Source organism: Clarias gariepinus, chromosome 22 (genome assembly GCF_024256425.1).
Source record: "Clarias gariepinus isolate MV-2021 ecotype Netherlands chromosome 22, CGAR_prim_01v2, whole genome shotgun sequence".
Classification (NCBI taxonomy): domain Eukaryota; kingdom Metazoa; phylum Chordata; class Actinopteri; order Siluriformes; family Clariidae; genus Clarias; species Clarias gariepinus.
In genome coordinates, this window is record NC_071121.1 from 23836479 (window position 1) to 23895325 (window position 58847).

A 58847-nucleotide genomic window follows, 5' to 3' on the forward strand; every position below is an offset into this window, starting at 1 on the left:
ATCATTACTAGAAAAAACTCTAACTAGCTGACTATAAAACCTTATAACCTCCATGCTACTGTAAAAAGTTTCTTTTTTTTTTTTTAAGAACATTTAGCTCTACTCCTAGCAGATACAATGACTGCTCTGACACTGGAGACTCCTTCCAATTCAAATAGAGAATTCAGCAGGTGGTATAAATCATTATAGTGTTATATTTACTATCATTAACTAAATAAAATAAGAAGATAATTTCTAACAACATGGAATTTGGCATGTTGATCTCTTTCAAGTTAATGGTTGAGAGTGCATTGGCGTAGCACAGTCTAGTTCTTGCTGCATTTCCCATAAAAGCCAAATACAGTGTTGTCTATCCATTTGCGAAACTTTGACACGGCAACATAAACTCCAGGATACTGAGGATCTGCACAACTGTTGCCCCAAGACACAATCCCATAGACACGTCCTTCGCACACCAGCGGCCCGCCAGAGTCACCCTGCAAAGAGGAAGGTATTATAAACCATAAATAGTTATACTTATTTACTTGACGATGAGCTGCAATGACTACAAATTGTATTTTCCATAATTAGAAACAATGATGCATACACTACAAGCATCGGTTCCTCCTTCAGCATAGCCAGCACAGATCATGTTTTCTGTGATGTTGCCGTTGTAGGAGTCTGAGCTGTTGCACTGGGCGCTGGAGACAATGGGCACTATGGCGGTGTGAAGAGTTGTAGGGATTCCCCCTGTGGGGTTAGTGAATCCCCAACCAGATACACGACACACATGACCTTCTGCTATGGTGTCCTCCTGTCGAGGTAGTGGTGCAGGGGACACAAAGTTATTCACAATCACTGGTGTCTGCATCTGGATAAGAGATAGAAGCAGTTTGCGTCAAAACTTGCAAAAGGTTAGAGTTTAAAAGGCACCATTGCTTATGATACCTTTTATAATGCAGCCTTCAAATGCGCCAAATTGAATTAAAAACATCCATCGCTTTTTAAATATCACAGTACGTTGTATCTTTTTATTCCAGCACACCGTTCACAAGAGCAGCCAGTCTAAAATGCCAAATACCATTAGGGGGAACAACATTGTTTTCAGTCTTCTTTAATGGAACAGTCGTCTTATCCGGGGTCACCTTTTTATTTTCTGTTATTAACTTATGTACTGTAAGTGACATTAAATCTAAGAACACCAAAATGTGAAGTGAGGGAGCTTTTAGCAACATAAACAACTAAAACTTTGTCTTCGAATCCTGTGGACAAACTCTTCGTACAGCACATAAAGGCACTCTCAGCTGAGTTATATTGATGTTTCTAGTAATTGAATCGAGACTGCCTTGAATTCAGGACACAGTACAGAAGAACTACAGTGTATCACACCCCATATACCACAGTGGACATCAAGTCTGTGTGGACCAGGAAGTCAGTTGGTGGACCTCACACAATTTACTGCTTTGGTGTTTTCCATTTGTTTACAGAAGTGAAGGGATTCTTTACAGTGATAAAGACAATTTTACGGGTGATGATGGATCTATGGCTTTTGTTAATTGAAAGAGGATTGTACTTACAATCACATTCAATTCAATTTGTCACATACACAGCCATACACAGTATGATATGCAGTAAAATGTTTATACGAGTATTCAAATAATGAAATAAAATATGAAATAAGAGAAAATTATTTTAAAAATTATATAGAAAACTTTGGATAAAACCATCAGTCAAATGAGTGAATGCAAATGGAAATGTTTAAATTTCTTACTGAGGTTTTTGGAAATCAGTCACTACCCTGTCCTAGACAGAGCCAATCTTGTTCTGGCACTCAATTAGTAAAAATTAGTCCAAGGGACATGCAAGTGAGGTGTAGAAGAATACAATGAGCACCAGATTTACATCTCCTTCGCCTATAGATGCCCTAAAGTAGTAGGAATTTAACCCCAACTTATTAGCTCTGATAAGGCTAAGGATTATGCTTCTTATTTTTTATTAACAACTGAGACATGACAAGATGTTTAAGTCCCCTCATGTATAAAATTGACCAGTCATTACAACATTACAACACAAAACATCATGCCCAAAATTGTGTAGGCTCCACCTGTGCCACCTGGGCAGCTCTGGCTTTTCTGATGGTTTGCTTTGTGTTCTTGTACCAGGATGTTTGCAGCAGATCGTTTGGATGCTGTGGGTTGCATGGGGCCTCCATGGATTAGATATGTTTATCCAGTTGAATCAATCTGACCAAGCACACATGTTGCTTAATTAGATTAGTCTGGGCAACCTGGACAACAGTTCAGCAGCCTTGAGCTCTTTGCTTGCTGGGTCCTGTATAAGGTGTGCTGTGGTGCACTGGGTGTTTTGATGCTTTTCTATTATGACGAGCATTGACTTTTTTGGTCATTGGTGTTTCATTGGCTTTTCCTCAGATCAGACTAGATGGGTTGTTACTGCGGGCATGGGTGAACCATGGGTCTGTCATGATCCTGTCACTAATTTACTGGTATATACTACACAGTAAAAAAAAAAAAAAAGGGTCTGGCAGCAACGGCTGCCAAACAAAAACAATACAATTAAGGTAAAATACTCTAGTTCATATTATGTGCAAAAACATTCAATTTTACAGAAATTCTTGTTTAATCTTTTACAGAGAAACATTGTTATTTTAGATTTTTTCTACAGTAAATGTATATGATTAAACACCTTCAATAAACTAACAGCACTAGACGTGTAGCAGCAAAAATTTTTTAGTTTACATTTTTTTTTCAAACTTATTAAAATCAAACACCTTTAAAAAACCAACATGAAGTTGTACATAATTTACGAAAACAAAAAAAAACAGTATAAATAGTATCGTATTTTTACTGTTAAAAAATAAAAAATATAGCCTATATATTTTAGTATTGAAATAATACTTAAAATAACAGTCAATTTATTAATTTACAGATAATGTCAGTAATTTTACAGAGATTTGTATGTAGTTTTTTTTTTTAAGGAAAACTACTATAAAATTTAAAAGTTATTTTCTGTAAAATTAGGACTTTCTTTACAGTGTATAAGTGATTTAATGTTAACGTGTTAATGTCTTGTGGTGTTAATGTTATGGCTGATTATTGTAGTTGAGTGTGTCTTGGTGATCAGGTAAATCATTGGCAAACATGAACAACCTTGTTGGCAATCTCCAACTTTGTCCATCAGTACTTGACTTTGCAAATGTGTGGCTTAGATGGACAGTGGTCTGAGATCTACAGCATGGCGGAGACTTTGGACCGACACACCTTGATGGTGTTCCCTATTTGTTTAAAGCAGGTACCGGAGGGAATGTTCTAATTAAAAGGAAAATGCACCAGAGGCTGCACCTTGGACAGTTGGACCTTTGATTCATGAGGAACAAAGGATGTTCTGCTAAGGACATGAACAACAGACCACTTTTTGAGTCTTATTCAGCTTTTTTGACGGGGTTTTACAAGTATACTAATCAAGTCGACATGTGTTTATGGATTTGGAGAAGGCATATTGATACTGCACGAACCTTGGGCATCTTGGTCAATTTTCCTACAAACGCAAATTAAGCTTTAATATCCAGTACAAGGACACACGCTGAGACAAAAATGCTGTTGTGTTTTTTAAAACAGTTTTATCTAATCTTAATTGTCTTCCACGAACAACCTATTTTATAAGGAACTTATTTACAACTTTTTTATAAGGAACATCTTATAAAACAAATATGTAATTACATCTAAGTAGTATGCTTTTTAATGCTCTGTTAATGTAATGTCTATAAAATAATTTAAAATAAAAAATAATTGAATCAAAAGAAATCTATACAGGTTAAATAAAAATTACATATTGCATGGTCAGTAAGGTTACACTGCACTTTTCTATAGTTTATCAGAGTTATTGGTGGGCAAGCTGTTCAAACTCCCCAAAGCATTGTAAAACCCAGTATACTGTTTTCATTTTTTTTTTTTTTTCATCTAACAATGTAATAAAAATAAACCACTTGCAGACTTTCGATTTAAGGCTGCCCTGTCATGCCAGATAAACAGTTTACCAGAAAGATAAAGATCAGTGACAGACAATGAAACCCACACCGTATCTCATTCCAAGATTTAAGTCAATGACCTGAGCAGGTTCAGGTTTCACTTACTGTAACACAATAATATTCAACCCCACATCAGGTCACTTACCTGAACACTTCACTTTCTGAACTCAACAACAACATTGTCTGACTTGATGCTGAAATGCTGCCTAATGCTTTTGTAACTTCACGCTTGTATCACTGCAATGCTGTTTTCTTTTGGAAATCTATAAACTTCCACATATTTAAAATTAACCTTCCTCAGTGGTTCTAAGGACTCAGCACGCGCTAGATAAATATTCCAATAGTTACACTTGCTACCAGTTTCAGAGCAAATAAAAGATGTGCGCATCAAATATTTAAATAAAAAAACACACAGCTTTACCCCATCAATAATATTTTGAGGGGTGTTTAACCCAAACCAGGACTACTAATTGGTCAGAATAACAGAACTCCATTATGAGATGTAAAAAATACCTTTATTTCTCCATATAATCCCCTGCTAACTTATCTTGAGGGTGTTTCACTCACTGCATGTTGACTGAATGTTCACTGGGCTCTGAGCCGCCTCATACAGTTTTCTTTAAAATGTTTGCACCATTCGATATTTTTTACTGTAGCTAAGAGTCTCATCACCGTACTGCATTTAAAGGCTTTGTAAATGTCAACCAGTTTCATTCATAAGTTTTAGTTGAGCCTACGTTATGGACATCCTGGATGGGGTGCCAACCCATCACACTCTACAAGCAATTTGTAAACATCAATCAGAGTACAACCCGTAAGTTTGGACTGTAAGAGCAAACCAAGCTACCTGAAGAAAACTCATAAAGCACATTTATGGAGAACATGGAACACCCAGGCCAGGTGCTTGGTTTGAACCTTTAATTATATTATTGAAATATTATTTTCCTCTTATCCCACTTAAATATTCTAATGCTAATCTGTAATGATTGGTATCCATTTACAGTTACATTTAATGTTCTGAAAAGTCTGCAATGTTTGAACTTTATATTCACACGCTTTTCTCCTTGAAGTCCAGGAGACACTGCTTGCTCTTGGCTCGTTCCTGTGGTGGAAAGTCTAATGGATCGACCTGATGTTTTATCTTTAACATTTACTGTATAATTCACCAGCATTTGGAACTCAGTTTCATAAATGTTAATGTCTCCTCACAGACATATCAACTATTACACACACGGATAAGTATCTTTGTATGGAGCATCCACCATAGAGGTCCTCTTACAACAGAAACAATACTGTCTTAAAACAAGTGATTCTATAATTCAGTCAGAGCAGATATGAGATGTTATCAAAAAGTTTTGAGATTTTCACACCATAGACCACAGACGCTTTAAAACCCGGCAGTAGAAATCGTTATTGACGGCCAGGCCACTGGAGGGAATGCTTGATGCACAATTCCATGAATGTCAAAAAAGACGATGAGCATGCACTTGGTCAGGCTGCGGACCTGCCTCGCCTTTTTCAGTCATGGAGATGATGAGCTCTTCCACTGTGAAGACTGTTTTTTCATCTCAAGGTCGTACCTACACACCCAAGTTTCATCACCAGTAATGACGGGTCATCCAGCAGCCTGGGGAAGAACTTAGCAGCAACATGTTCAAAGCTTGATGAGGCCTCCGAGTGAGAACGAGACCCTTTCGGTGTGTGAGCAAGCAGTTCGAAAGAATGCGGTCGGCTGGCGTCACGCAGTTCGGAGAAAACGTGATAGTCTTCGCCCTCCCGACTGATTGGTAGTAGTAGCCTTATTGTGGGAGCCCCCTAGTGACGGGGAGGAATTGGCCACGACTAAATTAGGGAGAAAATCGAGGGAAAAATCCCGAAAAAAAAAAAAAAGCTTGATGAGATCTCAGATTTGGTACCATACATACTGTAGATAAAACAGCACCAGTTGCACAGCTCCTGATGGACACCAGACGATGTCTTTTGGCACACTGACTTATGAAGGTTGGTGCCCCCTGTGACTGTGCATGCAGCCTTGTGCTGCCATCTGCTGGTGTGTTACAAAACTAGTCACAAAAATTTTTGATACCACCTTGTATGATGTACAGAAAATGTATTCAAAAACCTTCTGAAACCATGACGGTGAACAAATAAGCAACTGTGTCCAAAATGCCATTGTGTAGTCTCTTACCTTAATGAGCATGATGTCTGCGTCGTTTGTGGTTTTGTTGTACTCTGGGTGAGGTACTAGAACCTGTGGCGAGCGGTACTGTTCTGTGCCTTCGTACACACTTACAGAATAATCCCCAGTCACGATCCTCATGTTCGCAGCACTAGATGCAACACATGAAACCGATCAAATTCCTCCAGAAAAGGATACAATGGGAACATGGCATTATAGAGAAAAATAAGAGAATTTGATAAGCATTTCCTAGACATCTGAAGAAAACTATTCAGCGTTAATATATCGATCATATTTTCTTTAGCATTATATAAATATATAAAACTGAATATTGCATGGTAAATCAGGGCCGCAAAGCTTTGAAATGAAAGTATAGTGCCTTGCTCTCGGCTGCACTCTATTTTTTCTCTTTGAGATTGAATGCATTTATTACATTTTATTATAGAGATTATTGCACAATATATATCCAGGGGTCAGAGTCAACAAACATGAGCACTATGTTCCAATGTCATTAGTGCAGCATGCTGTTTCATTACAGTTTATTACTATTTGCTTGATTAACTTTGTTTTTTAAGCAGTTATTTTGTTTGCTTTTTTTTATTGCTACTCTTATTTAACATTTATGTAATGTTTTTGTGCTGGAACATTTCTAGAATAACAGTTCGTTTCCTAACATAATTCTTTTTATGCTGGACTTTATGTTATAATTCATCTCACAAACTTTGAGAGTTTAATATCACTGAGATGGATTGATTACATCAATACAAGCGCTTTGGGGAATATTCATCTGCAGTTGGAACAATTCCAGGGGCACATTATCCTGTATACACACACCTGAATGAGACCTGCTTAGAAAGCTTACCCTACATTGCAGTGTGCTGCCGTGAGCACCCAGTACTTGTTTATCAACGTGCCGCCGCAGAAGTGCTGTCCTACGATGGTCTGGATAGACACCATGTATCTGATGGAGTAGGGCGCGGAGGCGTAGCCGCCTATTATCCGTCCCTGCATCATGTCCTGACCTGAGAAATAAACAGAGGGGTTAAAAACAACGTAATGCGTTATAATCATTAACAATCCAGTTTCAATTAGCAAAGAAATTTGGTTAAATATTAAAGTATTTTTTAGTATACAAGGGGCGTTTAAGTCAAACCGGGACTTTGGATCGCGCAGAATAAAAGGACGCACTCTTACTCACACATCTTCTATAATGATTAGCCTGTAAACAGGGTTTATCTCAGGAGACTTATGGCACAAGGTGAGTACCACAAGGTGGTACACCCTGGAACGGGGGTGCCAATCCATGGCATGCACCCGTGGTGTGAATCAAACCCAGAACCTGGAAGTGCTAACAACTAAACCCATCGTGCTGCCTAACAGAACACAGTTATAAGAGTAAAACCTCTATTTATTTCTCTAAATAATCTCCTACTACACTAATGCTTTTATCCCAGTGTTTTCCTATTGTTTTCTCAATATGCCAGAGCCATGATCCTTCACGTATGAAACACTGGCCTCTTAGGAACTCTTTTAATGTCACTTTCCAATAAATGATTAATACAGCCTGGTTTGCAAAGGCATTCTGTTTTTGCAGGAGAGTGCGTGGTCTCTTACTGGCCACCGCAACACGTGCACATTACAGGAACTCACTCCTGACCTCGCTCTAAGCCATTTCCGCATGTTTGGGCCATTAAAGGAGTTCTGTATATCTTTTAACCTTTCTTCCTTAAAACGCCAGTGAAACACTGGGATAAGTGCATTAGTGTAGCAGGGGATTATATGGATAAAGAAGGGTAGTTTGCTCTTATAAGTGTTTTCTGTTATAAAGTCCCAGTTTGACTTGAACGCTACTCAGTCAAGCCCAGTCTTCTTCTTCTTTGTCTTTCGGCTAATCCCTTTCAGGGGTCGCCATAGCGACTCATCTGCCTCCATCTAACCCTGTACTCTGCATCTTTTTCTCTCACACCAACTAACTTCATGTCCTCTCTCACTGCATCCATAAATCTCCTCTTTGAACTTCCTGCTTGGCAGTTCCAACCTCAGCATCCTTATACCGTTATATATTCACCATCTCTCCTCTGAACATGTCCAAACCACCTCAATCTGGCCTCTCTGACTTTATCTCCAAAACATCTAACATGGGTTGTCCCTCTGATGAACTCATTCTTGATCCTATCCATCCTTGTCACTCCCAAGGAAAACCTCAACATCTTCAGCTCTGCTAACTCTAGCTGTGCCTTCTATATCTCTCTCTCTATATATACAGTGGAAGCGGGCTCGTATTTTAAAACACTCATACATCAAAGCAAATTTCTGCATAAGAAATAATGGAAACTCTAATTATTCGTTCTACAGCCCCAAAAAAGAAATACATAAAATAATTCATACAAAATATAAAGCAAAAATAAAACAAATGAACCTGCACTTTACCTTTAAAAAAAGTAAAAACAAATCCCGACAGATAAGTGTTTCCGTTTATGCACGCAGACACTGTGTGTGTGTGTGTGTGTGTGTGTGTGTGTGTGTGTGTGTGTGTGCGTGTGTGCGTGTGTGTGTGTTTGGTGTGTGTGTGTGTGTGTGTTTGTGAGTGTGTGTTGTGTATGAGTGTGAAGTATATCAGACCCCCCCTCTCCCTCTTCTTGTCTTACATAGTAAAACTTCTCCTGTCTTATTTGAGTTTCTCCCACACACACACACACACACACATTCGCTAATGACACTCGCATGAGCGCATATTACTGGAATCACGGAAATAAACAGTACACACGTGCACGCATGTTAATTATGCCAGTGAGAGATGAGCACTAAGACCCAGCAGGGGAGACGATTACCCACAACTCCACAGCTCAAGAGAGAGAGAAACCGTTGGCTCAGTTGTGATCACGTGACGCTCGCGTCAAAACAAAAAGCGCATGCATGATACATGAGACTCGGTACTCGTAAACTAAGACTTGCTCGTTTTCCAAGCCAAAATTTATTACAAATATTTGCTAGTCTTGTGAAACATTCGCAAACTGCATTACTTGCAATCCGAGGTTTCACTCTAAATATATACAGTATATGTGTGTGTGTGTGTGTGTGTGTGTGTCTATGTATGAGTGGTGTTCAAGTCAAACTGGGTCTTTATAACAGAAAACTTTTTGCACAGGGCTAAGTAAAAATAAAAAGTGCATAAAATCTTGCTTTTTATTGACATTTTCATGACCTGTACATGAATGCAGTCGATGCATTAAAAATAAGACAAACTGGAACCTGTGTAAATTGTTCAACTCTTTGATACGATGGTGAGTTACATACAGTATATCATCACGTCGGTTCTATCCCTAGAGTTAACTTATCTATAGATATCTACATCTCAGCCTAAGCGAGCATAAAAGGAAGGAGCAGCGAAACATGAGACGCAGTTTCAGGTTCTCAGCACTAATTTGGTCACATGGTAACTCGATCCTTCACTTCACTATACCTGCCAAACAGTATTCCGAGTCTATGATCTGATTCTCTTCCCGGTGATCATTTGATAGTTGTAGACTACATCATATCAAGTGCTACCGTACTTCAGAATCTGTTGCTGCCTTGGCCTGGAATGTATTGATCTCGTACCAGTGATTGGATGGCTGTTTGAAAGGTACACACACACTGGATTGAAACTCAGGGCATCCACATCCTGCAATCTCACGAGAGTGAAATCGCAGAGGATCTCATCCCCCTTTTCTTTTTTCAAAGGTTATTTCTGAAAGAAAGTGAACTGCCCTTTCAAAAGGATGATTGTGTCAGTGCTGGAATCCATTGTGAACCAAACAATAATACAACCTGAGGATTGAAGTGAGTCGTCTGACAATGATCGCACCTTCATATTTATTTATTTATTTATTTATTTATGTATTCATTCATTTATTAATTAATTTATTATTTATATGTTAGAATTGCATTCTCGATATGGTTTGATTAGAAGTTCTGATCGTGGTTCTGTAAGTCAGATCCGGTTCTTACTGTAGTAACATGCTCGTCTTAATCATGTTATCATCTCAATAGAAACGGTTTTCATTTGGTAAAACTTTTTGTTAGGGTTTTTTTTTTAAGGACACCAGACCTCCACTTTGTTGATAACATGATAACACAATAATTTTGTCATTATCAACAGCAGTTGGACCCAGTGTTTCATTAGTGCTTAGATACCATCAAGATCTGCTTTATGTCTAAAACGCTGGCCTCCCAGGAACTCCATTAATGGCCCAAACATGTGGAAATGGCTTGGAGTGTACAGGGGATGTAGCAATAATTCCCAGCTGAGTTCCTGTAATGTGCAAGTGGTGTTGGTGAATGATTGTGTGTACAGTTCCCACCGACAAATGCGTCTATCAAGTTATCCGTCGATTTTAAAAGATCTGGCGTTCCACTCGCTAAATGTTTATGGTACGGGTTTGGAGCAAGATCAGGACTGTACAAGTGGTGTTGAGGTCACGTATTGTTCTCCAAAAACAGAACACCTATGGTGACACAACCAGTATTCGATAATAGTTTCCAAAGAAAACTCCCCCCACCCCGCTGAATGTTCACCAGATGACTGCAGGGGCCTCTACAGACTTCGTACAGACTTCGTACAGACTTCATAAAAATTTTTGCACCATTCAAATGTTTTATTGCAGCTCATCACGAGTCTCATCACCACGCTGTGACTGACGTCTTCTGTAAATGTCAATCAGTTTTATGCCTTCATTCAGAAATGTCATCACATGTCCCAGTTCGACTTGATCGCCCATCATACATTGTTTTAACATATTACTGGTAAATATCTGTGGTGTAAAGACAATAAAACACCTCGAGATGTGCTTTTATCAGGAAATTATTTTCAAACTTCCCCCCACCTCATCAGGTTTTATTACCTACTTAAACACCAGCCAGTTAATCACTGATGGTCAGTAGATAGATGTGTCCTTTTTTTTGTTTGTTTTTGTTTTTGCTCCTAGGGCTCCTATACTAAATTTTTTCTTGAAAATGTGCTTATCTGTATCCTTATCCCCACCATCAGCTGAAACTCAACTTCAGTTTCAGCTCATAAATAATGGCGCCACATATAGACTGCCAAGCAGGTCCACCTCTGGAACCAGGTTTAAAGCTAAAAAGCTGGAACAGAATAGAAATATCCCCTAATGTGCTCAAAATTTGGCAACGGTTCTTCACTCTTTATTTGTAGATCTGTTTTGGCTTCATGACATATAAAGGATTTAGTTATGGGCTCTTTAAAAAGATAAAGAAATCGCTCACCATCTGGCTGTGTAAAGGAATGACATTTCCACATTATAATGAAAGCATTATCTCTGGATCCACTTTTCTGTAAAATTCATGTCTGTTTAATGATTACCAGCTGATTTAATTTAAATAAATTATACAGAATTATATAGTCAAAAAAAAGGTTGCTTTGGGCAAATGCATTTCAGTTTTTAAAAAAAATGCTTAGATTTCTTTTGTGCGATTAAATTTACATAATTTCATTTACATAAAAATACAGTAACAGTCAGAAATTAGACACAATATGTACAAAATCGATTGGCCTGCATCATTATTATTATTGTTATTATTATTTTGTAGCTTTATTTATAATTTGGCATTAAAAAAATCAATGATTAAAAAAGGCAGATATGTAAATTTTCATCATGAAAACACATTTAGTGACATAAAAGTTATATGATTTTGAAACATACATTATATTAGACCCTAAACCTGTGCAGAAGTGAAAAGGTGAATAAATGTTTAAACAAAAAAAAAAATATTTTTTTTATTTGTAGTTGTGTTCGGCCCTGAAACTAAACCATCTTTCATTTTAAAAGTAAACGAGTCCTATTACTTTATAAAACACGGTTTAAAAAATCCCTGGTTACACAACACTTATTAAAGGTATCTTCAAGAATTTGTACAGCTTCTCTACTTACAGGTGATGGTGAGAAGTTTGAGCAGGATGCAAAGCAAAACGATGAGCAGCAGATTCATGTTGCAAGTAAAGACAGGAAGAGAGAGATAGAGAGAGGGAGATAGAGAGAGGGAGAGAGAGAGAGAGGGGGGATCCACAGGTGCCAGGCTGAACTGAGAGGAACCTTTCCACCTCATACTCTGATTGCTCTGCGAACGAAGGATTCTTTCAGCGCTCTCAGGTTTCTCAGTTCCGATTTCTGTTTCCATGGACACCGGGAAGACCGAGGGCACGAAAACAATATATAATTGAAACGTTGCTTTCTTAACCTCACCTGTGACCTTTGGATTTGTGCTTTCCGCTCCATTCTGCCTGAGATGAAGCCTAATTTGCATTGCATCGCATTGAAAAGTAAACACAGCCATTTTTCACAAGGAAACCAATTACTGAGATCCAATCGGGATACATTTTCACACTATGAGACGGTGTAAATGGTTAAGGACAGTAGTGAGCATTGTACATGATTAGACCTCTTGAATCTGAAAATGATCCCCCGACACCTCTTATTTCAACAGAAGCAAAGCATAAACTCTGTCAGTGTTCAGCTGATACACTCTTTTTCATCCCTCTTGTGTCCCCTGGACACCTCCTCCACACAAGGTGTCACTAATATCCACCTTTGGAGGTTTTATTCATTTTTTTTTTTTTTTGTCATTACAACTACAATATCTCTTTCTCTCCCTCCATCTTAATCGCATGCTTCATTCCCCTGGGTGCTGACCACAGCGCTTTTACAGCAGACCCGCCGCACTGCTCCTGAGCTCCTACAGACCATACACAGATTAAAGATTCGTGTTCAATATAGCATATCTTCACTGACCCACTTTCCACAATTTAGCTCGGGGCGACGTTAAATATCTGCTGCAATCCTGAAGTATGACGCAAGGTTCTTTGAAAACGTGCAACTGCTACCCGGTACATCAAACCTCCCTGCCTTGTGCTGCATGTGGACCACTGCGTCATGGATGTCAACATGAGTCATAACTATAACAATAATAATAATAATAATAATAATAATAATACAGTGATTCAATATTAAAGTATTTATTTATATGCTGTACATGTGTGTACATGTTCAGATCAAACCGGGACTTTTGATTGTAGAGAATAACAGCACACAGTTATGACTTTTTTAAAGACTCCCTTTATCTCTCTATACAATCCCCTGCTACACTAATGCACTTATCCCAGGGTTTCACTATCGCTTGGATACCATCAAGGTAAAAGATTTCTCAGATCACCCAAACTTGTGGAAATGGCTTAGTCATTGTGAGCGAGGTCATGGTAATGTGCAAGTGGTGCAGAAAAAAAAAAAAAATGCTTCCTGTCTGATACGCTGGCCTCCCAGGAACTCCTTTTATGCCCCAAACATGTGGAAAAGGATCAAGCTTGGATCAAGGTCACGACTGTGCGGAGGATGTAGCAATAACTCCCACTCGAATTCCCGTAACTTGCAAGTGGTGTTGGTTATTGATTGTATGAACAGTTCCTAGAGACAGAGGCACGGGAACAACTGCATAAGGCTCTGAGCTATTTAAAGGCTCGTTTGCATTATTTAAATGAGTCTCATCACCGTACTGTGTCTGAGGTCTTCTGTAAGAGTCAAGTTATGTCTTAACTCACAAGACATTTCTGGTTGGGCTTGAACACCCCTCTGATGTTGCAACTGTAACAGTAACTGTAATTCTGGAAAATTAAGATAACTTTTAAATCTTATGATGTCATCTAAGCAAGTGAACGAGATTATATTGAGTCTAGTCAAATGTTCAAATCTACAATTTATTTTCAGAGAAGATTATTTGCCTATAGAACTAAAAGATTTGGTTGTTTAAAAGCAAAGTGTTATACTTTTTTGAGATATTTAGACTTTGCGATCATCACTCACTTACAGTATATACGTCTCAGAAACCTGAGTAACTCACACGGGGTTTTAACAAGGACACAGATATTCATCCTTTTCTTTCATATAGTGTCTGTTACAGTATATTAAGTGTGCTATTTATTACTTACAGTTTTGCTCTATGGTGTATTATTTAAATCCCACTAGCCTTTGAAAGAGACTTTTTTCTATTGAAGTTCCTGAGCAGTAGGCGGATTTCAGTCTCCTTCCACACTTTCACGAGGAGTCGGATTCGTAGACATTTAAGAGGGCACGGTATATAACTGTAAGCTCTATAAGATATTTCAGACTATAATACTCTCTGTGTGAATCCCTAATAAGGTCTAAAGATCAAAATTCAGCACTGTATCACCGGCATGCATCCCTGTTCAGGTAATAAACAGTCTGTGTCTGTGTGAGAACAACCGCTTTTTTTTCTCCGTACAACCATATCAGATTCAATCCATGAATGGTTAAAGAAGCAAAAACATTTAAATCATAACGTTTGCATCCGCATTTCAATATATATATTTTTTTATATATTGTTATTTCATTACTATTCAGAGCTGACGGGTAGACAATTCCTGCTGTGAGTTTCCACCAACTGATCTAAGCAGGGTGTCCTGTGGGTTGTCAAGGTGTGGCAGTTAAGGGAATTAAATAATTAATTAAAGGGCTGCCCGTGTCTTTGTGTTTCAGTTCAATGCAGTCAAGTGTCAACCTCGTGCTCTTTTCCCGTTAAGCTCCATACTCAGTAAGCTGTGATGCACTGGGGGTTTTGATACCTTTCTATCGTAGCCAGAGTTAAGTTGGCTTTAGATGCCCGTGATCCTATCACTGGGTTACTGGTATATTATTAATAATCAATGTTACTCAGTTCACCTAGCAGTGATGTTACAGTTGTAGGTGATCAGTGTACCTTTTAGTAGCGCCTCTAAAAAACACCGCCAGGTGATTGAGTAACATTGATTATCAATTATATACTAGTAAACTAGTGACAGGACCATCAGGTGTCATCCGATCCCACATGGGCTGGCCTTCGGTCCCACTAAGCGTTGAGTGCAAATGATCCTGTCACAAGTTTACTAGTATACAGTATAAGTGACACGCTGAATTATGGGAAAGTAGATCAGCTTTAATGTAATCAGTGACTTCATTATTTCAGGTTGTAGATCAAGTACCAGTTGATTCTACTACTTCGTATTGGAGAGATACAGAAATACCATTTTATTGTTATTTAGGTTAAGTATCTTGTGTCTTTTTACTCTAAATTCGATTTATTTTTTTTATGGTGAATCACAAGATGAAAAAAATAAAAAAAGTGGAGCAGATAAAAGATAACGTTTTATCCTAAAACGACTCCAGCGTGTTCAAATTCACTTATACCACTTCATCTGTGAAAATATGAACTAATCCCAGTAAATATATCCAGTTTAGCTTTTCTAATTATTATCTATTGGTGTAGGTGTTTGTTTACATTGAGCAAGGAGCCTATTTAAAAGTCTAGCCTTAAATCCAGCACATAACTGATATCTATGTACTGCAAAAGTTTTATTACATTCTGTCCAGCCATTTTTGTGTGATGCTGTGACACAATCTGGCTGGACAGACATACAGACATACAGACATACGGACAGAATTTTTCTGAGACTGGTTTCTGGTCCTCTAATGTATAAAACATAAAGATATCATTGAAAGAGCGAGTTTAGACCAATGTACGGACAAAACCTTTCTGTTATTTATATACCGTAGAGAATCAATGTTACTCAATTCACCTGTTGGGTTGTAGCTGATCAATGTACATTTTCCCAGACTTTCATGTGACAAAATGAGAATATTGTTATTTAATCAGTTTTTTGTAATAAAACCAGCAGACTAGAAACAATGGCATGATAGAGTAGTTGTGGAGAGAGCAAACACAACTAATTACAAGGTTCACGCAGTCGCTCAAGCTACAAATAATACTCACAAGCCGAAAGGGCTAATTTGCTGAAATGATAGTAATACATCATAAAACCAGTGATTTCTGGGTCACCCTCAATTATGCATCATTTCAGAAGGTATATTGGATGTATGGCAAAGAAAAGCATTTAAATATTAGCAAATGATGAGAACTCATGTTCTAAGGGTTCTCAGGTGCTCTTGAAAGGTTGTGAGACCCTCCACTCTTCTGCCAGTATGAGATCACCAAAAAAAGGTCTGATTTTAGACTTAAAAATCATCAGTGCATTGTGTACTGATAGACTTTAATTTATTTAGAGTCTAAACACAGATTTTGATGTAGGTATGCAAACATTTACTGGTTTCTTATGGTAGATCTGGTGCTTATGGGAGCACTTTAAAATGCTCTTCCTTTGCCACACATCTATGCGTACTGTACAGTTCATCTCAGAACACCAAATAAGATGAGTTTTTTTTGTTTGTTTTTTTAATAACAACTGGTTTATTTTTAAGAGTTGGAAACGAACCAGAAAACCTGGCTGAAACCCAGGCAGACATGCAACACGCCACACAGAGAGTAACCCAATCTCAGGATCGAGCTGGTGTCCCTGGAACTCCCATAAACACGCCTGCCCTCTGCCTCACCAAAAATCGTTTGACAGTTAAAAAAAAAAAAAAAAAAACTGTACTCTTTCAGGAAGAGAACTTCAGTCCCTTCCACACCCTCTCTAACCATTTATCTCTTTCCGTGTTCTGGTAACACCCACGGTCATCAGCGTGAGAGTGAAGAAAGCTCCAAATTGGTCACTGGACACCAAGGGACTCCTCTGCTTTGTCATGTACTAGGTCAATCCCTGTAGTTCGTTCTGAGACGACACAATCTTTGAACAAAAGCTATGCACAAAAGACATGGTTCTATTATAAAAGCGTTATGGGAAGCTCGGGCAGTCTTATCTGCACGTATCCCAAGACGACTGTGTGTGGTGAGTCTTTAAAAATTATTGTGATAAATTTCTGTATAAAAAGTCACGTTAAATTTCTGCACGTGGAGTATGATGGATCGCATACTCTTTATTTCGCATCACTTGCTGTAATGGAACTACACTCGACCGACAAAAGCCTTGGTTTTCAAATGCACAGAGTGATAAATCAGACTGACACTGAGCTATGAAAGATACAAATGGGAACCCATGCTATATCTGCATAGCTGTCTTCATAAATCATGCAATGACACGCTTTCTGCTTGCATGACATCTGGATTCTTATTATTACTCTTATTATTGACTGGTTTGTTCAACAGCTGGTGATAACGATATGGCTCAGGTCTGGCGAAAAGTGATCTTCGTCCTAACCATGATGACCCGAGGTAGGTCTTTGAAATTTAAACAGCTCTTTCCTTTTCTGTTTAATTAAATGTAAATTTTTATATCTGGTGTACAATTGGAAGTCTTTTGATATGCTAAGTGCAGTAATAAAATCACATGCTTTCATGATTAATATATTTCTATAGTTTAAAAATACTATAATATTTTAATCTTCAACTAGTGAGATATGAACTTATTAGACGTTCCACATGAACTTTTTTAAATCCCAGTACATATTAGATGGTGATCACCTCTAGGACTCATTTCAACTTGCTTTGTGAATTTAACCCTCTTTTTGTCTATTAGACTCACTGACCCAAAGGATCATTGGGGGCCAAGAAGTTGTGCCTCATTCCATTAAGTTCCAAGCATCTCTTCAGTATGAGAGAAATCATTATTGTGGAGGAATCCTAATCCACCAACAATGGGTGGTCTCTGCTGCCCACTGCTGGAGACCGTGAGTACTGCAGTCATGTTCACTTTACTGTTAGACACAGGGTTTTCTTTTTATTATTATTATTATTATTTACTTATTGCCCTTTCGGCTGTTAGTCTTTCGGCTGCTCCAATCGGGGAGTCACAACAGCGGACCATCTGATCCACAAACTCGGCACAGGTTTTACCCCCGGCGCCCTTCCTGATGCAACCCTTCCCATTTCGTCTGGGCTTGGGCATTGGGTGGGAATTGAACCTGGGCCTTCCGCATGGCAGGCGACAAATCCACCACTGAGCCACTAATGCCCACTCAGAAAATCAAATGGTCTTTTAAAAAAAGTAGTTATTTACTCTTCAGTGTTAGAAGACCAGAAGTATTTGCACTAGTGGAGCACCTATCCCACTAGCTCCAGCACACTGTCTCACCTAATAAGATCTTATAGCCTGTCTTGACCAATTGTGCCAGCTTTTGATCAGACTTCCCACACACACACTAAACTACATATTCTTGACCGATCCTACCCATTCCTGCAGAACGTTTCACTACAGTAATTCTGCCTAATAATGCATTCTCTCTAGACCAAGCCTAACCATTAATGCAGCCACTTTTGAAGCCCTCCTACAAACTTCTGTACACACTCTTGAACTCCTCCTGTCTGACTGTTGACCACTATATATATATTTTTTTTGCACCTGCCCACATTAATATTAATAAACAAAGCCCATTTGACTGCTCACTTCTAAAATTAAAACCTAAAGATAACAAAAAATATAATAGTGGAAAAGGCTTAAAGAATACATTACTATTTAAAGGTCAAGATCATGAGTTCATTGGCGTTTTCTCTGTTGGATAGGAGCAACATCATTCAGGTGGTCCTGAGCGCACATAATCTGGATGCTGAAGACAAAACTGAGCAAGTTTTCAACGTGTCCAAGATCATATCCCAACCTATGTACAACCCGAGAACGTATGATAGTGACATCATGCTCCTGAAGGTCAGCAGATTCTTATGTTTATTGACCAAATTTAAAAAGGCTGTCTGCAAATCCAGAGTGAAAATTAAAGGGGTTTATTGGAGGAAAGCCAATCTACAAGGGTGAGTCAAAAACTATACGCACTCTAGCTGCAGAATTTATTGAAATATATCATTTTTCAACATAATCTCCTTAATTTTTAGTAAAAGTTCTAATCTATCGACAAGCTTTTGTGGTCACTCATTAAATAAATGTTTTAGGCTGAGCTGTGAGTCATGAATGCACCGCTGTCTTCACTTCTTCACTTAGTCTTCTTTCAGGGGATCAAACAGGTGAAAATCTGATGGAGCGAGATCAGGACTATAGGCAGGATGCTTTAACAACTCAAAACAAAGTTTTTATAGAGTTTTGACATTGTGGGCAGAAGTGTGCAGACGTGCATTAATGTGCAAGATCACGACGCGCCTGGATAGCAGTTCTCTGCTTTTAATCTGAAGTTCAGCTTTTCAATAAGAGTCTCACTGTAACCAGCACTGTTGACTGTTAAACCTTTTTCCTAAAAATGATCCAATACTGGCCCGTGAGTATCGTATTAAGCATTAATTTTCCAGCTGATGGTTGACTTTTGAACTATTTCTTGATCGGCGGTTGAGGATGTTTCCGTTCCAGACTACCTTCCTTAGAGGATCAGTCCAAAATTTACTTTGCAGATATCCAAACTCTTCTGTTAATGCTCTTCAGTGAATAGTTTTAGCACCAGGTACACTCTCAGACCACAAAAAAACTAATGACTGCACACTGCTTTTCCTTTGTGCAAATCACAAGTGGGGCATTCATTTTTGTTTTCACCGCAGTTACAAATGAACTGATGTAACAGTAGACAGTGTGGCCAACAGAAGTTTTAATATAACCAGAGTGTGGATAATTTTTGACTTACCCTCATGATATCTAATGATGTAATGATTCTTTAAAAAATACCACCTTCTTAATAGGTACACTGATCAGCCATAACATTACAACCACCCGTCAAATATTGAGTAGGTTTCCCCTTCTGCAACCATAACAGTGTGCGCTGTCACCTTTATATAGGACCCAACATTAACCTTTTCGGCATTTTAAGGTACAGTAGCTTTTCTTTTGGATCGGACTACACGGGCCAGTCATGTGCTTGTCACTGGTTCCCTGCTTTTCTGCTTTTGGATCACTTTTACTATGCTGTGACCAATGCTGATCAGGAACGTCCAACAAGAAGACAGTTTTGGAGTTGCTCTGACCCAGTCCTCTAACCATCACAATTTGGCTGAGTTAAAGTTGATCAAATCTATACATTTGCCCATTTTTTCTGCTTCCAACACATCAACGTCATGGACAAAATGTTCACTTGCTGCCTAAAATATCCCACCCACTTCCAGGCACGACTGTAACGAGATATTATAACTGTAGTTGTAACGGATAAGTTCTGTTCATAAGTGCAATTTGTTCGTAAGTCCAACAAACGGTGTTCAGGTACTAGGATACTAACACAGCTGGCTATAAACAGTATAAACTATGATATATATATATATATATATATATATATATACTGATATAAAAGATGCCTTATATATAAATATATATATATATATATATATATATATATATATATATATATATATATATATATATATCTAAACCTTTAAAAAAAAGTACAGTTCTTGTTTTATTCCAACAAGACAGGAAGTTAGTCTGGTTGTATTGTGTCTTCGTGTTTATCAGTCAAGGTGCTTGGATTTTTATATAAAGTGTATATGTATGCTGTATTTCACAGCTGAGCCAACCGGCTGTTCTAAACGCGAATGTCCAGCCAGCTCTTCTACCAGATACCAGCATACCACCACTAATTTTTGGAAAAACCTGCACAGTGAGCGGCTGGGGCGTCACACGCATCTACAGTTTCTACCTGTCCCCTGTGCTCCGTTCTGTGGATGTGGATTACATCCCTAACTGCCAGAACTACTACTCCTACAGAGTCAATGAGAACATGATATGTGCCGGATCTCGCTACGGAGGCAAAGACTCTTGCCAAGTAAGGCAAACCCTACTTTAGCTGGCCTAACACTTTATCATGGACATTGAATTGTGGAATAACCACTAAACACATGACACAATATTAACATTTGTTCCTATAGTTAAACTGAAGTAAGTCTCAATTATTGTAGGAACACATAACCATAGCTGATTAGGATTATTTGAGGCTATCACAATTCATAGTAGGTTCTATAACCATAGGTTTCCGTATACACAAATACAATTTTACAAATTCAGACTTGCATCCTCCAAAAAATCTATTATTTACAATCAAGCATTATATTCATAGATCTAGGACTGCCACAGGGCACAAGAACAAACTAAAATAAGAAGAAGAGTTAAAACAGATGAAAAGGTGGCAAAAAGGGGGAAAAATATCATTCAGAGGATACCCAAAACATAATAAACCACTATTCAATTGAATATTGACCTCACAGAACACCAGGACAAAACAGTAGCTCTAGTTTTATCAAACAACCAAAAACTATTAAATTAGATGAAATATAATGAGCTCACAGCGCACCAGTGAAGTTAATAACTAATTTTAATAATACATTTTTTCCCAATTAATTCCCAACTGAATGAATGAACTGAAACCAATGACCTGCTCATACAGGTGATCCTTGGTTTTAATAAATCCTAAGCATAAAAGAGATCCATAGTGAAAGAATAATTAATCAATCCTAATTTGTTCCATCAGTCAGACATATTGTAGGAGCTATAATTGAGTAAAACAATAATTGAAGTGACTGTAGTTTTTTTCTTTTCAGAAATATAATAGCAGGAGAGTATTTTACTGTACATACTATTGCAAACTTCAATATAATAGTAATATATTGTGTGTGGAAGCTTTATATATATATACACACACACACACATATGCCTGCATACATGAAGTTTACTCGCAGCTCCACCCGCATGCAGATTCTAGCTCCTGACACGGCCACGCTATGCATCACATGCGACAAAAACAAACAAAGCTGATTTTGGTGTCATGTACTGTAGTTGCAGGCAGTCCTGTGCAAAAGTTGTGAGTCACATCTCATTTCCTCATATTAAATTTGATTAAATTAAATGATGCATATTGCATTAAAGAAATGGGAACAGATGTTTTGCTGCAAAGTGTCTTTTGCAAAATGGCATTTAAAAATTGATCATTTATGTAACAACTCTTGCAGCAACCTCTATCCCCTCTCGTCTGTTTCAAGACTCAGCATTGAGCATCACCAGTATACTAATCACCAGCCTGATCATCTGTCATCATCTGCACTTGTTTCTCACCCGGTCATTCCTCAAGTTAGATGTTTCATGTGCTTGAATGATTCATAGGTCATTGTGTGGACTGGACTGAAAATGAGAGAAAAAAAAATTGCCAAATATGATAACCAAAAAAGTCCTTCAGTTAGCCGATACCATAGGACTACAGTACATTAAAAATACAAGAATCTGGTTCTTTGGAAGCAAAATATGTTTCTATTTTTTACAGGGTGACTCAGGAGGTCCCCTCGTGTGCAATGGCTATCTGGAGGGCATCGTGTCCTGGGGAATAGGCTGCGCCAATCCCTACTACCCAGGCGTCTACACCAAAGTGAGGAACTTCAACCAGTGGATCTTCTCGACCATCACAAGTGACAATCAGTCCTAAAGAATAATCAGGAAAGGTTTTAGTTTCAGACCAAAGCCAAGTCTTGGATTACAAGGGACTAATGTAGAGAGAAAACACAATTGTGGAATCATGGTAATTTAGCTTGGACTGGAAAATAAAACAGCCTTGGCATATATCCACATGCATAATTCATTAACTAATTAAAGGCTAGTGAGTTCTGCTGACACAGCAGGGTCTAGATTAATGATCATATAATGTCGAGGCACATTTTCATTTCATTCTTTCCTGTCATGTGTAATCTGTCTGCTTTATTGTGTGAACATGATCATATGTCACCCCGTGGCTTTTTTCATTCACATTTATGGGGCATAAAGCTGATTATTGTTTCTATCTCAAAACAGAATGGTTTAATAAAGGTGTTATTTAGGGGTGGTATTTAGGGAAAAAATTATAGTAAAAAAAAAAAAAAAAACATGAAAACGATTGTGGTAAAAAAAAAAAAACAGCCATTGCACACACAATACACACACATGTACAGTACACAGTCATTCATTAGTTTATGCGTGAAGCTTTGAGAGAAGGAGACGGAGGATGTGGAACCTGGAACACATTCACCAGATGTCTATATAATAAATTATATCATTATTATTCTCCATACAGCTAGAAGTAGATCAGATCAGGAGCAATAGAACGCTCTTAACGCTCGCTCATCACAGATTGACTCGGTCGAGTTCGTTATTATATAACCATGACTTCAGGGCATTCCTAAGAGTCTGTCAATAAAGAGAGCACTTTTTTACCAACACAAAAGAGTAATAAGTGTTCTGATTTCTAATCATTAACATTGTGTTTCTTGATCCAAAACACGTACTAAGTGTTAATATACACACATTGGACAAGTCAAGGTCATCCAAGTGCTGATTGAGTTACATGTTCAGTTCACTTCACGTTCAGTAAAAAGCTGAGCAAGCATCGTCTCTTAAGGTAATGAGATTCTGGATTATTGTTTCTAAAGGATATTGGTACACATGAGTAAAATGGAAAGTTACAATATGTTCAGTTATACCAAATTATACAAGGTACTACTTTTATTAGAACTTCTTATATTATTACTATTAATATCCTTATTACTGCCGCTGCTACTGCTACTATTGTTACTACTCCTACATTCTTGCAGGTGTTCAAATCAAACCAGGACTTTTGATTGTGCGTTATAGCAGAAGGTATACATATACACAGCACCCTCCACATTTATTGGTACCCCTGGTTAAGATGTGTTCTTAGGCTTGTAAAAAGTGTATTTTTTTTATTGTGGAAAAATCTAACCTATAAAAATACAAAAAAAATCCATGACTACAAAATAATGGCTTTTTTTTATTTTATAAAATCGTCTGTTTTTAAATTATAAAATATTATAAAATATAAAATAAATATTATAAAATAAATGTAATTTTTTAAAGCATTTTTTTAAGTTCTACTGTAGTTTCTAAAGTAGGTCAGAGTATCTGGTATTGGTAGAGGCATAGGAGGAACTTTGCATTAATTATTCGTAACTTAATAGGCCTATTTCTCTTATCCGCTCTTCAACATGTGAAAGACAATAGAACACCCCATTCAAGAAAGGCAGATGGGTGTCGACCCTCATAAATCAGGCAATGGATACAAGTCACTCTAATAGAGGATAATTAAGAAGTTTTAAACTGAAACAGGGACAAAATAGGCTGGACGAGAACCCAAGTTTATCTTGCGCACAGTGAGGAGGATGGTAAGAAAAGTAAAAAGGTTGAGAATTGCATCAAAGTGTGGCATCTTGGTCACAGAGTCTTCATAACAACCATCAGATGCTATCTACATGCCAACAAGCTGTTTGGGAGGCATGCAATAAAAAAGCCTTTTCTTACCTACAGTCACAAACATAAACATCTGGAGTTTCTGTATTACTGGGACTGGGACTTCAACTGGGACCATATGCTGTGGTGAGATGAGACTAGGATAGAGATCTTTGGCAACAAACACTCTAAGTGGGTCTGGTGTAAAACAAAAGCTAAGTATGAGGAAAAGCACCCCATGGCCACTGTGAAGAAAGGTTGGAGGTTCTGTGATGCTGTGGGCCTGTTTTTCTTCCAAAGGCCCTGGGACCCTTGTTAGGGTGCATGGCATTATGAACTCTCTGAAATACCAGGACAGTTTAAATCAAAACCAGAATTTATAAAAGAAGACCCAGGACCCTGGATGATCTAGAAAGATTGTGCAAAGAGAAATGGCCAAAGTCCCCTATCTGTATTCTCCAATCTTGTGAAATGTTAAAGAAGGAGATTAAGTGCTGTCTTGTTGGCAATGGGGATTGTACAAAGTATTGACATCAGGGGTGCCAATAATTGTGGCACACATGATTTCATGTTTAGTTTTTTTAATGTTGGAATTTTTTTCCACTGAATAATTTTACTTCAATTAAATGTTGGATTTTTTTAATATTCATTGGTTCTATACTGATGGTTCTATATTGTTTAAATAAAAACTTATTAGAAGCCTAAGAACACATCTTAACCAGGGTTGCCAATAATTGTGGAGGGCATTGTAATCCCCTGGTATACTAATGCACTTATCCAGGTGTTTCAGGTTGTTGCTACCTGCTACATGTATGATCGCATTGTCCTCTACACCTACTTTGCATAGCCAGACAGAAAGAAAAAAATTACATGGAGTGAGATCTGGACTCGTCCCAGCCAACTTGGAGGCACGTAGGTTCAGGAGGTTCTCAGTAATATCCCAAACGACTTCCTCCAGAAGACTGTGCATTCCATCCCCGGGTGTTTGAGGAAACTGGTTGACGCCACCAGTACCTACGGTGACATTTAAAGATTTGCTTTTATTTTCCTTTGTAATTAAGTACATGTACAATTTGTTCCAGTTTTTTAATGCCTAGTTACTTTTCACCCACCCTGCATTATTACTAATACTGTAGACTGTAACTATAACATTTAACTCCACCTTAGCGGAATTTCCCCAGTATGGAGGATGTGATGAGGTAACAGCATAATTTACAACATAATTGTGACAACGTAATTTACCTCACAAGAAGTACAGCCCCATCTGACCGTTTCGTGAACCTGAAAACATTTCTGTCATTACTGAATGAATGATTATAATTGAAGTCAGCTAACAAGCTTGGCTTGAGTCTTTTTCTCTGTGTCTAATGAGTCTAATGCTTTATACATAATTTCTTTCTGTACTTTCTAATGTCAGCCAGGTATTTAAACATAAATATTTTCATCTATGTAAAAATTTTAAATGACGTGTTTGTCGTAATTATGCAGTCACCAACCGGTTGCAATATTCTCTGAGAAATGTGACATTCCTCTTCCTGTAATCATTTCATTAGTCATTCTGCATGCGTGCATCTACACACATCCACACACACACACACACAATAACACTCCCTCCCTCTCTCTCTCTCTTTTTGACTCTCTCTCTCTCTCTCTCTCTCAGTTGTGCCTGGATTGTGCTGGAACTAAAATACTTCACAGGATACTTACTCTGGACGTCATTACAATGGCTGACACCAACAGCACTCCACAAGATTTAATTCATAAATCTCATAAAGCAAAAGAATTCGCCTACTCTCCATACAGCAAGTTCAGAGTAGGAGCAGCTCTACTCACACGTGATGGAACAGTCTTTACCGGTAAGGAGACTTGACTTGACTTTACTAGTGAACGACTAAATGATTTCGGGGAACGTGAACTGTTTGTGAGGGCATTTCCTAAATTGTGAAGTACTACTACTACAGTATTGTTTCTGTTATTAAGTAATTCATTATTACTAAAACTGCGTTAAATATTTTATAACTGCGTTAAACTTATGTTACAACTATTAATACTACTTCTACTACTGTTAATAATAGTATTGCTACTATTACTTTAACTACTAAAACTACTACTAATATTAGTATTGATACTGTTACTAAAACTACTAAAACTACTTCTACTACACTTATTAGTACTACTTCTATTACTACTATTACTGTAACCACTCCTACTGATAGTAAAGCTACCATAATTACTATTGCCACTCCTTTTTCTACTACTGTTTTGACTATTGATCATGCTATTGCTTCTACTACTACTAATCCTAGTAATACTACTACTACTAAAACTACTATAACTTCTACTTCTTCTATTAGTGCTACTGTTACTACTACTCTCCATATAGCTAAAAATATTACTTTATTATAATTGCTGCAATTATAACTAAGCCTTCCATAACTACCATTACTAGTAGTAGGATTTTATTGTTCTACTTCTTCTTTGTTCTTGTTTAATGGCAGTTGTAATCCACTAGCTTACATCACTGCCAACCGGAGGTTCCAAATTCAAATTCAATAATGTAAATTCAATTTCACCATCTGTACAGTAGGTTTCGTTCTTTTATTTCTTAAATCCAGTTTTTCCTTCCCTGATCGTGTTCTGACTTGTACTGACACTAACAGTGCTGCTCCTGCTACTATAACTATTGTATTATGACTGAAACTACTACTAATGATGCTGCTGCTACCACTACTAAAATGAAAACTACTGCTTAGATTACTATTAATAAAACTACTAATGCTGCTGCTAATACTCCTAGTATTAATAGTACTTCTAGTATAACCACTACTAGGATTACATCCATCCACATGTACTTACTGTAAATACGACTAATTACCTATTAGTGGTACCGCGATTAAGAATATTGCTCCTACCAATAATAATGAAAGTAATAATAAAAGTATTGGATTAATGCCCATCCTAAAAAAGCTAAGACTTTTTGCGTTGTTTCCTAAATGGAAGGTGTTAAACACTAAGCTACTCTGTTTGATGTTAATAATCAGCACAGCTGTGACTTCACATTATTCCAAAAGCCCTTTCTAGTCTGTGAGGCCCACACTGGCGCTATTCTATGTAAACAGCTGAGCTGAGTGCCGTGGGAAAACAAAAATACAACAAATGTCGCATAGCTTAGAGGGACTGTTTAATGCAATGTGTCTACTGTAAGGGTGCCACATTTCACAGCTCGACAGATGTGTTTAATGTGCCATATTTCTTCTCCTTCTTCTTTGATGTTTAAAGTCAATTGGAATCCAGTAAGGTTGGTCACATTACCACCAACTGTAGGTTTCATTTCCCCTCATCTTTCTGTCCTCTTAAACCTGGCTTTCCAGACCAGCCTTCCTTAAACCGTCTAATGCTTCCTTTCCTGAACTTGTTATGACTTGTAAGTTGCATCACTGCCACCTAGAGATCTCTCTTTCCTCAGCGTCCCTGTCCTTTAAATCCGAATTTTCCACTCCAATCTCCCTTTTTCATTTGAAATCATTTGATATTGGCTAATTATATATTGATACCTGTCCCTGTCTTTGTTTCTTTTAACAATGCTAAGACAGCTAGCATGCTAGTTTTTGATGACCATTTGCTATCATTTGTAAGTCAAAACTTCCCAACTCAATGCGGTAATACTTACAATCAATTTGAAATAGTTAGAGGAACTGTTTAAATAATGTTAACTAAATTAAGTATGTTATTATTCAAAATATCTGCCGCACTCACCTATTACAGGTAAAAATGTATAATTGGCCAACTTACTAGCCCTAAATACCAAGTAATTATGGTAATGAACTGAACTATGGCACTTGCCGCATGAGAACTACAATTAGAATCCATTACACCTTGGGCCGAAACATGTGCAGGAATTTCTTTAATGGACCATCATGTTGAAATAACTTGGAGCGATCGTCAGGACTGTATAAGGATGTGGTTATAACTCTCAGTCAGGTTCCTGTGATGTGCAAATGGCGTTGGTGAATGATTGTGTGTACAGTTCCCACAGACAGATGTGTCTCTTCTGCAAGTTATCCTCTGATGTTCAAGCATCAGGATTCCACTCACTGAATGTTCTCGGGAAGGACTGCAGCGGGCCACCTCGGCCAGAAGCATCATTCACAGATTTACTGCCTTCTTTAAAATGTTTGCACAATTCAAATGTCTTACTGCAGATAAGAGTCTCATTTGCAGTAAAACATTTCTGTCCACTCTCGCGCTATTGTTCTTGAAATCTTCTGTATTTTTGCAAAATTAGTTTTATGCCTTTATTCACCAGAAATGTAATTATCCGCCCAGGTCTGAACACCACTTGTACATAGATAAGCTTGGTTATAGCTGTTCGTCTTGTTATTCAAGCACAATACAAAGTCAAACGACAACACCACTTCTTGGTCCAAGTACTGTTTATTTTGTCTGAAGTGATATAAGCAAAAAATGTTAAAACTGTGGAATTTTTCATAAATTATTTATGAATGCTGTATGTTTTGCTACGCTTGTTCCTTTTCTAGGATGTAACGTAGAAAATGCCTCTCTGACTTTGGGCATCTGCGCTGAGAGGGTCGCCATCTCCAAAGCTGTGTCAGAGGGATTTAAAGAGTTCAAGGCCATTGCTATAGCCAGGTTCTAATAATTCAAAATTCACTTTATGGTTATTTAAAACTAATATCGTTAGATGTTTTAAATTATTCATTTCATATATTTTGTTTTTTCTTTGTAGTGACATGGTGGATGAATTCATCTCACCGTGTGGTGGGTGCAGACAGTTCCTGAGAGAGGTTAGGGCTTTGTTTTTCATTTTTCTTTTTCAATATTTTGCTTTGCTTAAAGCAATCCTGCATCCTGACAAGTACTTGGTTTTGTATTTAAAATTAATTCATTCTTTTGCAGTTCGGCCTGCATTGGGAAGTTTATTTGTCCAAACCAGACGGCTCTTTCATTAAGATGACTGCCGGGGAGCTCCTTCCTGTCTCATTTGGTCCTGAAGACTTGCTAAAGAGTAAATGATTCACACTGAGAACAGCCGTAAAGATTATTTGACTGAACAAATATGCTGCCATTTGAGAATGGAAATGATAATTTTATGTTAACTTATAGGTTAATATATTTATAAAATCAGTATACACTGAAAGCGAAATGTAAAAACTTTCATGTATGCATGCAGTGATATTAAAATAAAATTAATATTATTTAATAAACAGTTAAGAGGTTGTTAAGAGTTTTTAATATTTTCAATTGCTGTAGTGTAAGAGGACAAAATTAAGTTGCCTGGTGGACTAATGGCTAGCATATGGCGCTACTGCTGCTGTGATCCAGGCTGGAACCAACCCCAGCCACTGGGAGAATTAGACAAATGTGTGCACTTTCAGTGCCAGTCACAAAGCTTGGACAATTTGGAGAGGCTTGTTAGAGAAATGGCATCCGACATAAAATATGTGCCGAATCAAATATGCGGACCCATAACTTCTGATTTGGTTGCAGCTAAAACAGTTGCAGTTGTTGCATACATTTGTCTTCTATCCTGTTTTTAATGGCGGTTGGAATCCAGTAGATTAGGCTACTGACAACTCTCATTCTCCCTCATCTTCCTGGCCCCAGCCTTCTTTAAAACATCTAATGCTTTCTTCCCCAATCTTGTCCTGAGTTCTTCATCTCCTTTATCCGGTACTTCTAAACTCTTTCTTCTTGACATGTTTCCTTTCATTCCCACTCAGCATCTAGTTTGAGTTCTGTATGTTGCATCACCGCCACCTATGGATTATAGCAGTCTAGTATATGGATCAGCAGCTGAATCTGTGTTGTCAGGCCTGCATATGGTGCAAGCTCAGAGTCTAAGAGTGTGTCTAGGAGCTGTCAGAACCTGCCCAGTGTGTGCTCCCCAGGTTGAAGAGGGTGAAATGCCATTGTGACTTATATATTTAAAAAATTGTAAACAGCTTTTAGGTTTATTATTGGATCGATCTAAAAGAGCATGGGAAAATCCTGATGAAGAAAGTGTGAGATGAGTGTAGGCAGAGGGAATGGGCTCAGGAGGAAACTTTTGGTTGGAAAGGAGATCAGCTGTCAATAGATAAAGATTTCAGTCAACTATAATGTGGGCTGTCAGATTGTTCTGGGAATTTAAAACACCAAATGTTAATTAAAGATCAAGCATCAATGTTGGGACAGCCGACCCGATTAGCGAATTCTACAGATATACTGAACTAAAATATAAATGCAACACTTTTGTTTTTGCTCCCATTTTTTATGAGATGAACTCAAAGATCTGAAAATTTTCTACATAAACAAAATAACCATATCTTTCAAATATTGTTCACAAATCTGTCAAAATCTGTGATAGTGAGGACTTCTCCTTTGCCGAGATAATCCATCCCACCCTTACAGGTGTGCCATATCAAGATGCTGATTAGACAGCATGATTATTGCACAGGTGTGCCTTAGAATGGCCACCTGTAAAAGGCCACTTTGAAAGGTTCAGTTGAATCACACAGTACAATGCCACAGAAGTTTTGAGGGAGCGTGCAATTGGCATGCTGACAGCAGGAATGTCCACCAGAGCTGTTGCTCGTGAATTGAATGTTCATTTCTCCACCATAAGCCGTCTCCAAAGGTGTTTCAGAGAATTTGGCAGTACATCCAACCGGCCTCACAATCGCAGACCACGTGTAACCACACCAGCCCAGGACCTCCACATCCTGCAGGTTCACCTCCATGATCGCATGAGACCAGCCACTCAGACAGCTGCTAAAACAATTGGTTTGCATAACCAAACAATTTCTGCACAAACTGTCAGAAACTGTCTCAGGAAAGCTCAACTGCATGCTCGTCATCCTCATTGGGGTCTCGACTTGACTCCAGTTCTTCATCGTAACGGATTTTGACAGATTTGTGAACAATATTTGAGAGACATGGTTTTTATTTTTATGTAGAAAACGTTTCAGATCTTTGAGTTCATCTCATTAAAAATGGGAGCAAAAACAAAAGTGTTGCGTTTATATTTTTGTTCAGTATATATTGACCAGACAATGCAACTGATCTTCACAGATGGTTCTAAGGACCAGGATTCAGAGAAAACTGGAGCTGTAGTTACTATACCTAGTTACAAATTAGAGAGTAAGAGAGAACGTCTGTTGCATCATCGCCCCTGACAGGCCAATTTCAACTACCAGATTATGACATCACACTACACTTCACACTTTGTAGAAATACACACACACACTTTTATCACAACTGGTCTATCTTTCCTTTTAACTCCCTCTTCTGTGCCTCTTTTCAACTACCACGTGCCTAAAACGTGTGTATTAAAATTTCATTCTGACAAAAATAAATAAAGCGACGCTGTATGTGACACGTGACACGCGTCACGTGATCACACATGCGCTCTTTCAGCCAGTAGGAATCAAGTAAACATTGCCCTTGATACGTAACTTTCACGGCGAGCGCAGAGGTTTCATTTAATCAGTTTCTTGATTTTTGTTGGAAAATTTTAGTACAACATGTCGGTGAAACACGCCCTCGGTCGGGGGCTGGAACTCGGCCGGTCGCTTTTACAACTCGGAATCTTAAAACCCGCGGGCCGGATCGTAGTGAAGCTCCGCGGCGAGCGCCTGCGTGTGAGTCCGCCGGGCCGCAGCCTCCAGCCCCGGACCTTCCTGCCTGCGCGCTACCGCTACTACCGCACGTCTCTCAGCGGCGTGGCCGCGCAGCTCCAGTCCTCCGGCTTCAGGAGGCTGATAGGGGGCGGCTCTCCGAGAAACAGAGCCGTTTTTCTGGCTTTCGGTGTCGGCTTGGGTTTAATCGATCAACAGCTGGACGAAGACCGAAGGAGCGCAGCGACATGCCAGGAAATCCAGGTGACATTACAAGAACAGCCTGCAAAAACGGCTAAAATATCAACGGCAGCAGTTAAAATATTAATATTACATTTGTATAGTGTTTAACGTGCTTTTGGTGTTTAAACGGCCGTTCAAGTACGTTATTTTAACAGAGAGTGACGCTCGTGTGTTTTTTTTTTTTCACGGTGGAAATCGTGACCTTTTAAGAACGCTGCAGCGCAGGTCATGTGACAAGAACCAACCAATCAGCTTGAATATTAGTAACGAGTTCAGGGCAAGTCAAATTAAAGGATATTAATTGTCTATTAAAAGACGAAATGCTGCACATTTAAATCACTGTAATGTAAACGATCTGAAATATAAATCGGACGGAACTATATCTATAGGATTAAGAAGAGTGCCCCAATTGTTTAGTTTTAAGATTAATTAAAAGAAGAAGAATTATTGCAGGTTGTGTCCGCCGCACTTTGAAACGCTTGTAAGGCGAGGCGAGTTTATTTGTAAAGCACATTTCATACACAATGGTTGTAAGAGCCATATTTAGTTCTTAGGATTCTGTTGTTGTGTTTATTCAAAGTTTATCAGTTAAGAATTCATTTATGATAATCGTAAGTTGTTTTGTGACGTCATTCCATAATTGCGTAGTTGCATGACTATTACGCGCGGTAGAAGTTGTTAGGATACGGAAGTTGTGAAGAACACAAGCTTTTGACCGTAATCAAAAAACCGTAATAAGATACAGCAAATAAATTGTATATATATACTTAATACTAAATAATATTGTAACCATAGTGGATTTATGCAAGAAAACTGTAAAAAGTGTTGAACGTTTGACGTTAAAAATAAACGATGAGACAAAAAATTCATGGACGTCCGAGTCGTGATTAAACCAGTTCAATAAGAAAGAATGGAGGAATAACACGCCCGTACAATTCAAAATGCTTTACATAAAAGAGAAGAAAAAAAATCATTAAAAGAAATGGAAAATAACAGCACTAAAACTTATTTTAAAAAATTACATTTGATTTAAAATTAAAATAAAAACAGTTTGTAATGACACTTTTAAAACTACTTAAAATTTGATTTTAAATAAAAATAAAACTGGTAAAAATATAAGGTAAACATAAATTTAGCTAAACAGATGAGTTTTAAGTCTAGATTTAAATGTGACTAATGTTTTAGCACATCTGATCTCTTTTGGAAGCTGGTTCCAACTGCGGGCAGCATGATGGCTAAAAGCGGACTCCCCTTGTTTTGTGTGAATCCTTGGTATTTTTAACTGACTTGATTCTAACGATCTAAGTGGTCTGTAAGGTTTATATCCAGTGAGCATATCTGCATAGTATTTAGGTCCTAGGCCATTGAGTGATTTATAAACGATTAAAAGTATTATACTCGTTGTGGTATACCTATGATGGAAATTACAGGCCTCTCTCATCTTTATAAGTGGGAGAACTTGCACAATTCGTGGCTGACTGAATACCTTTTTGCCCCAAAATTACGTCATGGTGTTTTTTTTCTCCACTGACATACAGGCGGTATTCACGAAGAAGAAGTTTCAGAGCTCTGTGAAACCATTCTCCTCTGGATATAAACTGGAGGATTATGTAATTGGTAAACGGATTGGAAAAGGCTGCAATGGCGCCGTCTACGAGGCTGCGGCTCCGTTCGCTCCGCTTGGGACAACCAGCAAGTGCTCGCTGGTGGAGCTAAAACCAAATGGAGATGAAAGCGATGATAGGGCAGCTTTAAAATTCACCAGTTCACACAGCTACCCCCTGGCTATGAAAATGATGTGGAACATTGGGGTATGTTCTGTCAGTGTTATGATTTATTTTCTGTATTACAACTATAAACAAACTTATTACTATTATTAATATTATTATTGTTTTTGTATTGTAATAATTGTTGTTGTAACTGCATTGCAGGCAGGTTCTTCTAGTGAGGCGATCCTCAATGCCATGTCTCAAGAGCTGGTTCCTGCGAGTCCCCAGGCTTTGAAAAAAGAAAAAGGACAGATTGTATTGCGTGGGTGAGTCTCATTAGGAAAGATGTTCTAGGGGACAGATCTTGTTAAAGGGGTAGATTGATATTTTTAAAGCTGCTGGTTAGAATGAAAAATATACTTACATTAAAAGCATTTCAGTTTTGCTGTAATGATTTTATAAAGTTGTTGTTTTTTTCCTTCTGGGAAGTTTAACCTGATGCATTCTGTTTGCAGGCATTTTGGAAAAGCGCCCACGAGAGTGACGACGCACCCCAACATAATCCAAGTGTACCGAGCCTTCACGGCTGAGGTCCCGCTTCTGCCTGATGCTTTGGACGAATACCCCGCTGCCCTGCCTGCCAGACTCAACCCATACGGCCTGGGCAACAACCACACGCTGTTCCTGGTTATGAAGAAGTAAGCGATGGAATCGGAACTTCCTTTCTGAACAGAATCAGATTTAAAGACAAAACTAGATGTGAAAGCACGATTCATTATTTGTTTCACCCGCAGTTACCCGTGCACCCTGCGCCAGTTTCTCCGGGTGTGCGAGCCAGCTTCCAGACACGGCTCTATGATGCTTCTGCAGTTGCTGGAGGGAGTGGATCACCTGTGCAGGTCGGGCGTCGCCCACAGGGACCTTAAATCTGATAACATCCTCCTGGAGTTTGACTCCGGTTAGTGCTCTGTCACGTTTTTTCCAAAAGAAACATGGAGCATAAATATAAGAACTTGGTGATTTGTTTAATTATTCTGACTGTAATATTTTTATTTCATGAAGTGGGCTGCCCCAGACTGGTCATCACTGACTTTGGCTGCTGCCTGGCAGAGGAAGGTGTAGGACTGAAACTGCCCTTTAATAGTCGCTATGTGTTCCGAGGAGGGAACTCCTGCCTCATGGCACCGGAGGTACAGGGCTACTGTCACTCTTATTGATCTTTAAAAATTGGATATTATGACAAATCTTGGTTCTTAATTATCAGGAATACACTGCAACCTAGAGTGTTTAATGTAATACAACTCTGTGCAGGTGGCCACAGCCGAGCCTGGCCCCGGAGTGAAGATTGATTACAGTAAGGCAGATGCGTGGGCAGTAGGAGCTATCGGTTATGAGATCTTCGGTCAGCCGAACCCATTTTACGGCGCCGTGGGCTTGGAAAGCCGCTCCTATCACGAGAAACAACTGCCACCTCTGGGTGCCAGCGTGCCCCTGCATGCTCAGATGGTGGTAAGGCTGCTTCTGCGCAGGAGCCCTCACAAGGTAAGCTCTACTCATGCAACCCATATCCCGCCTTGGGTTACTCCTAACAAGTTTAAGCTACTGATTAATTTAACTAATTTTTTTTGCCTTTAGCGCCCCAGTGCACGTGTGGCTGCGAACATCCTGCATCTCAGCCTGTGGGGCAAACGCGCACTAGCCAGTCTGAACCATACCAGCATGGTAAAGATGACCGAATGGCTGCTGTGTCAATCAGCTGCGGTTCTCCTTCAAGGCTGTGCCAGCGGTGCCTCGGTGGAGGCCGAGCTCCAGAGAGGATTTCTCGCCAGCCTGGATCTGGAGGAGCTCCGCACGGCAGTCAGATACCTCCTGAACGGATGAGCGTTAGCACCTGACCCCCATCCCGAGAATCTGTCGTGGGAGATTTCAGGATAATCCTGAAAAAAGCACAAAGACTGTAGTTAACCCTGTGGATAAAGCCAAATCCAAGTTTGCGTTTATGATTGTGTTAAAGTAACAGCACTTTAGGCACTGTATATGCACTTTTATGTCTCTTGTTAGACCTAGTCTCCACACAGGTTGTAATTAAAATGTGGGAATATGGATTTGTTCTTGTTCATTACATCACAAGAAATAAACACACTGCGTCCAAGAAAACTGCCACTATATCCCTCTTTCATGAATAAACATTTGAATGTTTAAATCATTTAGGAAGAACTTGTTTGTTATTGGGACACACGTTCTAATCTTACACTTTTTATAGTATCGCATATCATCTATAAGATACACAATATAATTCTTATGTACAAAAAAAACAGTTTGTTATCAGCTTTAAAGAATTAAAAAGAGAGCAAATTCTGCCATCCTGAAGGCAGGTCCTGACTGTTAGAAAGCTCTGGCACTGGAGACTCTTTAACATTACTTTATATAAAATGTTATGGAAAGAGTCTCCAGTGCCAGAGCTTTCTAACAGTCAGGACCTGCCTTCAGGGTGGCAGAATTTGTGCTGGAAAAGGAAATTACACCATGCCATCTGTGGATCAGTCTTGTTTGTCTGGCACATCCAATAGTTACTTGATGATATTGGGATCCAGGGAATCTGGAGGCTGCCCGGGCAGCCTTGGGCTCTTTAAATGCTGGGCCCCGTGCCCAGCATCCTGTGGTGCCTTTCTCTTGTGGCCAGCACTGAACGGGCTGGGCTTTGGTTACCGGGGGTTCCCTTGATCCTGTCACCATTTTACTGATATACAGTTGTGTTCAAAATAATAGCAGTCCAACATCAGTAACCAGATCAATAATTGTTTTTGGAATAAATTATATTCATGTATATTCTTCATGGTAAACATTTTACTTGTAGGTGTAGTGGAGTAATAGAAAACCAACAGACTCAACAGTCATGACTTGCATGCACCTGATTCTGTGTAATTGAATCATTTAAAATAATAGCAGTGTGAAGTTAGTTGAAGAGGTAAAATGTTCTGTAAAAACCAGGTGTCAAACAAGTTCCCCTTTTTAAGGGATAAATGCAGAAAAGGTTGTCCTGTGCATTTCCCTCTGAAAATCAGAGTAAAACAGGTCGTTTCAGACATTGTTCAGAACAACAGCGTACTTTCATTCAAAAGTTGATTAGAGATGAAAAAACATACAAAGAAATGCAGAAAATGATAGGCTGCTCTGCTAAAATGATATCAAATGCTTTAAAATGGAGACCAAAACCAGAAAGATGTGGAAGAAAATGGAAAACTACCATTCTAATGGATCGAAGAATAACAAAATTGGCAAAGACTCAGCCAATGATCAGTTCCAGCATGGTCAAAGAACACCTAAAGTTACCTGTGAGTACTGTTACTATTAGGACGGCTATGTGAAGCCAAGCTAACAGAAAGAAGTCCCATTGTTGAAAAAAAGACATGTGCTGAAGAGGTTACAGTTCGCCAAAGAACACATTGACTGGCCTAAAGAGAAATGGTGCAATATTTTGTGGACTGATGAAAGCAAAATTGTCCTTTTTGGGTCTAGAGGCCGCAGACAGTTTGTCAGGTGACCTCCCCAAACACTGAATTCAAGCCACAGTACACTGTGAAGACAGTGAAGCATGGAGGCACAAGCATCATGATATGGGGATGCTTCTCGTGATATGGGGATGGACCTATTTATCACATTTCAGGGATCGTGGATCAATTTGAGTACATCAGAATACTTAAAGAGGTCACGCTGCCTTATGCCGAAGAGGAAATGCCCTTGAAATGGGTGTTTCAACAAGACAACGACCCCGAACACACCAGTAAGCCAGCAGCATCTTGGTTCCAGACCAACCAGATTAACTTTATGGAGTGGCCAGCCCAATCCCTAGACCTTAATCCAATAGAAAACGTGTGGCTTGACATCAAAAATTATTATTGTCTTAAATCTGTGTTAGTGAGCACTTCTCCTTTGCTGAAATAATCCATCCCACCTCACAGGTGTGGCATATCAAGGTGCTGATTAGACAGCATAAATATTGCACTGTGCAGTTAAATATGAAGTGGCACTAGGGATTAATATTTTATTACCATTAAAGAAAAACAAAAAGCGATAATTACAGCGAAAGAGGAATCATTATTGATACAAAAGAAAGTGGGGAAGTAAAAATAAAGATGGCTAATCTAAAAAGGGATCGTGCTGCATGTATCACTGTGAATCTCTCTGTTGAGGTTACTAATCCGTGCTCTCGCCTTATTATTGCGTGCCCACGCATTTTGCATCTAAATTTCTCTATGTATTAAAACTTCCGGTGACCTTTGAAGCAGATGCTCGTGCAAATAGGAGAACTACATGTCCCATGACCACCAGGGGGAGAAGACGCCCCTCTCGCGCCGGGATCTTGTTACGCAAGTGCAAAAGTTCAGCTCAGATTCGGACTAAGTTTTCCAGCGCTGAACGTTCGAGTCTGTAGGAGAGTCCGGACAGGAGGGAAGCAGATCGTCTGCGGTGCGCGCGGTAAAGATTAGCACGATGCGCATGCTTCAGGTCATGACGGTGAGCGGAGTCCGCCAGCTGAGCGCGTGCGTGGCGCTCGCGCGGGTTCAGGGGCCCGTGCTGAGGAGAGGCAGTGGGAGTGGGCACGGGACGGGGACAGGGACGGGGACAGGCGCCCCGAGGAGACTGATGTCCAGCAAAACATACAACGTGCCACCGAGCGGCGAGTTCGTAGCGCGCGTATCCGGGATCGCCACCATGGCCAAGTTACCGTATCAGGACACAGCCGAGGGCCTGGACGCAGCCTTCATCGGAGTCCCCCTGGACACCGGGACCTCCAACCGACCCGGAACCAGGTTTACACATACACACCATCACAGTCAGCTGTCATGTTCCCTCTGTGTCTCATCAGTCTGGGTCATTCTACAGAACAGCTGGATGATAAAACTCTCCTGAAATGTCTATTTCTCCTAGAACTTCTTTATTAGCCATAACTTACTTTAAAACTTGAATCCACAAAAAGTAATGCATATTTAATACATTTAATAACCGCTGTAATTTCTCTTCCAGGTAACACCAATGAAAAAAATTCTAACTATTTTTAAAATAGCTTGTGTGTGTGTGTGTGTGTAAGACCACATGGTTTTCAATTATGTCAAACATCAATTCATTCCCAGCAAACGTTTGGGCGTTTGATGACCGTTGAAATGACGTCCCTCAGACACGTCCCGTCATAGTTTGGAAAATAGTTCCAGAATGAAAGTTGAACAGACGTCTTTGACGTTATCTGATTCACAACAGCTGTTATAAACCGTCATCAGTCGTCCAGATCTTTCGCTCTGAGGGTATATATGAAACAACACAGCTAAAAGTCAGAGTAACAGCTATACATGCAACCCCAGGCGACTGTACAAACGTATCTGAATTTCATTTTTAGGAAATGTTCTGTGCCACATATTTTTACCAATTAATGGCATTCTACCACGACTGTTTTTGGCCAGGGACACGGCGTCGCCGCCAGACCAATGTTTGCTGGGTATAAAGTGTATTTAGATTTTTTATGTCCAATTTTTGACAGTTATAAAATGTGTACCACCAATGATGGTAAGACCAATGACAATTTAAAAAAAAATCTTACTCTTTACAAAATGGCTTGTGTGTGCAAGACAACATGGTTAAAATCAATTAATTATTAGATATAATAAGTTTTTGTGTCCAATTTTTTACCATAATTACTATAAAATGAGTAACACTAATGACTAACATTAATGACTGTAATACCAGTGACGGTAACAGCAATGGTGATTTCAATTATGGAATTTAATGGCTTCCATGTATAAGTTCAGTTGTGTCAAGGTAAATTAATTATTAGATGTGATCAGTTTTTAGTTTGTAGTTAATGTCCAAACTTTAATAGTTATAATTATGAAATGTGTAACACCAATGACGGATTTTGCAAAAAAATAAAAAATAAAATTGCAAAATAATTTGACATTTCCGAACAAATGAAGCAAGACATCTGATGTAGCTTTTGCATCTGTCCAGTCCTTTTCATCTAGTGACCTCTGATGTAGGAACAATTTCAAATTGCCAAATGTATTGCTAAATAAAACTCTTTCTGTGTAACAGTAACACCGACCATAGTTTGAGGCGACTGATATTTATTTCATATTAGTAATTATAATCTAATTATTGTTTTATGATTTTGGTAGTGTTTATTTTATAGATGTTGATGTTATTGTAAATATATATTTCATGAAAAAATATCTTTAGATGAAACATATATGGTCCTGCTTTGATGTATGATCAAGGTGACAAGATATTACTTTGAACTTGGCTTTATTGTTGTTGTTGTTTTAGAAAAACGATACAATTTAATATTAAACATTTAAAGGAAAAAAAAAAGGTTGAAAGTACATAGTATATTATCCGAACATATACAAGTAATGTGTCTTTTATGATTAAGTAAAAGATTTTGGCATCAGCGAAAATTTTGGCATCAGTACTTTTCACCATTTTTGTAAAACATTTCCAAAGCACAACTCAAGCAGAACTTCATCTGAGCAGAGAAGTGAGTGGATGCAATTTATTATATGGAGATTATTATTTATTATTAGTGTTATAAAATGAATGCAGTAATTGTTTCAAGCTCTTTATCTTGGTCATAGGACGAGATGGTGTGTAGGATTGGACAAGGGCTCTGGTTCTAAAACCAGGATTCAGTTACTTGCTTCACCGATTTAAAAGCATCGAATTCTGGTTCAGAGAACCGGAAATCGGAATTAAGTTTTTTTTTCATTATTATTATTTATTTATTTTAGTTTAATATCGAAGGAAGAATTTGTCTGACATTGTTAAATGTCAAATGGTACAGTTATTAGAGAACCCCCCCAGTGCAAAGTGGGAATGAGTAAGGTTCAGATTTGGGTCGAGTCAGAAGTCAGACTATTGCACAAGCAGCAATATACTGTTATATAATCTGTTATAACCTGGTGATGTCCAGGCAGTAGCAGCATCATCGTGTTTTAATATGTCTTCTCTAAGAGATACTAAGACATGATGATGATGCTGCCTGGGCATCAGGACGTTAATAAAAATAACATCTCAACCCGTGATATGTTATAGAATACCCCAGGTCATAAGGGAGATCTATCTTGCTCACCTTGCTTCTGCATCTTTTTTTTCCTCTGGCAGATGGATGGATTGACAGAATGATGGGGGTAATGGGTAATAAGATTCAACCACAGGGTCGCCCCAGAGTTATCCGGTCACCAAATTACTCAAATGAGATTACAGCTTATCTTCTCTAATTTAGCGACACTCGTTACAGTTGGGCATCTTCAACAGACCTGTAATAAGCTGCTTCCAGCAAAAGGGCCGATCAGGCACCGGGGATTTACGTATCATCAGGGTGAAGGACATGAGAGTCTAAATTGTATGGATTAAAGCTGACATGCCACCTGCCACCGGGGCTGTTTATCATTTCATATTTCACTATATTCTCAGTGGCATCCTGTACAACACATGTTGCACTAGCACTGAAAAAAATGTTTTATTTTTTGTTAAATGCTCTGCTGCTAGGTTCGGCCCTCGTCAGATCAGAGCCGAGTCTATCATGCTGAGAAGGTACTCCGGCACAGGAGCTGCTCCCTGGGAGTCCATGATGGTTGCGGATATCGGCGACGTCAACGTGAACTTGTATGACCTAAAGGACGCCTGCAGACGGATCCGCGAGGCTTATCGTAAAGTCGTCCGCAACGGTTGCGTACCACTTACACTGGGTGAGTTCACTCTTGGGGAAATAATCAAAGAACCGGTCCGAGATCAAACGATTTTTTTTTAAAAGAAGTCACTTCATTCAAAACCTGCTGCACATTGAACTTTCATCGTCTGCAGCTCAGATGCTCCTTCTGTACTAATTAACCTTTGACCAGCTCATGCATCAGGCCAGTCAATGATTTACCGTCATGTCAATAAGATGTTCGTGCTTTAATACTTTAACCTTGGTCCAAGATTAAAATCTCTGTTTGCGTTGACAGGGGGCGATCACACGATTGCGTACCCGATTCTACAGGCTGTAGCGGAGAGGTACGCTTACACACTGTCTGTATTAATCATTAGATGACTTCATGTAAAAAAACAACACATGCCTGTTGTTGATTGACAGCTGATGTTGATTTATTCGTATCAGATACGGTCCGGTGGGTCTGGTCCATGTGGATGCTCATGCTGACACTGGTGACGTGTCCCTGGGGGAGAAGATCACTCACGGCACACCGTTCAGGCGCTGTGTGGAGGAGGGGCTGCTCGACTGTAAACGCGTGGTTCAGATCGGCCTCCGGGGCTCCGCCTATACGCCCGACGCCTACGCCTGGAGCAGAGAGCAGGTCTGATTTCAAGAAATGACAATACTGATACTGTAAGTGCGCGGCACGTTCGAGTCAAACCAGGACTTTTGATTGCACAGAATAACAGAACGTAGTTAGGAGAGTAAAATGTATCTTTATTACTCTATACAATCCCCTGCTACACTCATGCACTTATCCAAGCTTTTCACTAGTGCTTGGATACCATCAAGGTAGAAGAAGGTTTAGCAAATGTTTGAGTCTCATCACCAGGGTTCGGGGACGTGACTTTTTAAAGTAACTAATTACATCAAAACTATTGTCTTTAAAAAGTAATCAGTTACGTTATAGCGTTACTTTCTGATAAAAGTAACTAGTTCGAGTACTTTTCCATTGCAGAAAATGAAAACTCCTTTGTGATTCCTCATGCATGTTGTTTTAGTGAAGACCTTTATAATTATTCTACCATCATCACTCAGCGAAGTTTGGCCCATAATCTGTTAACTACTAATACCCCTATCTCACCTACAGTACGCGGCGTCGTGCGGTGGCCGTAAGTACGGTTCATCATGATTCACCGTGAGTTTTGACTCTGTGATTAGGCTTCCATCTTTCCGCACGTCTGTCCTCACATAGTCAAACCGCATCGGTGAGATAGGGGTATAACAGCAGGAACAACAGAGGGGGGCGGGTTATCGGGGGCGGGGCTTGTAGGACGACTTTCACACACACACCACACACTAACAGATTGAGAATGACTGCTGTCTGGCTCACGCATTACATAAATTGTCTGATTAACGGATTACATTTTTGAAAATGTAACTAAATAACTTAAATGGTGAACCTATTAGTTAGATTTCTCATTACATCAAAAACCTAAATCCAAGTACTCTAACGCGAAGGTCCCAGGTTCAAACCCCAGCACCACAAGGTTGCCCCTGTTGGGCCCTTAAGCAAGGCCCTTCACCCTTATCCGCTCATATATGTAATGAGATATGGCCATGAGGAATGAGACTTGCAAATACTGTGAATGAAAATGTAATCCTGTTTTGACACCAGGGGGCAGTGTAGGATTTTAAAGATCTTTTTGAGGATTAAGAACAAGAACTGTGATTGGGGTGAATGTGTTTGACTTGATGCCTGCAGGGTTTCCGTGTTGTGCCCGTGGAGGAGTGTTGGTACAAATCTCTGGTGCCGCTCATGAAAGAGGTTCGAGACCAAATGGGCAAAGGGCCTGTTTACCTCAGCTTCGACATCGACGGGTTGGATCCTGCGTACGCCCCGGGCACCGGTACGCCCGAGATCGCAGGCCTCACGCCTATTCAGGTAAATCCGCGTCTGACCTACTGAATGCTGAGACCTCAGATTATACGTAAAACTGGTAGCGAACCTTATTATTGGCCAAGGACCTAGTGTTGGTATCACTTAAACATATTACTTACGTTTGTGATTTAAGATAAAATACATTTTATTAGTTAAATATTTATATAAAACTATTGTTAATTCTAAAATCTGCTTGGACAGAAGGTTGTACAAGGCAAATCACAGGTATTGAACATATAGTAACTATGCTTTCACTTGGTGTTGTATATGTGTGCGAGTGTGTACTGTACACACACACACACACACACACAGCCGTAAAGAGTATTTTCCTCCTTCCTGAATTTTTTTTATTTATTTTCTGCGTATTTGTCCACTTTGTTTTCAAGTCTGCTCTTTACTTTCTGTAAAAGGTAAAAGGCCTTTTTTTTTGTAACATGACAATTTTTCTAACTGTGTGTGTGTGTGTGTTTAGGGACTGGAGATCATTCGCGGATGCCGAGGTTTAAATCTCGTCGGCTGTGATTTAGTGGAGGTCTCCCCACCGTACGACACTACAGGTAAACACACATCCTGAACAGTGACAAGTTTTGATCTTTTATTCTCAAGTATGTTGATTTATTTATTTATTTATTTTATTTTATTTACAGGAAACACTGCTCTGACTGCAGCCAACCTGCTTTTTGAAATGCTTTGTGTCCTTCCAAAGACAAAATATTACTAATTAAGAAGGAGTTCCTACGACGTCAGTCGGATACCGGTCCGATTTGAGTTTTGTAGTCTTAAAACCAGTTCTCTTTTGTAGCACTTTCCGGTCCTGGAGGCCACGTAAGCACTTAAATAACGAACCAAAGTTGTGTATTATGTAGTTTATTCTGTTAATAAATGTGTTATTGCAAAAAAGCAAGTTGCATTGATGTTTGTTTTTGTTTTGTTTTTTATTTTTTTCATTTTATGATTTAAGATCAGTCCATGGTGCTAGACTAGAGAAATCTGATTCCTTATGCAGCTCATTTTATGTAGTTTTAATCCTAGATTCTTAAAAGTGAGTAGGCTTAAAAAAATACTCTGACACAGATCACAGTTATGGAAATAAAATTAAATGCTTTATTATATTATACATTTATTTTAACAATAAACAAAACAGGCCACATATTTTTATATTTATTCTATAATTCTTCCAGGCAAATATATGCATACATACACATGGACTGTACATAAATTCTGAAACGTACTCGAAGCTTATCACCAAAACGTGACACTAAATAAAACGTTAAAAACACTGGACAACTTGAACAGAAACAGCCTTGTCTTGCATCACAGTCACATGGATACGATAATCTATAAATAACACTGTATGCATTAGTGATAATCGAAGAGCACGCTGGTAAGGTAATAAAGCGTCATCTGGTAGCTTGTTTAAGCCCTGTCCTTAAAACTGTTCTGAAATGGAAGACTGGATTTGGATTATCATGCTGTTAAAAAAATTATAATAAAATAAATTATCCAAAACTCATTCCATGACAATGTCAGAAAACAGAAAAAAGGCACAGAAGCAGCTACAAGTTTCACCAATTTAAAAAAAATTAAGGGTTATGCTATAGCTAGCGTGGTGGTTGTATTATTGGTATAACGTGTAACACTGTTGTGGAATTCTGCTGTAATTTGCATACTAGAACCTGATTGGCTCTTAAATTTTATGACATAACACATACCTGTTAATAGTTCTAGCTTAACTAATGTTTTTATTTTTTGTTCAAGCTCATCCAAAAAAAAAAGAAAAAGGAAGAAAAGTATTAGAGTTGATATCACTTTACAGTTACCGTAATTTTCTGTTTCCCAAAGATGTGATGGTACTGTAGATGGGTCACGAGAGGTCATTTATTTACAATAAATAAATTTACTTATTTAAAATTTTATGATTGGGTTTGAACAGTACCATAAATTACCATATATTAAACATTTACTTTTAATAAAGTAATTAAAACTTATAAAACAAAGCGACGGGATTTAAAAATTTGAAATAGGCGGGAGGTAACCAAGTATATGTACTTGTACGCTACTGTACTTAAGTACATGTTCCATGTATCTGTACTTTATTTGAGTAGGTTTGTTAGAAAATACTTTTTCCTTTTACTCCAATCAAAAGTAATGCAATATCTGTACTCCTACTTAACCACATTTCCGCATGGCCTTGCTTTATCCAACCACATTGGTGTGAAGCATTTAAAACAAAGCTTTACTGACTAATATGTGTAATTGCCTGACCGGCCTTTCCTTAGAGATGCACAGGATATACACAGGAGAGTGTAACGTTAATGGACGGACTACATCAGATTCCATGCTTAAACATGTTCAAGGCAAAGTAGTCTTATTGCACAGACACGACACTGTCTTATATGTCCTTTTGTTCAACACAATCTATATATCTACATTTATTCTTAATACTGATATAACTATGTAAAATACCAACTATTATTTATCAAATCTTGCTTTTTAAATGAAAATTGTAAAAGGAGAGCTTCCCATTTTTTTTTTTTTTTTTTTTTTTATTTCATGCTACATGTAACAGGTTAAAATGACCTTAACTTACGGGTCTCAAGGAAATCTCCACCCTGAAACCATTTTTTAAGTCTTTAGCCATTCTTCTGCCACTTTTATTGCTAGCGCAGTTACAACAGTGTTTAACAGGAGCCAAAAATTAGGGGGAACTGTAAATACTGTAACTGTACAAGTAAAGTAAGATGGAAGTATTAGTGGGGACGCTGAAGGTTCGGAAGCTGATCTGTATAAGCAGAGTGTATAGATGGATGAGGTGAAGGGAGCTTGTTGGATTAAAATACTAAAACGCCATAGAGATGAAGGCAGGGAGCTGAATCCCACTGCCCCAGATCAGCTGGTATTTAAGTGACATCATACAACATTTAGTTCCAACCTAGAGATCTGATTGGACGAGAGCCATTCCACAAGTGCTAATATTGAGCATAACAGCATTGAGACGTAAGTATATGTATTCTCTGCATTACATGTGTTTTAACAATCCTCAGATGCAGCATGAGAGAAAGTAGGTCCGTATGGTCTGCAGTAGAGGAAAGAGGTGAGAGCAGCTGCCTGAACCAAAACCCACATTTAAGGCAATGTACACCCTACAGTACATAGTGCACTACTTTTCCATTTACGCTATTTGGAATTCAACCCCAGAACCTGGAAGTTAACATAGCTGATATTTTTAGGTGGAATAATTAGGAATATCAACTGAATTTTGTAAGTTTCTCAGGATTGTCCACCACCACTATGGTTTACTTTTCTTTTTATTCCCCTTTTCTCTACACAGTACCGGTAAGAATTAAAAACTCCTTTTACCCCTGTTAATTACACTAACTGTCATTTTCCAACCCAACACTAGATTCACCACTTGTGTAAGGATATGTGCTGGCGGAGCAAAATACCTTTTTAAATAAATAAACAAATTCTTATCTGTTGATAATAAATGATGTTTGTTGAACTGTTACATAAAAGCAATATCACAATTGAGGCCATGCGGTTGTACTGAACATCAGCACAGATGTGATATCTTCAGTACTCGGACTGTGTTGTCATGCCTACGACTGCATCACAACCCTGCTGATATTCAGTACAACAACACTTCATCTCATGTGATATTTCTAAATTAACACTTATACTGTATAATATATCATTTTTAGACCACATTGAATATCATGTTATAATTAAAGATTGATATGCAACTCATTTAGAGTGATTTTTCCGTTTTGTCTTTTTAAAACGGACATCCCTATTTTTTGTACCGTTAAAGTCCCTACTTGAGCAGCATTCAGTAGTTAGCTTTGTTGCAGCTTCACGGTTAAACGGAGCTACTATTAGACTCGGGTCATTTACAGCATCTGTGTAAGATCAAAGTCTGAGCTCAGAGGTCACGAAGTCTGTCTACGGTGCCACCCTTAGACACAGCATTATGAACGATGAAACACTCTTTTCAAACAACCAACACGGTCTATGCTTAACATCTTGCTAGGATTCCCTGCTCTACTTATTGACCGTGATCTTGTCCAGGCCCGGCCAGGCCGGGATGTAGTAGCGAGGTAGCGTGCCCTCCATGAGCCGCTCCATCCACAGACCCAGACGGTCCAGTTTGTGGTGAATGTGAAGAGTGGTGGAGCGTGAGCGTGCTCCTCCTTTCCTGTGCTGGTGCTCGTCTCTGGAGCTTGACCTGGATCTGGAGCTCCCAGGAGCTTCCTCCTCCGGCCGGCTGTTAGCGTCCTCGCCCGTGTACACCGGCTTGAACAGGCACAAGTACTTCTTATGGCCATTGAGGGCCAGCACGTAGCCTGTGTAGTCCGTCTTGCGGTTGCCGGCCTCCTCCTCCTCGTCCGCCTCCAGCTGCATGGCGTCCTGGGCGTATTCCAGCAGGGTGGACATCCACTCATTGTGCTTGTCCACGTTAAGGAAGGAGAAATGCAGCGTCTGGCTCCTGTAAAAAAAAAAAAAACACTTCTTAAATACCTAATATTCACAAAGAATACACTTTTAGAATACTGTACGCTTGCAAAAAAATATATTCCCAAAGTACAGTACACATTCTCAAAAAATATATACTCTCAAAACACAGTATTTTCTTAAATTATACTTTCAAAATACAGTAATCCCTTAAAGCAGTATACCCAAAAATATAGCACATATGCTCATAAATTATACCTTTAAAATACAGTGTAATAAAAAATAACAGAGTATACTATAAACATTATACTCTTTAAATACTTTATATTCTAAAAAAAATATTCACCTAAAAACACAGTACACTCAAATATAATGTCACTTGATTTTACTGCAGGAGATAGCATTTTAGCAAATAATATATTGAATATACTGACTTGACTTTGGTATTTAGTGTTGTCACGTTAAAAAAAAAACGTATGTGACCGATACCATCATGAATTTCAATACTTTTTTTATTTTGCGAAAAAAATTACAATAAAGACTTTTTAACAGCATTGCCATAGTTGCTAAGACTTATCCTGATTTATCCTTATTTATAATATACAGTATATGCGATTAAGATAAATAAATACTGTACTTGCACTGTATTTAAAGACTGCTGTATGCTATATACATTGCGAATTACAGGACTTTAATCCTTATACGATCATACACAGTTGCCCAGGTCATGCACTTTTACACGCTCCGTAACTGACTCTATTACTACGAAGCATCAGTGATCTATAAGTTTAGATTCACCAGGTGTAAAACTGAGTCTAAGAGCGTATGAATGTAACAGGTACATGTACAGTAAAAACTGACCCAGTAAAGGAATAAACCTCCTTGGCGAACTTGCTGAGGAGAATGTTTTTAGTTGCGTCTGTAAGCACCAGCACCACGTTGATATGGCCTGGTCTTAGCTTTACCAGATTGCTGGTGTAGGTGATGTCCGTTAACTCGGTCACCTCCACGAAGTTCTTCTTTGGTGGACGGCTGCTCGAGAAATAAAATTCACATATCTTTAATTCAATTCTAATAAACAAAGATATTCTTTCACAAATGGACAGGTGAGGCACCTGGAAGTGCTGGCAGTGCTTGGTGATCCGTTCTGGGTTTTCGCTGCTTCTTTGGCCTTTGGTTTGGTCTGTTTCTCCTCACCAGAATCACTGAAACCATATTTATTTTGAAGATCATGTCTCAATCATGCTAATTTCGAAATGATGACGAAATTGTAGACCTACTGTATCGTACCTGAAAGCCTGAATAATTACCGTGCCGAACAGGATGAACAGCGCAGAGAATATCAGAGACAAGAGAGGCATCATTTCACGCCTGCAGTGAGAAGAGGAATAACAACTTAAGTATAAACACATCTTTCTGAAAGAGAAAAAAGTATATTGGCTTTGTTACTTACCAATTATTGTGGAGAACATCATCAATAATTTCAGACAAGTAGTCATATGCTGCATAAATCCATCTGATTAAGAACATCTGCAATGAGACAAACATAAACCGTTATTTAAATGATTACTGTAATCATTACTGCAATCATTCGTATAAAACTTAAAGGTTGTAGGCCAGCTCAGGACCAATTTCACATAAAAAAAAATAAAAGAGAGGCTCAAAGGGACTGACTGAAGCAAACTCATTATTCAGCTCAGGCAACATGGCATCATGGGTAAGGATAGAGGGGTCTTTCCTCAGCCGCTCCAGTTCCTCCAGAAGCCTGTGTTTGTCCTCCTCACTGCCGTTCCAGCCACCCTGAACAGGCTTGTAGAGCACCTTTCCGGCCCCGTTTCGCCTCTCTAGGATTACAACCTACTCACACACACACAAATACAATTACATTGTTATTGTACTTTTTATTTGACCTCATTCTTATTTGGCGGTAGTAAGTAACACAAGCTCATAAAATTACTTTTTAGCAGTACTAAACACCTGATAGCCATCTGCTATAAAAACTTGGTATTGATCACAGTAAGTGGGATTGTGAAGTCCTTTTTCATGTTGTTTTGGTGTGAGCTGGATGGTGCAGTGAGCATGTACCTGTGGTGGAGTGTCTCTGCTTTTCAGCAGCACAGAACACAGAGGCTGCTGCTGGCGCTGGTACACATAAGCAAAGCGGAGAACCTCCTCTGTGTTCGCGGAGGCCAGAGACAAGAAGGCTTTGTTTCCTGGCACAAAGGCTTCCTCCTCACCGGTGATAAGCAGAACACAGTATCTGAAGTGGGAACAGTAAAACAGCAACAAAACCAGTTCTTACACACAATACAGACCACAAATATGCTTCTGAAAAGTGATCACAGAACAAGTAAACCGTACTGCATGTTAAAGCATTAAACATTAAGCCTGGCAACAGCCAGTCCTAAGCCCGGATAAAGGAGGAACGTTGGGCGTGGGGTACCCCACCCCGTTAAAAAAAAAAACACTCTAGCTACAGAAGCATCGATGACAAGAAGCAAAGAAATCTACCTGGGCAAGGAAGGGTCTCAACCACCGAGACTTAGAAGCCCAGAACCGAGTTTGCTGGCGGAGGGTCGTCGACGTCCTATGCTCATACGTAGGCTAAGGGCTACTACTATCAAAGCATTAAAGCATTCGAACCACAAACAGGACATGTGACTCCAACACAATTTTACTCTACAAAAATAGTGGTAGATAAATATTTAGGTATATTTATTGTAGATTTAGTGGAACACAATCCTCGCATTTTCACTCCAAGATATTTCTACTTTATGTTTTAAATCAACATAAAATGTCCTTAATGTGTAATAGGCATTTTTTTATTATTCTTTACAAATAATCTGGAAGATATGGTTGTAGAATGTAATAATAAAAAACAATGCATTAAATTGTGGCCTTATCACACCTTGCGTTTAAGGGCGGCTCAAACTAAATAGGTGCACATCGTATCGGAGAGTGTAAATACGCAAAAGAATAAAATAATGGAAACGCTGGGGAGCGGCGCTGGGGAGAGGAAGCAATAGTTCCGAAAAACAGTTCAAATCAATCGTACCGACCGTCATTTTATAGACAATACACTGTATGTCCCACCTTAGATAATTCTAAAGTCAAACGCATCAAACTATTAATCTTTAAATTAAAATATTAATAATAAACCACACCTAATGCAGCTTTAAATATTACTTTATGTAGCTCAGAGTAAACATTACTTAATAAGCTTACTTTCTGCGCCGGTGAAACTGCTTGACGGGGCAAAGCTCATCAAAGATCTTCTGGTTTACCAGACGAGGGGCAAGAAGAAATTTGTTGTTGGAGATGAATTCATCGATTATTTGTTTTTTCATCCCTTTAGCCTGTTTATTGAAAAAAAATTATAAAAATCATCATCACACCACCACATCACCGACTTTTATTTAATACCTTTCATTAACAGGGTTCCATCATTTCATGTTGGAAAAATAATCTACCTGTATGATGTCGGCTGGTTTATCTGTGTTCTCCTTGAAGACGAGCATGGTTGGGGCATAAGTGTTGATGTTGTACTGCTTGAGCAGGTTTGCTGTCTCAGACAGACCCTGGTCGACGTAGCCAAACTGTACATAGTCCTTATAGGCAAACGCAGTTAGCTGTGAAGAAACAATTCATGTTCACACCAGAATTTTCTTTTTTTTAATACATACAGTATGTTTGTATTTGAGGTGGTAAAATGTTGCAGTTCCTCTGTAATGGTGCACGCTAAGCTGTTAGCTGTTTACACAGCACTATGTGGTAAGAGCTAATTATTTGCGGAGTTTGTTTAGAATTGTAACAAAACCTAAAAAGAGATTATAAAAATCTACTTCCGGTATCGCAATGTATCATATGTACCTTGTACAACAGAGGAACCGTAGGCACTTGGTCAAAAAGCAGAACGTGGGGCTTGTTAACATCATACCAGCTCTTCAAGAAGTCACGGTCATTACGGTCAGTGACCTGGAAAGCAATCCGAAAATAGCAGTTTTAGAAATTAGATCGGCCTCTGGATAAGAAAAGAGACAGTCATGCACTTACCTTCTCGACCAGTCTCTGAGGGAGCAGGTCATCTACAAACTGCATGAGGTGCTCCTTGGCCAGAGCATAGTTAAAGAAAGTGACTTTTCCGTTGATGACACCGAGTATGGACGGAGTGCGGTGAGCACCTAAATGATTCGCCAAGCGTCTCTCGTAGCCGACGTCAACCACGCCTATTCCTATACCTAGAGATAAGAGAGGCAAAGAAAATTATATTTTTAAATAAAATTGACCCACTCATAAAGCAGGTCACACTTTGTATTTAATAATATTATTCGGATTAAGTATAAGTAATTTATTCACAATTCCACTATCTGAAGTTATCTCAGATCACTATCTTGTCTCAATTCAAGTATGTCACAGTAATAATGTACGCACAGCGCCGTGCTACCGTATGAAACATACATTCACATCAACTACCAAACAGAGTTTTATCAGTAAACTCCCAGAAGTCTCAACTTCGATTAGATCACCTTCTAACCACAAAGAAAACTCAATCAGGCGACTGAATATTTAGAGTCGACATTTCGCTATACCTTAGATAATGTAGCTCCAGTTAAAAGAAAAATTATTAGAGATAAGAAACTTGCTCGCTGGTATAACGATCACACGTGCACTTTAAAACAGACCGCTCAGAAATTAGAACGTAAATGGCGTCAAAATTTTTACTATTTCAAATAGCATAGAAGGAGAGCATCCTGAACTATAGAAAAGCTCTTAGTGTAGCTAGATCAACATATCTCTCCACTCTTATAGAAAAAAACAAAAATAAGATATAGATATAATATAGATTTTTATTTAATACTGCCAAATTAACCAGAAATAAGACCACTGCAGAAATCTCCACAACATCATCATGCAATAGTGAGGACTTCATGAACTTTTTTAATAATAAAATTGTAAATATTAGGCATAAAATTGAGGCTTTGAAACCGAACAATGTAATTGATGCAGATGTTAATCTAGCCATGTCAGATCAGAACCTAGAATACTTTACTCCCCTTGAAGAGAATGAACTAATTTCACTTATTTTTTCTGCAAATTCATCAACCTGTATATAAGTTCCTGTACCGACATAGTTTCTTAAACAGATAGTACCAGCAATAACAGAACCCCTGTTGAGAATAATTAATTCTTCACTCAGCATTGGTTATGTTCCAAAATCTTTGAAATTAGCAGTTATTAAACCAATAATTAAGAAACCTGACCTCGACCCCTGTCAGCTGTCCAATTACAGGCCAATATCAAACCTCCTCATTATCTCTAAGATTCTGGAAAAGATAGTAGCGGAGCAGCTATGCTCATATCTACATAGAAATGGCATACATGAACTGTATCAGTCAGGATTTAGGCCTCATCACAGCACAGAGAAGGCACTTGTTAAAGTAGTAAATGACCTCCTATTGACCTCTGATCAGGGTTGTAACTATGCTTGTATTACTCGACCTCAGTGCAGCTTTTGACACCATTGATCACGCTATTCTTCTTCACAGATTAGAAAATGTAGTAGGAATTAAGGGTACAGCCCTCTCCTGGCTCAGATCCTATAGACTTAAATGGTGATTATCCTGCATGTTCTCTAGTGGACTTTGTCGTTCCGCAGGGTTCAGTTTTAGGCCCACTGCTTTTTTCCCTTTACATGCTTCCTCTGGGCAGCATAATCCGTAAGCATGGTATTAGTTTTCATTGTTATGCTGACGACACACAGTTATATGTCTCAGCAAAACCTGATGAGAAAAAACAGCTTACTAAAGTTGAGCAAGGTGTGCAGGACATAAGAAATTGGATGCTAATTAACTTCCTTCTGCTTAATCCAGATAAGACAGAAGCTCATAGGACCGCATACAGCTAGGAGTAAAATTTTAGATCACACCGTAACTTTAGATGACCTTTCTGTTCCATCAAGTGCAACAATAAAAGACCTTGGTGTAATTCCAGCCTTTCATTTGAAGCTCATGTAGATAATATTACCAGGATAGCATTCTTTCACCCCAGAAATATTGCCAAGATAAGAAATATATTGTCGCTAAACGATGCAGAAAAACTAGTTCATGCTTTTATCACCTCTAGGCTGTAATGCCTTACTGTCTGGTTCTGGTTACTATCTGGTAGGTGCATAAATAAGCTTCAGCTAGTCCAGAATGCAGCAGCGAGAGTCCTCACTAGAACCAGAAGATATGAGCACATCACCCCTATCTTATCTTCACTGCATTGGCTCCCTGTGAAATTTCGCATTGATTTTAAAATACTACTCTTGACATATAAAGCATTAAATGGTCTCGCGCTGCAGTACCTGAGCGAACTGCTAGTGTCTTACAAACCACCACGCCTACTTTGATCAAAGGATGCAGGCTGCTTGTCAGTACCGCGTATTATGAAAAATACAGCTGGGGGCAGAGCTTTTTCTTACAAAGCCCCAAAATTATTTAATAGTCTTCCAAATAGTGTTCGTGATTTAAACACAGTCTCAGTGTTTAAGTCCAGGCTAAAAACCTATTTATTTAGCCAAGCATTTTATAAATAGATTTGCCTTAGGTAAAGGAGCAGATCTGGGGGACTCATGGACGTAGAGTATTATGGTAAACTGGTATGTTTAGATGCTGTCTTCCTCACTCTCATTAATCACTCAGGTTTGCTGACGGTGAGGTGATTGTTTGCTTTACATCTCAGGAAGCCCTCAGGTTTGTGTTTCCTTCTGGCTCTTCCTTTTAGTTATGCTGTCATAGTTGGTCCTGCCGGAGTCTCTGCTTGCACTCTACAGTTAATATACATTCACATTATACATTGTGTGACTGTGACCATACCTATCTGTTTCTCTGGGGACTTGACAGTTCGATAGTTCCGGACTGGAACTTCCTAGAAGTCTAGCTGAGTCTTCAATAACTACCTGGACTCCATATTAACATCAATTAATATCAGCTATGATAGCTGAACTGCCTGCCACCTAACACACTGTATAAATGCAGATAATAAACTGCTTTCTGTTTTACCCAAATGAGGATGGGTTCCCTGTTGAGTCTGGTTCCTCTAAAGGTTTCTTCCTATTACCATCTCAGGAAGTTTTTTCTTGCCACTGTCGCCCTCGGCTTGCTCACGAGGGACAAACTGACCATTTTGATTCATACACATTCACATTTCATACAAACTTAAATAATTCTTTTGATTATGTAAAGCTGCTTTGCGGCAACGACAATTGCTAAAAGCGCTATACAAATAAAATTGAATAAAATTGAATAATATAAACACGTTCCAGTTCCCTGTTCGTCAATCAGTTCAGAATCACTTAGATTTGGTTGTCCAATCATCATTCTCATAATTAAAAAAATAATAATTAAACTTTAATAAGCTGTCTATATCATCTGCTTATAATTTTTTTTTTTTTTAAGTCCTTACCGAGAAGCTCGAGCTCCTGCACAGCCTCCCTCCACACTGGATCCATGTGGACGCAACTGAAGCACCAGTCTGATGTGATCTTAATCAGATACGGCCTTTTGAAACTGTCAGACACAACTTTGTTGACATACTGGTTGTAGTGCAGTGTGTACTTGCTGTCAGCCGCATCACGGCTGCTCTTGCTGTTAAAGGGAAAGTTGAAGAAGGACTCGTCGAAGTAGAAGTTGTCGTGGAAGTGACGGAAGCCATGAGGCCCGTAGGGCTGGGAGCTGGTCTGCTTGAAGCGATCGTAATTGGCTCTTTTTTCTTCATTGGATAAGATCTGAACAAGGAAACCAAACCCACATACATTATGATAGATTATCGTTAGTAATGAGACATCAAAGCCAGTGAAGTGATCTGTAATACCTCGTAGGATTTGGTGATTTTTATAAACATGTCTTCTGCTTCTGGGTTCTTGTTTTTGTCCGGATGCCTGGCAAGGACCGTTGCAAGGGATACAAATAAGATCAAAATGCAAGACAAATGTAATAAATAAAGATGGGGGTAAAAAAAATGTGATGGCTGAAAAATGATTCTTTTGTGTGACAATTCATGTATCACCACACTGGGTCCAAGACTGCTTTTTAAAAAAATTTATTATAATTAATTAAATTTCAATTCACATCTATTTGCATTTAAGGTGTTAAAATGTTGCAGTTCCTCTATAATCCTACAGGTAATGCTTTAAACTTATCATACATTGTCAGGCATCGCAGAATCCTGTGTTGTAGGAAGCTTTGTTACTTCAGGTAACAAAACTTAATTATTAAATAATATCAAATTTGGATATTTATAAAATTGTTATGTTTACAGAATCGCAATACAAATCAGTACCAAGGTATTGTAATAATATCATATTGGCTGATCCCTGGGAAGCACGCTATAATAAACATTTTTCAACCAGGAGATCAATCAGGAGAAAAGTTTCTTCTTGTTTTCAAAAAAAAAAGAACAAAATAACCTAAGCAGGAACAGTTTGTATTTTTATCTTATATCATTCCTGAAAGTTTTAAACACTGCACATGCACCTTCAGATCTTACTGCATGACCAGTCACAGTTCAGTAGAGCTATGTCTTGAGGTTTATAGGGCAAAAACATAGACTGTTGCAACTCAATAAGGCATGCGGATGTAAGGCATGAAACATTTAATTTAAAGAACGTTACCATTCTTTAGCAAGGCGTTTATACACCTTCTTGATCTCAGCCTGACTTGCACTTTTGGTCACGCCCAGGACCTTGTAGGGGTCAAATTCTTCACTGTCTCCCTGAGCTCCAGCCAAGAGGACACAAAGGATCAGCATGGAGAGAAGATTCAAGCGTCGCATTGTGAAGTTAGGCAGGACTCCAGGCTGGAAAAACAAAAACAAAGATAAAAAAAAAAAAAAAAAGTTGTAATAATAAAATCCGAAGGCACACAGAAATGTAATATTGCTTTGTTCAAAATGTAGGGCACTAGAAAGATAGAAGGTTATTCCCTAGACGGTTCACCTACATAGGGTATTGATTGATTTGCCCACATTAGAAGCCGTACACGCCTGCATGCTCACAGACTTTCAACCCATGTACTCACTGTCAAGTTTAGTTTTGGGACTTTGGAAGCATTTGAGGGGATAAAAATAATCACCAACATTTTCATGTGTGGTAGGCTAACTTATGTGCGTAAGTATGTTTTAAAATAATACTTACAGTGGTACCTAAAACATACGAACCAAAGATTTTAAATTTAGCAAAAATTTTGCCTAGGCACACGAAGCATTTTGGGCATACAAAAAAATGAACCGAGTTGAGATTTTGTGAAGACATAGCACTGAGTCTCCGGGACGGTAGCAAGAAGAAAAGGGGTTATTTGGCTAACACATAAATGGCAGTGGCTCTCATATAATAATATAACAAAGATTTTTTAGATCAACTAATAATGATAATAATCATTTTATAAACATGTGCCATTTGGCTAACAATTATATATATATATAATCACGTGAATTTATGCAATAAAACTTACTATCTTTACGCTCGCGGGCCCATATTATGAGGCCTTAACCTATGACCTTTCCCACAATGCATTGTTCTTTCCGCATTCCTGAGCCCGTCTATATCGTATCAGTAGATGACTGGTGATTCCCATCTCTAGTAGATTTGTACTTTAAGTCTCAGACAGCTGGTCATAGCCCATGCCATAGTATCACCTGTAGGGGGCGCACGTGCTTATTTGGAGCTCGTCCACAGTGGCACGCGCGCCTGGTCATTTAACGTTAACAGCTATTTAGTCTAAAGGTTAGCGATTAGCAAGTGTGTAGCGATATTTAACGTATTTTTTAAATACATACATACATACATACATCTATTACTGTTTAACCATATGACTACAGCCACTGACAATAGCACAACCCAATTCTGTGACCTTGTTCGTTTAACTACAAATAATAATTAAAATAAAATAAAATAACCTTACTTGTGAACCGATAAGACTTATATTAGCCTTATTTAGCTACCTGGTTACTATAGCAGTGCTAGCTTATCAAGCTAAGCAGCTAGCTTTACCGGGTTTAACCGTTATCCCAGACACTACACTCTTAAACTACGTAGCTTTTTCTTTACAAAAAAAATAAATAAATATAAAACGCACCTTTCTAATTCATTCCTGTATAAAAATAGTTTTCAACCAAAAAGTAGGGCTGTCAAATCCGCTCCGACTGCAAAATTCGCATTTTGTCGCTATGATGTTTAACATCTGCTGGCATCCTGCTCATCCTGAGGCTTCTGCTGCTGAGGCTGTGTGGAGCCTGTGGAGCGCGCGATGCGTACTACCCTACTGATTAGTATGATATAATAGCACGCGGCGCCACCACAGCTTCCCATGCTGACTGTCGGTGGCGTACTAGTTTGGCACACTGTTTAGGACGTTAGTACGCATATTGACTGTGCTGCGAATCAGAATGTCAAAATAAAAGCATACAAAGGAAACGGCCAAAACCTCAATATCGGTGCTGATTCGATTATTATTTTTAATATTATACATATAATACAAAAATGTGTGTGCCAAGGAAGCTACTTCTGACGTTTATGAACATGGAAGTGATCAATCTTGCGTCTTTTAAAATTTCAAGTTGCTAACTTTAGCAGTTTTGGAGAGCTGATTTTATATGTGCCCCAAAAATGGCCATATCTTAACAATTTGCCATTTTAAAATAATACACTTTTCAGCTTTATGTCTTTTCATGTGAAATCTTAATTGGCCAAGTTTTAGATGAATGACAATTAAGATCGTTGAAAGATTTGAATTTTAAAAAGTTACAGACACTACATAAAGGAGCATAAAATTGTATTTAGCAACTGTGTTTCTCATTGTCTGATAAAAATATAAATGTTTATGCATATTTACAAAACACGAAGCATGGATAAGAAGCATGAATGTTATATAATTAGTGTTATATAATTCTAT

At 38.7% G+C, this 58847-nt stretch overlaps 6 protein-coding genes across 6 annotated transcripts; 4 read left to right on the forward strand and 2 right to left on the reverse strand.

The window, feature by feature from the left end:
• Positions 1–305: 305 nt before the first annotated feature.
• On the reverse strand, positions 306–12383 carry zmp:0000001088 (trypsin). Its single transcript, XM_053483168.1, has 5 exons — positions 12137–12383; positions 7069–7228; positions 6216–6357; positions 587–850; positions 306–476 (listed from the first exon to the last, which is right to left on the reverse strand). The coding sequence occupies exons 1-5, from the start codon at positions 12381–12383 to the stop codon at positions 306–308; spliced, it is 984 nt and encodes a 327-aa protein (XP_053339143.1).
• A 4904-nt stretch (positions 12384–17287) lies between these two features.
• On the forward strand, positions 17288–22486 carry LOC128510422 (trypsin). The gene is made up of 5 exons (XM_053482694.1): positions 17288–17360; positions 17665–17815; positions 18648–18789; positions 20576–20833; positions 22322–22486. Exons 1-5 carry the CDS (start codon positions 17309–17311, stop codon positions 22478–22480), a joined length of 762 nt encoding a protein of 253 aa, XP_053338669.1. The 5' UTR covers positions 17288–17308; the 3' UTR covers positions 22481–22486.
• A 3373-nt stretch (positions 22487–25859) lies between these two features.
• On the forward strand, positions 25860–29497 carry cdaa (cytidine deaminase a). The gene is made up of 4 exons (XM_053482935.1): positions 25860–26126; positions 28809–28920; positions 29018–29075; positions 29188–29497. Exons 1-4 carry the CDS (start codon positions 25994–25996, stop codon positions 29302–29304), a joined length of 420 nt encoding a protein of 139 aa, XP_053338910.1. The 5' UTR covers positions 25860–25993; the 3' UTR covers positions 29305–29497.
• Positions 29498–31681: 2184 nt separating this feature from the next.
• pink1 (PTEN induced kinase 1) lies at positions 31682–36044 on the forward strand. Its single transcript, XM_053481771.1, has 8 exons — positions 31682–32150; positions 33668–33940; positions 34061–34164; positions 34354–34536; positions 34633–34796; positions 34901–35028; positions 35150–35380; positions 35474–36044. The coding sequence occupies exons 1-8, from the start codon at positions 31794–31796 to the stop codon at positions 35717–35719; spliced, it is 1686 nt and encodes a 561-aa protein (XP_053337746.1). The 5' UTR covers positions 31682–31793; the 3' UTR covers positions 35720–36044.
• Positions 36045–38184: 2140 nt separating this feature from the next.
• Positions 38185–44357, forward strand: agmat (agmatine ureohydrolase (agmatinase)). The gene is made up of 7 exons (XM_053481863.1): positions 38185–38652; positions 41378–41577; positions 41836–41884; positions 41988–42183; positions 43288–43467; positions 43937–44021; positions 44112–44357. The coding sequence occupies exons 1-7, from the start codon at positions 38333–38335 to the stop codon at positions 44183–44185; spliced, it is 1104 nt and encodes a 367-aa protein (XP_053337838.1). The 5' UTR covers positions 38185–38332; the 3' UTR covers positions 44186–44357.
• Positions 44358–45472: 1115 nt separating this feature from the next.
• Positions 45473–58140, reverse strand: dnajc16 (DnaJ (Hsp40) homolog, subfamily C, member 16). Its single transcript, XM_053481820.1, has 15 exons — positions 58032–58140; positions 56570–56754; positions 55771–55837; positions 55363–55684; positions 51970–52154; positions 51787–51891; positions 51387–51545; positions 51142–51272; positions 50002–50176; positions 49591–49773; positions 49370–49446; positions 49207–49287; positions 49032–49121; positions 48778–48948; positions 45473–47950 (listed from the first exon to the last, which is right to left on the reverse strand). The coding sequence occupies exons 2-15, from the start codon at positions 56728–56730 to the stop codon at positions 47506–47508; spliced, it is 2352 nt and encodes a 783-aa protein (XP_053337795.1). The 5' UTR covers positions 56731–56754; positions 58032–58140; the 3' UTR covers positions 45473–47505.
• Between the last annotated feature and the right edge of the window lie 707 nt (positions 58141–58847).

What these genes read in the sequence shown, in the direction of transcription:
- zmp:0000001088 (XM_053483168.1), bottom strand. Translation starts at nt 12,383, where the DNA reads ATGGAAACAGAAATCGGAACTGAGAAACCTGAGAGCGCTGAAAGAATC. An exon ending in GCAGCACACTGCAATGTAGG is followed by an intron (nt 6,358 to 7,068) that starts GTAAGCTTTCTA and finishes TGTTGCATCTAG; the next exon opens with TGCTGCGAACATGAGGATCG. An exon ending in GAGGAACCGATGCTTGTAGT is followed by an intron (nt 477 to 586) that starts GTATGCATCATT and finishes TCCTCTTTGCAG; the next exon opens with GGTGACTCTGGCGGGCCGCT.
- LOC128510422 (XM_053482694.1), top strand. Translation starts at nt 17,309, where the DNA reads ATGGCTCAGGTCTGGCGAAAAGTGATCTTCGTCCTAACCATGATGACC. An exon ending in GTGACATCATGCTCCTGAAG is followed by an intron (nt 18,790 to 20,575) that starts GTCAGCAGATTC and finishes TGTATTTCACAG; the next exon opens with CTGAGCCAACCGGCTGTTCT. An exon ending in GAGGCAAAGACTCTTGCCAA is followed by an intron (nt 20,834 to 22,321) that starts GTAAGGCAAACC and finishes TATTTTTTACAG; the next exon opens with GGTGACTCAGGAGGTCCCCT.
- cdaa (XM_053482935.1), top strand. Translation starts at nt 25,994, where the DNA reads ATGGCTGACACCAACAGCACTCCACAAGATTTAATTCATAAATCTCAT. An exon ending in AAGGCCATTGCTATAGCCAG is followed by an intron (nt 28,921 to 29,017) that starts GTTCTAATAATT and finishes TTTTCTTTGTAG; the next exon opens with TGACATGGTGGATGAATTCA. An exon ending in GCAGACAGTTCCTGAGAGAG is followed by an intron (nt 29,076 to 29,187) that starts GTTAGGGCTTTG and finishes ATTCTTTTGCAG; the next exon opens with TTCGGCCTGCATTGGGAAGT.
- pink1 (XM_053481771.1), top strand. Translation starts at nt 31,794, where the DNA reads ATGTCGGTGAAACACGCCCTCGGTCGGGGGCTGGAACTCGGCCGGTCG. An exon ending in GGACAGATTGTATTGCGTGG is followed by an intron (nt 34,165 to 34,353) that starts GTGAGTCTCATT and finishes TTCTGTTTGCAG; the next exon opens with GCATTTTGGAAAAGCGCCCA. An exon ending in CCTGCCTCATGGCACCGGAG is followed by an intron (nt 35,029 to 35,149) that starts GTACAGGGCTAC and finishes AACTCTGTGCAG; the next exon opens with GTGGCCACAGCCGAGCCTGG.
- agmat (XM_053481863.1), top strand. Translation starts at nt 38,333, where the DNA reads ATGCGCATGCTTCAGGTCATGACGGTGAGCGGAGTCCGCCAGCTGAGC. An exon ending in TTGCGTACCACTTACACTGG is followed by an intron (nt 41,578 to 41,835) that starts GTGAGTTCACTC and finishes TTGCGTTGACAG; the next exon opens with GGGGCGATCACACGATTGCG. An exon ending in ACGCCTGGAGCAGAGAGCAG is followed by an intron (nt 42,184 to 43,287) that starts GTCTGATTTCAA and finishes TGATGCCTGCAG; the next exon opens with GGTTTCCGTGTTGTGCCCGT.
- dnajc16 (XM_053481820.1), bottom strand. Translation starts at nt 56,730, where the DNA reads ATGCGACGCTTGAATCTTCTCTCCATGCTGATCCTTTGTGTCCTCTTG. An exon ending in AAATCACCAAATCCTACGAG is followed by an intron (nt 55,685 to 55,770) that starts GTATTACAGATC and finishes TTCCTTGTTCAG; the next exon opens with ATCTTATCCAATGAAGAAAA. An exon ending in GATGTTCTCCACAATAATTG is followed by an intron (nt 49,288 to 49,369) that starts GTAAGTAACAAA and finishes TTCTCACTGCAG; the next exon opens with GCGTGAAATGATGCCTCTCT.